General features: G+C 39.0%; 1 pseudogene; it reads right to left on the reverse strand.

The window, feature by feature from the left end:
* Positions 1 to 41293: 41293 nt before the first annotated feature.
* On the reverse strand, positions 41294 to 42363 carry LOC147602688 (heat shock protein 82 pseudogene; annotated as a pseudogene).
* Between the last annotated feature and the right edge of the window lie 29726 nt (positions 42364 to 72089).

Below are 72089 nucleotides of genomic sequence, written 5' to 3' on the forward strand. Positions count from 1 at the left end.
TGCTCTGGCTGCTACAGTCTGAGGTAGAACTCTTTCTCTTTTGTTGTTTTAATTTTGGGAAGGAGTTCTGAGATTACTCTGGATGATAGAGGCAGATGGTTGAGCTGGAATTCTTCTAGGGTTTCCCTGGCTTGGGCGAGACGGACCCTGATTAGACTGGAATGAAGGGGTTGGTCTCTGAATTCGGGGTTCTTGACTTCCCTATCCCCTTGACATGGCAAGAGTTGGGCAGTCTTTTAACTGGTGGCCAAAACCCTGGCATCCAAAACATCAGTTTTCAGTTTTGAGCTCATCCTTCTGATTTTTTGAAAGCGGTGAGGTTCCTGAGAAAGTACTCTGGGAGAAGGGTCTTCCTTCACTTCTGAATCTTCCTGCATCCTGATTTTGATTCAGACCTTGCTGCCTCTTTTGGGGTGGAAAGTTGGAAGTACTCCCCTGGGCTTGGAATCTTTTAAAGTTAGAGGGTGCAGGTTTTGGTGGGACCTTTACTACAAAGGCTTTGGCAAAATCTTTTGCCATTCTTACTGCTTCAGCCATGGACACTGGCTTGGCATTTTTAACCAATGTGTCCAAGGGTTCGTTCATTCTTCGAATGAACCTGGCCATGAGTTGCTCTTCATCAAGAGGTGGTGAATATTTGAGTAGAAGGGCAAAGGCCTGGTGATATTCCTCGATGGTTTTGCTCTCTTGCTTTAGTTCTAAGAATTCATTCATTTTGGTTTCCAAAAATCCAGGAGGGCAAAATCTCTTTCTTAGATAGGTTTTTAGATCATTCCAGGATTGAGTATTTCTGTCCAGACGATTGGTGTCACAGTGGTTCCTCCATGCTACCCTGGCTGTTTCCACTATTTTCAGCTGGGCAAGAGCCATTTTGCTCCGATGATTGTATCCTGTGACGTCAAAATACTCTTCCATGGCTTCCACCCATTTCTCCACAGCCTCGCCCAGGTTCTCCCCTTCTCCTTTGAAGGGTCCTGGCTAAGTCCTATGAAGAGCCTTTCGAACATCAAGGTCAAGCTTGTCATCTTTAGAGACAGGGTCTGGCTGACGACCACGGTTTTCTCGTCTCATGATTCTGCCAAAATTTATATATTATTAAATTTTTATTTTGATATTATTCACGAGATCCTAAGACTTAAGAGTCCGGAAAACAATTTCTTAAACAAGACAAGATCTTAATGGAGATCTATTACATATGTTCGATAACAGATTTTTTTTCTTTATCAGCAAATCGTCTACCGTAAACAATCATTTATACAACAGGAAATTTTTCTCCAAAAAACATTTCTTTATTTATATAAAAGTTGCATTATGTACATAGAGCAGCTCGGCTCCATATTCAGCGTCTCAGTCGTAATCGCATAAAGAAGCGAAACTGAGAAGAAGACATACCATGGTATACACGATTCATTACACAAGGAGGTGCTGTAATTCTATTCCTAGGGATAAAGCGGCTAAGAAGTCTAAAAAATCGGCATGAAGTCCTAAAGTTCCTGGGTGAATGATCAAAGAGCTGCACATGCTAAACAAGCCCTAGTCTTATCAGAATCATGGCCAAGGAGATATTTTGCCTGAGCCTTCGATGCTGGCTGGTACTGACATTAATACACTATCCTCCATTGAACCACATATACCGATATCGCTCAAGAGGATCAGGAAAGTAAAGACTCTCAAAATGGCGAGCGAGTCTCACTTTGCTCATTCGGTCCGTAGAGCAGAGTTGATGATGTGATCAAACGCAAAAGCTATCATATCCTGACTCTCAGAGAGCCCAAGAATTCCAGATAGGTTTGGGATGTCCATCTATAAATTTACAGTTCAATTTATAAGTTTTCAATTTTTGAAGTTCATTCACAAATTATTAACAAGTGAAAAACATTTCTTTCCCAGATTTAAATTTTTTTTTAGGTAATTTCGGCTCTAATACCAACTGTGAGATCCCTCTACCCCCTCCGCACGCCAGATTCCCAGTAGCTGAACAGCAGAAGCAGTCCCCTCATGCGCGGGGCAGGGTTTCTCACTCGGGACCTCGCCCTCGAATGTCCGGGCACGAGACTAGGCTGGTGGTCACTCCAAAAACCAAAACCGGAAAAAACATTCCCATGCCCGGAAAGCGGGGATGATTCCACCTTTATGATTTTTTATTTTTTTATTTTTATGAATTTTTCTAACGTGAACAATTCTACGCTATCCTTCAACTCAATAAATTAGATAGAAGGAAACTATCACTGATATAATTTGATCATTTTAGTAAATTCAACGCTTTTTTCCTGATCAAGGTCAGGCACAGCCGTTGATCCACTTATTTGAAAAATTTATCAGGGAATTGTCTAACTATTCGAATCTTAGCGTAATTCTAAGATTTTTCAGTTTGATTATTAAAACTCCACTGATTCCAGCCTAACCCCATCCGGCCCATGGGTTAGCCACCACCCTACCACTGGAATCAGTGGAACCAAACAAGTACTCACCCACCCATAATTGAAATGCCTTTCTTAACTTTAGCTTTAGAAAAGAGATACGCACACACTCCTCTTTATTAAAACTTTAATAAAAATAATCCTTGATAAACAATTTTCTTTAGCTTTAGAAAACAGATACGCACACACTCCTCTTTATTAAAACTTTAATAAAAACAATCCTTGATAAACAATATACGGGTTATATATGTCATACTTCAAAATTTCCATTGGGTCTTTGTTTCTCAACAAAACAGTATCACTCTCTGGACTCTCCGTTTGAGACCAGCGAGTCAACAACGAGATCCAGTGATAGATTACAAAAACATAGGTCCATCATATAATATCTTCCTCGACATACACATGGATGTCCTCGGCACCGCGAGCCCGTGCATCGCCTGGTCAGAACCCTCCAGGATCCTCCTTGGGTGTCCTGGCACTTCACTCAGGGATCGCTTCGTCGGCCCTCGTTCATCGTACCGGAAGCGCACCATTTTAACCATACCGAGGCTGGTCAAGACCTCGGGAAGCCTTGCCGCGTGAGCTGTCCCTCGAACACTCCCCACCGCTAGCTATTGCAACCGAACTTCCCTTAGATAAACATATATGCCAAATGCTCCCTCCAGCATTCTGGCGTAAGACAATCTTTTAAGAAGGCAGGGTCTCCATGCAAGTTTATAGTTTTGATTTTGTTTGAATACCATGAGTATATCTTAAATCCGTATCTCATTACTTCTAGATCCAGTTCTCAATTCTAAACAAAATTCCTCGAATTCTGTTAACTTGATCCTTAGATCAAAATCACAAGTCTTAACTTAGTTTCAGATTCGGTGGGTGGTTTGGGTACATTTTTCTTGAACTGGTACATCGTCATTAATTAAAGGAATTAGGTCTTGGTCAATAGTCTGAGTCAGAGTTTAAGTCTGGAAAGGTTCTTCCTAAAATTATCTTTCTCGAAGGTACTATCTCAATTTCTCTTTTTTTTTTCTAAAATTTCTTTCAACAAATATTTGTTTACAGATTTCAAAAACATGGATTTCTTGAGGAATATTCATTTACGTCGATCTCCGATTAAAATTTATCTTTATGCATACTTCTATGCATTAAAATCAAGTATGATAAAAGTAACACTTTTATAATAAAAATTTATCTTTTATGCATACTTCTATGCATTAAAATCAAATATGATAAAAGTAACACTTTTATAAAGAAAATTATCTTTTATGCATACTTCTATGCATTAAAATCAAATATGATAAAAGTAACACTTTTATAATAAAAATTTATCTTTTATGCATACTTCTATGCATGAAATTTAAAAATGATAAAAGTAACACTTTTGATGTATAAAAAATTATCCTTTATGCATATTTCTATGCATGAAAATTAAAAATGATAAAAGTAACACTTTTGATAATAAAAAGTTATCCTTTATGCATATTTCTATGCATGAAAATTAAAAATGGTAAAAGTAACACTTTTGATATAAAAAAGTTATCCTTTATGCATATTTCTATGCATGAAAATTAAAATGATAAAAGTAACACTTTGATAAAAAAAAATTATCCTTTATGCATACTTCTATGCATGAAAATTAAAAATGATAAAAGTAACACTTTTGATATAAAAAAAATTATCCTTTATGCATAAATTAAAAATGATAAAAGTAACACTTTTGATATAAAAAAATTATCCTTTATGCATATTTCTATGCATGAAAATTAAAAATGATAAAAGTAACACTTTTGATATAAAAAAATTATCCTTTATGCATATTTCTATGCATGAAAATTGAAAATGATAAAAGTAACACTTTTGATATAAAAAAATATCCTTTATGCATATTTCTATGCATGAAAATTAAAAATGATAAAAGTAACACTTTTGATATAAAAAAATTATCCTTTATGCATATTTCTATGCATGAAAATTAAAAATGATAAAAGTAACACTTTTGATACAAAAAAGTTATCCTTTATGCATATTTCTATGCAGGAAAATTAAAATGATAAAAGTAACACTTTTGATATATAGAAAAATTATCCTTTATGCATACTTCTATGCATGAAAATTAAAAATGATAAAAGTAACACTTTTGATATATAGAAAAATTATCCTTTATGCATATTTCTATGCATGAAAATTAAAAATGATAAAAGTAACACTTTTGATATAAAAAAATCATCCTTTATGCATATTTCTATGCATGAAAATTAAAAATGATAAAAGTAACACTTTTGATATAAAAACAATTATCCTTTATGCATATTTCTATGCATGAAAATTAAAAATGATAAAAGTAACACTTTTGATATAAAAAAATTTATCCTTTATGCATATTTCTATGCATGAAAATTAAAAATGATAAAAGTAACACTTTTGATATAAAAAATAATCCTTTATGCATATTTCTATGCATGAAAATTAAAAATGATAAAAGTAACACTTTTGATATAAAAAATTATCCTTTATGCATATTTCTATGCATGAAAATTAAAAATGATAAAAGTAACACTTGATAAAAAAAATATCCTTTATGCATACTTCTATGCATGAAAATTAAAAATGATAAAAGTAACACTTTTGATATTAAAAAAATTATCCTTTATGCATATTTCTATGCATGAAAATTAAAAATGATAAAAGTAACACTTTTGATAAAAAAAAATTATATTTCACTAATGTCAAAAAAATTCGCCATAACCTCCTTTGTATGGCTGACATTTTTCAAGTTCCTAAGTCTTTAGAACTAATTAAAAGTACACCAAAGTATTGAATTTATCCTAAAGTAAATATTTATCTATTTACTTGAAACAACATTATAAAAATTTGACATTAATCAATTAACCATTCACCCAGGATAGAAAAAGGTTGGTTTTGCTAGAGAAGAGAGGGGAATGCCTTTTGTAATAAGGCCTAACATTATAGAGAAGACATAAAGCATAAAAACCAATTTAAAACCATAAAAATCTATAAAATAATTGAAAGAAAGAAGAATCACCAACTTACTAATGACTTGATAGCTTTCCTCTGGCTTGATGGTTTGAGGGTTCAACTCTTATTTGGTTAAGAGTGGCCACCAATCTTTGGAAGAGGAAAATGTCAAAAACTAGTGAATTATTAAAGAATTCACAGTTCTTGGCTTGGGTGGAGTAGAGTAACAGTGCATAAAACACTATTGAGTTTCAACAAAGGGGAAGGCTTCTATTTATAGGAAAAAGTGAGCCTCTAACCAAGTCAACTGATTCTAGAATTTTCCAGATCAGTTTGGTCAATTTTTGACCATTTTTGGGTCAGTTTTGGTCACTTTTTGGATCTAGTTGAAACAGGAGAGAGGAGAGATGAAAATATCCCATTATTTGGGAGTTTAAAACTCATTCAAGCATGTGAAATAGGCGCCCTCTTCATGAGGGAGAATTCCCCATGCAGAGGTGTCAAAAATGCATCATTACTTCTAAATATCTCCCTTTTTTAACTATTAGTCTTGTCCTTATTCAACTCTTCATCTTATGTGAGTATTTACTTCTAAATATCTCCCTTTTTTAACTATTAGCCTTGTCCTTATTCAACTCTTCATCTTATGTGAGTATTTACTTCTAAATATCTCCCTTTTTTAATTATTAGTCTTGTCCTTATTCAACTCTTCATCTTATGTGAGTATTTACTTCTAAATATCTCCCTTTTTTTAACTATTAGCCTTGTCCTTATTCAACTCTTCATCTTATGTGAGTATTTACTTCTTAATATCTCCTCTTTTTTAACTATTAGCCTTGTCCTTATTCAACTCTTCATCTTATGTGAGTATTTACTCATTTTTGGGTATGATTTTTATGCATAAAGGAATAATTTTCTTTTTATTATGAAAGTGTTACTTTCATCAAAATGGATTTTTTTAATTATAAAAGTGTTTCTTTTATCATAATTGATTTTCATGCATAAAAGTATGCATAAAAGATTATTTTTTATTATAAAGATGTTACTTTTATCATAATTGATTTTCATGCATAAAGTATGTATAAAAGATTATTATGTTTATTATAAAAGTTTTACTTTTATCATAAATGGTTTTTATGCATAAATGGGTGCATAAAAGATATGTTTTTTTATATTAAAAGTGTGATTTTCATCATAAAAGATTTTTATGCATAGAAGATATTTTTTTAAATATTAAAAGTGTGATTTTCATCATAAATGATTTGTATTCATAAATATATGCATAAAAGAAATTCTTTCATGTTAAAAGAGTGATTTCCATCATAAATGATTTTTATGATGATAAAAGTGTGACTTTCATCAGAATTAGATTTTATGCATAAATAGATGCATATAGAATCGTAATTAAATAAGGGTTCTCTTTAATCTTCTGTTAAGTTTTGTAAGGGTTCTCTTTAATCTTTTGTTAATTGGATTTTATGCATAAATAGATGCATATAGAATCGTAATTAAATAAGGGTTCTCTTTAATCTTTTGTTAATTTTTGTAAAAATTTAGAAAAATAAATAGGTAGATAATATGTGAGATAAAATTCTACCATTTCCTATTCACTAAGATGGTAATAAGAAAATTCAATTAAACTATTGAAGTCGGAGATCGAGATAAATGATTATTTTATTCCTCATAAGAAATTCATGTTTTAGAAATCTGTAAGTAAATATTCGTCGAACGAAATTTAGAAAAAGAGAAATTGAAATAATACCTTTCGAGAAAGATAGCTTAGGAGAACCTTTACAGACCCAAACTTTGATTCAGACTATTGACCAAGACCTAATTCCTTGTCAAATTCAATCAATGACGATGTGCCCAGTTCAGGAAAAATGTACTCAAATTCCCCACCAAATATGAAACTAAGATAAGACTTTTGATTTTGATCTAAGGATCAAGTTAACAGAATTCGAGGAATTTTGTTTGGAATTCAGACCTGGATCTAGAAGTATTGGGATACGGATTTAAGATTATTCATGGTTTTCAAACAAAATCTAAACTAAAAACTTGCATAGAAACCTTGTTTTCTTAAAAGGACTGTCTTATGCCATAATGCTGGAGAGAGCATTTGGCATTTATGTTTTCTAAGGGAAGTTCGGTTGCAACAGCTGGTGGGGAGTGTTCAAGGGATAGCTCATGTGCAGCAAAGCCTGACCAACCTCGGTATGGTTAAAATGGTGCACTTCCGGTACGATGGACAAGGGCCAACGAAGCGGTCCCTGAGTGAAGTGCCAGGACACCTAAGGAGGATCCTGGAGGGTTCTGACCAGGAGATGCATGGGCTCGTGGGTGCCGAGGACATCCATGCGTATGTGGAGGAAGATATTATATGATGGACCTATGTTTATTGTAATCTATCACTGGATCTCGTTGTTGACTCGCTGGTCTCAACGAAGAGTCCAGAGTGAGACTGTTTTGTGAGAAAGAAAGACTCAATGGAAATTTTGAAGTATGACATGTGTAACCAGTAAATTGTTTGTCAATGGATTGTTTTATAGATTAAAGTTATAAAGAGGAGTGTGTGCGTATCTGTTTTCTAAAGGTAAAGTTAAGAATGGCATTTCAATTATGAGTGGGTGAGTACTTGTTCGGTTCCACCGATTCCAGTGGTAGGGTGGTGGCTAACCCATGGGCTGGATGGGGTTAGGCTGGAATCAGTGGAGTTTTAATAATCAAATTGAAAAATCTTAGGATTACGGTAGGATTCGAGTAGCTAGTTAATTCCCTGATAAATTTCTCAAATGAGTGGATCAACGGCTGTGCCTGATCTTGATCAGAAAAAAAGGGTTGAATTTACTAAAATGATCAAATTATATCAGTGATAGTTTCCTTCTATCTGGTTTATTCAGTTGAAGGATAGCTTAGAATTGATCACGTTAGAAAAATTTGTTAAGAAAATTCAAAAAGGTGGAATCGTCCCCGCTTTTGAACATGGAAAATATTCCCGGTCTCGGTTTTCAGAGTGACCACCAGCCTAGTCTCGTGCCCGGACATTCGTGTGGGCGAGGCCCCGAGTGAGAAACCCTGCCCCATGCATGAGGGGGGCTGCTTCCGCTGTTAGCTACTGGGAGTCCCGGTGCGCAGAGGGGGTAGAGGGATCTCACAGTTGGTATCAGAGCGCTGTTGTAAAATTTACGTAACAATAGCAAATTGCTTAAAATTTTGAGAAATAATGTTTTTCACTTGTTAATATTATGTTGAGTAAACTTCAAAAAAATTGAAAACTTATAAACTGAATTAGAAATTATAGATGGAAGTTCCATACTTATTCGGTATTTCTAGACCTCACCCAGTCACAAGATATGACTGCGTTCGCCTTCGAGCATCTCATCTCTTCCGCTTCAACTCGAACAACCCGAGCAAGACTCGCAAGCCATTTTGAGGAATTATATTTTCCTGACCCAGCGGAGAGATGACAGCATAAGTGGTTTGCAGGGCAGTATGTCCATGCCTCTTGTGATCGGCGTGCAATGTTAAGGCAAAACCTCTCATTGGCAACGATTCTGTTAAAGCTAAAAATGGTGCGTGGTATCATTCTATATCATTCGACGCCTCGAAATTTCAGACTTTCATGTCAAGTCTACAGACTCTTTAGTTGCTTTATTCGTAAGTGGAAGATAATAGCTCCCTTGTCAGTAAAAGTGGACGTTTGTATCAGGGCATGGCTATGGCCCAGTACCGTCGTCATATGCATCTATTGAGGAGATTTTGAATTCTGGAGCCGAGCTGCTCTATGTATATATTGCAACTTATATATAAATAAAGAAATGTTTTTTGGAGAAAAATTCCCTGTTGTATAAGTGATTGTTTATGGATTATCTGATAAAGAAAAATCTATTATCGGACATATGTCATAGATCTCCAATAAGATCATTGTCTTGTTTAAGAAATTGTTTTCCGAACCTCTTAAGTCTTAGGATCTCATGACGATATCAATATAAAAATTTAATAATATATAATTTTTGGCAGAATCATGAGACAAGGAAACCATGGCCGTCAGCCAGACCCTCTCTCTGAAGATGACGAGCTTGACCCTGATGTTCATAAGGCTCTTCATAGGACTCAGCCACCAGGACCCTTCAAAGAAGAAGGGGAGAACCTTGGCGAGGCTGTGGAGAAATGGGTGGAAGCCATGGAAGAATATTTTGATGTCACAGGCTACAATGAGCGGAGCAAAATGGCTCTTGCTAGGCTAAAAATAGTGGAAACAGCTCGGGTAGCATGGAGGAACCACTGTGACACCAACCGTCTGGACAGAAATACTCAATCCGACCTAAAAACCTATTTGAGAAAGAGATTTTGTCTCCCTGGATTTTTGAAAACCAAAATGAACAAATTCTTAGAGCTAAAGCAGGGGAGAAAAACCATCAAGGAATATCACCAGGCCTTTGCTCTTCTACTTAAATATTCACCACCTCTTGATGAAGAGCGACTCATGGGCGAGGTTCATTCGGGGAATGAACGAACCCTTGGACACATTGGTCAAAAATGCCAAGCCAGTGTCCATGGCTGAAGCTGTCAGAATGGCGAAGGACTTTGCCAAAGCCTTCATCGTAAAAGTTCCGCCAAAGCCAGCTCCCTCATCCTTCAAGAGATTTCAGACACCGGGAAGTTCTTCCAACTTTCCGCCTCCAAATAGACTCCAAGGTCCTAACTAGAATGTGGGACAAGAAGCTTTAGAAATGAAGGAAGACCTTTCCCCCGCCGAAGTACATTCTCTGGAACTCCGGCTCTCTCCAAAATGCAAAGAGAAGACCTTAGAAGCGAGAACAGATGCTTCAGATGTCAAGGTCTATGCAACCGGAATCTTATTCTAGGAATTGATTGTGGAAAGATAGAGAATTAATTCAATCATAAAAACCATTGCTTGTAAGCTTCAACTAAATCAAAGCAATTGAAAAATTAAACACTTAAACAAAAATACTTAGCTCCAAAAAGACCATATTGGGTGCAATATTCCCCCCTCTTGTGCGTGGCCTCTCCCCACACAAGAGTATTTCTTTATTAGCTTTCCTTTTCACCAAAATTAGGCCATAGCCCCCAAAATACAAGATGTGCTTTTTAGAGAGCACGGCACTCTTCTTTAACAAAAATAGAGTGTCAAATTGGGACTAGGGTAAAGCCATAGGCTTTAATAAATTCCACAAAAATAAATGTATCTTTCCTAAAGTTCAAAATGGAAAAATCATTTAATAAGATTACAAGCTACTATGCTTGTCAAAAATGAAATGTGATGATCCAAGACATTTCTTCCAAAGTAAACTCTTCAATTCCCATAGTCTTCATCACCTGAAAATATAAGCCCAATTAATTATTAAATTAATCCCACAAATATTAAACAGGCACAAATCATCACCAACTCATGACTACCAGGCGTAAGTACCCCAGGAATCACCCTGCCATACAAACCTAACTGAAATAATCATAGGTGGCCTCAAACATACGTCATATACCGCACGTATTAATATTTATAGTGGTATCACCCACGATATTAACCTAGCCGGCATGACGCAAGAGTAATCTAGGCGTCCCCAAATTACTCAAGAGGGGATAAATAATATTTTTATAGAGGACTTAAAATATATTCTCATGACATCCCTCTTGCTTGAGTTTGCAATTGTCCTCAATTGCGGATTTGCTGGGTTTGAAAAGAATGAAGAATTTCAGGGTAAACTCGGAAAAATTTCTCAGGCATCCATTTAGCATCTTCTTGTGGATGATTCTTAAAAGTCAAAAGATACTTGAAGTATTGATTACCTGTCCTTGTTGTTGTTATCTCTTGGTCAATGATTGCATCAGGAACTAAGACTTCTTCCTCTCCTTCAATAAGAGGTGGTTCCTCATATGTTGGGTGAGTAGGAAGTGTTCCTCGAAAAGGTTTCAAGAGATGGATATGAAAAGAATTGTGGATATTCCAATTAGATGGAAGCTCTAGTCTATAGGCCACATCATTAATCTTTTTAAGGATTTTAAATGGCCCATAATATCTAGGCGCTAGCTTCACTGCAGGGAATTTGTCCACACTCTTTAATCGACGTTTTTCAATTCTCAAAAGTACATAATCACCTTCTTGAAATGAAAAATCTTTGCGCTTCCTATTTGCTTGAGATGTATACTTACTTCTCTTGAGCTCTTTGAATACAATCACGCACTTCAGATAGAATGCGATCAAAGTCTCTAACATATTGGTCGGCTGCTTCAATCTTATGAGAGAGTCTAGTAGCCGGAATAGGCAATGCTCTTCCATAGATAATCTCAAATGGTGCTCGACCAGTAGCAGTATGAGGAGTATTATTATAAGCAAATTGGAGTAGGTGTATGTACTTATCCCATGCACTAGGTTGCTGGGAAACATAGGCTCTAAGCATATCTAAGATAGTGCTATTTGTAACTTCGGTTTGTCCATTCGATTCCGGATGGAATGCCGTGGAAAAATCTAACTTAGTGCCCAAGTTTGAGAAAAGAGCAACCCAAAAGTGACTACAAAATTTAGAATCTCTGTCAGAAACTATCACTTTGGGTAGACCATGATGAACAAAAATTTGCTTAACAAATATGTTCGCGGCTTGCTGAGAAGTTAGTGTCTTTTTACATGGAATGAAATAGGCTTGCTTACTAAATCTGTCCACTATTGTCCAAATCATGTCATGGTGACTGGAAGTAGTAGGGAAGCCAGTAATGAAATCCATAGACACTTGTTCCCATGGTCTATCAGGAATAGGTAGAGGCATAAGCAATCCTAAAGCTTTGCCTTTGTAGCTTTTGATTGTTTGGCAAATGTTACATTCAGCTACAAACTTAGCTACATCATTCTTCAAATGGGGCCAATAAAATTCTCGAGAAACTACTTGAAGTGTTGCGGAAACTCCTCTATGTCCCACAAATGGTGGTTGGTGCATCTCTTCCAAGACAAGCTGTCTGTAAGGGTGAGTAACACACAATCTTTTCTCAAAGAAAAGATAGCCATCATTATGAGAATAACTTCCTTGAGGTGTCCAATTGTTTTCACGCAATTTGATCCATATTTGAGAAAAATCTGGATCAACTTCATAAGTTTCTTTCATGAGGACGAATGGTTCACTTTCAATTATAGAAATGTTGTTGATATTTGGTCTTCGACTCAAAGCATCGGCAACAACATTTTCTTTTCCAGATTGATATTGAATCATAGGTTGGAAACTTTGAATGAAAGCTGCCCATTTGATATGTCTATCTGAAATAAGAGGTTGCGTAAGCAAATGCCTAATGCTTTGTTGGTCTGTCTTGATAAGAAATTCAGAGCCCATTAGGTAATGCGTCCAGATTTTCAAAGCATGCACTACTGCTGCTAATTCCTTGTCATAAGTGCTATAATTTTGCTCTGCAGGCTTAAGCTTTCTACTTTGATATGCAATAGGATGGTTGTCTTGCATAAGAACAGCTCCAAATCCTTTGCCACTAGCATCAATCACTACTATAAAGAATGGTCTTTGAAAATCAGGTAATGTAAGAACTGGTGCTTGTGTTAAAGCATTCTTGAGTGTTGCAAAAGATTTATCTTGCTTATCAGTCCAATTGAAATTTGTAGCTTTCTTAAGGAGTTCAGTCAAAGGATTGGCAATACAAGCAAAATTCTTGACGAACTTCCTATAATAACTACATAAGCCAAGAAAAGATCTAAGATCATGTATGTTTCTAGGCGTAGGCCAAGAAGCAATACAGTCAATTTTCTTAGGATCTACACGAATCCCTTCGGCCGATACTATATGTCCTAAGTATTCAATCTCCTCTTGAAAGAAAGAACTCTTTTCAGGATTGACATACAATTCATTTTCTCTCAAAAGGTTGAACACTTGTTCCAAGTGTTGTTCATGCTCTTGTCGATCCTTGCTGAAAACAAGAATGTCATCAAAGAACACTATAACAAAACTTTGAAACTTAAGGAATATACGATTCATCATACGGCTGAAAGTAGCTGGAGCATTGGTCAAACCAAATGGCATAACCAAAAACTCATAATGACCAGTTTGGGTTCTAAAAGCTGTCTTGAAAATGTCAGATTGAGTCATACGAACTTGATGATACCCAGACTTTAGGTCAATCTTGCTAAAGACCTTTGATCCTCTAAGCTTATCAAGAAGATCATCTACCCTAGGAATAGGATATCTGTTCTTGACAGTAATCTTATTCAATGCACGATAGTCTACACACATTCGGTAAGTTCCGTTCTTCTTCTTAACAAGAAGTACTGGAGCTCCAAAAGGTGAACTACTAGGTCGAATAAGGCCTCTCTCTAGCAAGTCTTCTATTTGGCTTTGGATTTCTCTTTGCTCTAAATTGTTGACTCTATAGGGAGCTTTACAAGGCGGGGAATTTCCAGGCAATAAATCAATGCTATGATCCTCTGGCCTAGACTTAGGTAATCCTGGTGGAGGCAGATCTTCCATGAAACAGTCACTAAATTTGGAGATAAAAGAATCAAACTTTGGTCTTTTGGATGTGTCCAACTCAGCATCAAGCTGGTTAACCCATACCAAATAAGTCTTATCTCTTTTTCTTAGAGCTCTCTTTGCTTGAGTGTGACTCAACAAAGGACTCATTTCTCCTTTGACTTGACACTGGAGGATAATATTTTCATTGTCCTTCCTTAGAGAAATGCTATGAGTGTCATAGTCTATAATAGGATTGTGTTTGTGTCTCCAAGGCTTACCCAAAATTATATCTACCCCTTGTAAAGGTGCAACTAAGAAATCCCTCTTTTCTGTTAAAGGTTTGATGCATAAATCCAAATCTTTCACTACTTGCATGCAATTGTACTTTGTTCCAGTAAATGCTGCTTTGACTTTATAGTGCGTAGGTGAAAAATGAAGATATAATGCTCTAAGTACCTTTTCAGAAATGAAATCATGTGTACTACCATCATCATGCAAAATAAGAACTTCATGTCCATTTATCGTTCCTTTTATTTTAAGCAAAGAATGAACATGAGGTTTACCTTCCTGTTCTGAGTAATCTGGATCAGAATTACCCTCTTGCTCGAATGATTCTTCTTCATTGTCGTCTTCTTCAATCATGTTGACTCGAGCTGCTGCTGCTGCTGGGGTTGAATTCTTGGTACGCTCTCCGGACAATTCGGTGCTATGTGACCTTCTTTGTGGCACTTGAAACATTTGATAGTAGGAGATGTCTTCGGTTTGCCACCATTGACTTTCTTATTGGTACTCAGGTTGCCTTTAGCCTCGTCCTTGCCTTTGTCATAACCTGGTTTATACATCTTCTTTGAAGCATAAAAAGATTTAGTAAATGGTTTAGAAGAAGTTCCCTCATGTGCTTTATTCTCTTTAGGAAAACCATTTTTACGTTCTGAATTAGTTGCCAAGGATATTGCAGAAGATAGTGAATGAGGTCGAAACATATTCACATCGACCCTAATGGTAGATCTAAGGCCCGATATGAACTTCCTTTTTTGATCCTTCTCACTAACTCTATCCACAACCTGCACCTGTAATAAAGTATTCCAGAACTTTTCTACATACTGTGACATAGTTTCCTTTTCCAATTGATGCAAAGTGTCCCATTGGTGCCTAACTTTGGACTTGAATTGTGAGGGTAAAAAGTGCTTTTTAACCAGCGGTTGAAATCTTTTCCAAGAATCTGGCTTGTCACGACCTTGCTTAACTACACTCCACCATAAAGCTGCACTGTCTACCATATGATTGACTGCACATTTAATCTTATCTTTCTCTGAAAATCTTTCTCCAGAAAAATAGTCATCTAGTTGACTAAGCCAAGCTAAAATGACCCTAGCATCCTTCTTTCCATCATAATTTTGAAATGTGAAAGCTTTCCGACTAATCTTGGATTCTTTTTGTGACCTTTGTGCTTGCAATGTAGCATTTACAGCCCTTTGAATAGTGTCATCTTCGTCATCAAAAGATAGCGAAGAGTCACGCTTGCGTCTACGATTTGAGAGCTGTCTCTCCAATTCAATACGCTTCTCTCTTTCTTCTACAATTTGATGTTGTAAAGAAAGGAGTTGCTCTTGAATTGATGGCGAGATAGGCAAATTGGCCATAGTGCTTGTGCAAATGATGTAGATAAATAAAATTTTACTTTATTTGATGTAAATAAATAAAGCAAAAACGAGTACTTATCTTATTTTTCTCCCGCAATTCGATCTTGGTTGAAGCTAAACAAGACGTTGTTCAATGGCTGAATTGAATTCTCGTCGCCTCAAACAAATCCCGAATGATTCCGCGTGATTCAAGAGTCTTGGGCTAGTCGAATTGTTGATGAAATAATTTTTTGCACTTTGAAACTTGCTGAAACAGTCCTATAAACCTTGCCCAAACTCTGTAATATTTTTCTGAAATTTTCAGAATTTTTCAGAAGTGATTTCGGAATTTTCTAGCCTTTTTTAGGCAATTTCCAAGCTTTTTAAAACCTGTAAATCACTTTTCTGCACCCAGAAATTTTCAGAATTGGAAAACCTTTGAATTTCTCCTCAAATTTGGAAATTGGAAAAAGTAGAGGTTGAAAAAGGAGTGATGTGACTTGCATAGGGATTGGGAAAAGTAGACTTGATTAGAATTAAGAAAAAACCAAGATTATGGAGTAATTAGCTTTGAGCTAATCTTTTTTTTTCTTCTCCACTCCACGCTTTTGCGTCGGCAAGCTGCCGCCGTGCGCTCCTTGCTCCAAAAGATTATTGTGGTTTATATAATGTCTTTTGCATGGATTTATCTGCTCCATCCATTATAGATTCACTCAACCTTGAAGCTTTCTGATTTCTGAGAGTTACCCGTGAGGTTTTTGGCTATGAGGATTTCATCCATATGGTCAGATTCTGATTTCACAGAGTATTTGGAAAAACCGCTTTTTGATAGAGAGGGATGGTTTTGCAGGGTGGTGAGTAGGTTTGAGAGTAGATCTAGTTTTGAATCTTTGACCTTTGGGTAAAGACCTGCAAAACACCCTTCTGTCCACTGGATAAATTCCTGCACTTTCTTGATTTTTGAGAAGTTGAAGCCCTTTCCTACCTTCTCCACAAATCTCCTAGCCCAAGCTCTGATACCACTGCAACCGGAATCTTATTCTAGGAATTGATTGTGGAAAGATAGAGAATTAATTCAATCATAAAAACCATTGCTTGTAAGCTTCAACTAAATCAAAGCAATTGAAAAATTAAACACTTAAACAAAAATACTTAGCTCCAAAAAGACCATATTGGGTGCAATCTTCCCCCCTCTTGTGCGTGGCCTCTCCCCACACAAGAATATTTCTTTATTAGCTTTCCTTTTCACCAACATTAGGCCATAGCCCCCAAAATACAAGATGTGCCTTTTAGAGAGCACGGCACTCTTCTTTAACAAAAATAGAGTGTCAAATTGGGACTAGGGTAAAGCCATAGGCTTTAATAAATTCCACAAAAATAAATGTATCTTTCCTAAAGTTCAAAATGGAAAAATCATTTAATAAGATTACAAGCTACTATGCTTGTCAAAAATGAAATGTGATGATCCAAGACATTTCTTCCAAAGTAAACTCTTCAATTCCCATAGTCTTCATCACCTGAAAATATAAGCCCAATTAATTATTAAATTAATCCCACAAATATTAAACAGGCACAAATCATCACCAACTCATGACTACCAGGCGTAAGTACCCCAGGAATCACCCTACCATACAAACCTAACTGAAATAATCATAGGTGGCCTCAAACATACATCATATACCGCACGTATTAATATTTATAGTGGTATCACCCACGATATTAACCTAGCCGGCATGACGCAAGAGTAATCTAGGCGTCCCCAAATTACTCAAGAGGGGATAAATAATATTTTTATAGAGGACTTAAAATATATTCTCATGACAGTCTACCCATCTCTTTCGAGACAGACTCCTTCTTATCAGTCCAATCAGGGTCCCCCACACCAAAATCAGGGAAATCCCAGGAGAACTCCAGCTCAGCCATCTGCCTCTGTCCAGAGTAGCCTCAAAACTCCTTCCTAGAACTGGGGCAACCAAAGAGAAAGAGTTCCGCCTCAGACTGCAGAGGCAGCCAGAGCAGTCACAATAGCAGAAGTAGTGGAAGAAGAAAGAGGCCAAATTTATGCAGCAATTGAAAATCAAGGGCCAAATTGTCAATTCTCAGTCATCAATACTCCAGCTGAGTATCAAGGTAAGCCTTTTAAGCTTTTGATTGATTCAGGCAGTACTCATTCTTTTATTTCCCCTGGATGCTTGTGTAAGCTGGTCTTAGATCAAAAATCAGGGAAATCTATGCAAGTTGAATTGGCAAGTGGGAAGATTCTTTGCACTCACCTTGAGACAAATCGTATTCTGTTCTATCTAGATGGGAATTTAACTGACTGTCAGTTCAGAGTCATACCTTTGGGAGTTTTTGATGGGATCCTTGGAATGGATTGGCTCCACAAAAATCAAGCTCACATTCACTGTCACATAATGGAACCATTTCCTTCCGTGACCTTCACGGAAACAAAGTTCAAGGAACCGGAATCTCAGGATCCCCAAGTCTGCAATTAGTAAAGGCTTCTAAGTTACTAAAAGGACTTAGAAAGAAACAGCACATTTATCTTGTCAAAATGAATCCTGTAGACTCAAAGTTAAAAGCTAAAGAACCTGAATGGTTAAGTGAATATGATGATTTATTCCCAACAGAGCTAATAGAGATGCCTCCAATACGGGAAGTAGATCATGTGATAGAATTAACCCCAAGAGCTCAGCTAGTAGCCCTGCGCACGTATAAAATGCCAGTTCTTGAAGCCATCAAACTCAAGGAACAGCTTAGACAGCTGTTGGAACAAGGGTTTGTAAGACCCAGTGTTTCACCTTGGGGTGCGCCAGTTCTCTTTCAGAAAAAGAAAGATGGAACGCTAAGACTCTGTGTGGACTACAGAGGTCTAAATCAACTGATAGTTAAGAATAAGTATCTTATCCCCAGAATTGATGAGCTTCTAGACAAGCTAAGTGGAGCCCAGATCTTCACAAAGATAGATCTCAAATCAGGGTATTATCAGATCAGGATTAATGAGCAAGATATCCCGAAGACAGCCATCAATACTCGGTATGGGAATTATGAATTCATTGTCATGCCATTTGGATTGACAAATGCCCCAGCTACATTCAATCACTTAATGCAGGACATTCTCAGAGAATACTTGGATGATTTTGTTCTTGTTTTCTTTGTTGATGATATTCTGATTTACTCAAAGAATGTAGCTGACCATGAAGCTCATGTCAGAAAAGTTCTTGAGATTCTAAGGAAGCACCAACTCTTTGCCAAAAAGAGCAAATGCGCTTTCTCTGCCAACCATGTTGAATACTTGGACTTTTTGGTATCAAAAGATGGAATTTCTCCAGATTTCGCAAAAGTCCAAGCAGTCATAGATTGGCTTGAACCAAAGACAATGAAAGAAGTCAAAGGATTCTTGGGATTGACTGGTTGGTATAGAATTTTTATACCAATGTATGCTCTCATAGCTTCCCCCCTGACTAATCTTCTCAAGAAGAATATTCCGTTTCAATGGTCTGCCAGGTGCCAGAGTGCTTTTGATAAGCTAAAGACTACCTTGGTAACCAATCCCATCTTAAAGCTGCCAGATTTCTCTCTACCCTTTGAGGTAGTAACTGATGCTAGTGGTTTTGCCCTGGGAGGTGCACTCATGCAGGAAGGTCATGCAGTGGCCTATGAATCCCAAAAACTTAGAACGCATGAAAGGAATTATGTTGTCCACAACTTGGAACTACTTTCAGTAGTATATGCTCTGAAATTGTGGAGACGTTACCTACTGGGTCAGAGATTCACTTTGATGAGATTGATCATCATCTTAAAGTGGATCTTCACTCAGAAGGATCTCAACATGCGCCAAAGAAGGTGGATGCAAACCCTACAGGAATGTGATTTTGAAATCAAGGATCGCCCAGGCAAAGAAAATGTGGTAGCAGATGCCCTCAGCAGGAAAGCCTCCTTGCTTGCAATTACTGTAGTGTCAAATCCTTTGATTATTGAAGCAAGAGAGAAGATCATGTAGGATAGATTCTTTGGCCCTATTGCTACCCTACTTATGCAAGAAAGCAAAACTTCACAGGAGTTGAACCGAGTTCAAGGGTACAGCCTGGATGATGGAATTATGTATTATAATTGCAGACTATGCATTCTCAATGATGAGGGAACCAAAGGACAAATTCTGAATGAAGCCCATGACAGCCTTATTGTAGGACATCTAGGATTCATCAAAACCTATGTCTGTAAAGAAAAGCTTCTTTTGGCCTGGTCTGAAAAAGGATGTACTAAATCATGTACGTCAATGTCTACCATGCCAAAAAGTCAAAGTTGGAAGAGTAAAAATGCCTGGGAAGTTACATCCATTGGACATCCCCAAGATGAAGTGGGAATGTATCAATATGGACTTCATTACTACTGGATTACCTTCAATGCAATCAGGTTACAACTCCATCTTCGTGGTAGTCGGCAGACTAACCAAAGTTGCCCATCTGATTCCAGTAAAAGAAACTTACACTGCAGTGGATGTGGCCAGAGTGTTCCTTAAAGAAATCTTCAGATTGCATGGCCTACCCAGGAGAATAGTAAGTGATCGAGATCCCAAGTTTACTTCAAGGTTCTGGACTGCATTTTTTGAAGCAGTGGGAACTTTCTTGGATCTCAGCACAGCTTATCACCCTGAGACCGATGGTCAAACTGAAAGGGTAAACCAAGTAATCAAAGATATACTTCGGTCATGCTGTGGTGGCAGAGAACCCAAGAAGTGGCCAAGCTATCTACACCTAGTCGAGTTCGCCTACAATGCTTCTTATCACCGAAGTATCAGGATGAGCCTCTGTATGGACAAGATTGCTTAACTCCATTAACTTAGTCCGACCCATTGATTAGGGTCGAGATGTCCAGACAGATGCTTGACAACATGGAATAGCCAATGCAGGCAATTCATAAAGATATTAAAGCTGCCCAGGATCGACAGAAGAAATATGTAGATAAGAAGAGGATAGACAGAATTCAAAGAAGCAGATATGGTCTTCATTCGAGTACGCCCCAAAAGAAGTTCTCTATCTCTTGGGAAGTACAAGAAGTTATCTCCTAGATATTGTGGGCCATATCTGATTATACAAAGAAAGTAGGTGACTTAGCCTACGAGCTTCTTCTGCCTCCTCATCTTAAAGTACATAATGTATTTCATGTCAACCTTCTTAAAAAGTATATACCAAGCCCGAATCATGTGCTTGATGATGAAATCTTAACTTCTTCAACCCAAGGGCAAATGGAACTCCAACCTGAAGAAATCCTTGATGTTCAAGAAAAGATTCTCAAGAATAGAATTCTGAGAGAATTATTGGTCAAATGGAAGTTCTATCCTTTTGAAGATGCCACCTGGGAGAACGAAGCCGATCTGTTGCGAGATTTACCCCAGTTTGCGAGATGAGGACATCTCGCGTTTTTCAAGTGGGAGAGAATGTAAGATTCCTCCCCAGCCTCTCAAGATGTCCAGCATCTTCCCCTGTAATCAATTCCCTCTTCAGAAATATAAAAGATCTTGTTTCTACCTTGTTTTAGCCTAGAGAGAGAAAATATTCTAGAGAGAGAATATTCAGATTTTGAATATTTTTAGATGAAAAAATAACTCTTCTTATTAAAATAAGTTTCCCCGAAACAGAAGTTCAAAAAGATTTTGAGAAGGTGCATTAGAAATTAAGTATAATCTGTTCAAGAGGCATTATCCTGGGGATGAAGATTTTTTCAAAATTTTAAATTAAGGTTCCTATGGACTAAAAAGATTCATCCAAATGTAGGGAGGAGATAAATGAAGAAATAAAAGAAAAATCCCCCAAAAATGAGTAACTACTCACATAAGATGAAGAGTTGACTAAGGACAAGGTTAATAGTCAAAAAGGGGAGATATTTAGAAGTAATGATGCATTTTTGACACCTCTGCATGGGGGATCCCCCCTCATGAATGAGGCGCCTACTTCACATGTGCAATTGAGTTTTAAATCTTCAAAAATTGAGATATTTCATCTCTCCTCTCTCCTAATTCAAGTCTAGTTCCAAAAAGTTAGCTCAACTGACCTAAAAATGGTCAAAAATTGACCAAACTGATTTGGAAAATTTTAGAATCAGTTTGTTTGGTTAGGAGCTCAATTTTTCCTATAAATAGAAGCCTCTCTCTTTGTTGAAAAATAATAGTGTTTATGCACTGTTACTCTACTCCTCCCAAGCCAAGAACTGTGAATTTATTAATAATTCACTAGTTTTTGACATTTCCCTCTTCCAAAGATTGGTGGCCACTCTTGTTACAAACAAGAGTTGAACCCTCAAACCATCAAGCCAAAGGAAAGCTCCAAGAAATTATGTAAGTAGAGATTCTTGTAATTTTCTTTATTGATTTTATATTTTTCTAATGTTTATGATTGTTTGAAGTGATAAATGGATGCTATGCCTTGATCGAAAGGCTTTTCCCCTCTCTCTTCTTAGAGATTCTTGTAATTTTCTTTATTGATTTTATGTTTTTCTAATGTTTATGATTGTTTGAAGTGATAAATGGATGCTATGCCTTGATCGAAAGGCTTTTCCCCTCTCTCTTCTTAGAATCAACCCTTCTTTATCCTAGTTAAGTGATAATTGTTGGAATTAAACTTTTTATAATGATTTCTTATTTTCATGCATAGAAGATGCATATTGATTATTATTATTATTTTATGCATAAAAGAATAATCTTTTTATTATGAAAGTGTTACTTTTATCAAAATAGATTTTTATGCATAAAGGAATAATTTTCTTTTTATTATGAAAGTGTTACTTTCATCAAAATAGATTTTTATGCATAAAGGAATAATTTTCTTTTTATTATGAAAGTGTTACTTTTATCAAAATAGATTTTTATGCATAAAAGAATAATCTTTTTATTATGAAAGTGTTACTTTCATCAAAATAGATTTTTATGCATAAAGGAATAATTTTCTTTTTATTATGAAAGTGTTACTTTCATTAAAATAGATTTTTATGCTTAAAGGAATAATTTTCTTTTTATTATGAAAGTGTTACTTTCATCAAAATAGATTTTTATGCATAAAGGAATAATTTTCTTTTTCTTATGAAAGTGTTACTTTCATCAAAATAGATTTTTATGCATAAAAGAATAATCTTTTTATTATGAAAGTGTTACTTTCATCAAAATAGATTTTTATGCATAAAGGAATAATTTTCTTTTTATTATGAAAGTGTTACTTTCATCAAAATAGATTTTTATGCATAAAGGAATAATTTTCTTTTTATTATGAAAGTGTTACTTTCATCAAAATAGATTTTAATGCATAAAGGAATAATTTTCTTTTTATTATGAAAGTGTTACTTTCATCAAAATAGATTTTTATGCATAAAGGAATAATTTTCTTTTTATTATGAAAGTGTTACTTTCATCAAAATGGATTTTTTTAATTATAAAAGTGTTACTTTATCATAATTTATTTTCATGCATAAAAGTATGCATTAAAGATTATTTTTTATTATAAAAGTGTTACTTTTAACCTAATTGATTTTCATGCATAAAAGTATGTATAAAAGATTATTTTTTATTATAAAAGTGTTACTTTTATCATAAATGATTTTTATGCATAAATGGGTGCATAAAAGATATATTTTTTATATTAAAAGTGTGATTTTCATCATAGCTCAACTCATGGTTTGCCTCCCTTCCCAGAGACTTATCGAGTTTTAGAAACCTTGGTAGATCCTCCTTAATGTTTCAATTCTAATGCCTCACAATTTTACTAGAAGCTTACCATCATGTAAATATTGATTTGTATAACTCAATCCTTGTAATCAACTAGTTTTTCTTGTAAATATTAAAGCTTGGAATAAAGGATTTGGAATTCTTGCACTTAGTGTTCTTGTGATTATTGTAAGGCTAGGTAGCCTAAGTATTATAATTCTAAACTTAAACTCTCATTGATAAACCAAGGTCATCAACTTCTTGTTCCCAATGCATCATACATAGATACATAGGAGAAGAAGCTCCTGCTCAAACAAATGCAACCTCTCTCATTCAGTGGGGCAAGCTCAAATATTGAAAGAGATGTGGAAGTTTGGATTGAGGCTATGGATGACAATTTTTCAAATGCCGAAATAGGAGTTAGAAATCAATCCATGCTTGCTAGGCTTTATCTCACTGGAGATTGTAAGCTTTGGTGGAAACAATGGTGTTAAGGGAAGGGGGTCACCGAAGGAGGTTCCTAGACTTGAAGTGACATTAAACAAGCTATGAAGGATCACTACCTTCCCTCATCTCATGAATCCACCATTATGATGAATGAGTTCTTCAGCTTTGTAGCATTATATGGTAGTGATGTGTGTGTGCATTGTTGCAACCCTAACCCCGATTCCAACAATTGGTATCAGAGCTAGTAGTCTGCCTCCCTTCTCCACGACCCTGTTTATTTTTTTATCTCCGATTGAAATACCCTCTTAGAAGAAGAAGGTATATACTGTAGTGTGATGTATACGAAGTATACTAAATTTTTGGGATCTACCGTGCAATTCTGCAAGGATTCTAGAGAGGCATCATTTTGGATTGGTTTTGCTCGATTATTTTGGGTGTTTGGGCTGTGCAACGGCAAAGATCTGGTGTGTAATAGCATCTATTGTGGCTTTAACAACATCGACCATCATACTTTTGCCAGTAACACTCTATTCTCTACTCTGTATGATTTTTCATACCCCGGCAACTAGCAAGTGATTCACCTAGTTTGGCAGCCATCCGGGGCTGCATTCAGAATACTGGGTACTTGAAGTGTGTTGAAAGATTTTGCATTTGGTAGACAGTCATGGGCTAGCAGTAGTGATGTATTCAATATGTTGTCTACTAAGGACAAACTTGATGGGATTAACTACCCATTGTGGTCCTATATGATGAGGCATGTGCTGGTTGCTAAAGGCCTTTGGAATGTGGTCAGTGGTAGTGAAACTTGTCTTGTTTCTCAACTACCAGTGCAACTAGGTGCTGCAGGTACATCTAAAGTAGAATTTGATATACAGATGTGGCTCTTCCACATGCACCACCAGTACCTCCCACTGCTGCTCAAACGAGATGGGATGGAAGAGATGCATTGGCACATGCATTGCTTGCACTTTCTGTGAAGCAAAGCATTATTTCTCATATTCGGTCATGTAAGACTTCAAAACAGGCATGGGATGCACTTGCTGCATTATACCAGGTGCGCAATGAAGCATGTGTTCTTTTCCAAACTTATCAACTAGAAGACTTCATTAAAGTTTAAGGAAAGCCCCGACCTTTTTCATTACTCATCGTTTCTTCATGGGGTGGTAAAGTTTACCTGAGATCCCGACGATAGCTGAGCATTCGAATCCCTCCTCACCCACAATCAATCATCCCTACTTTTATCTTTTATATAAGGGGTGATCGATTCTTCTTTCTTACAGAGAATTTTCTCAAGATCTAACAAGCCCGCGTCTAACAAGCCCGCGTCTCTCTCACGAGAAAATCTTTTATTCATTATCAGAATAATGATACCATAGGAAGAAACAAAAAAGAAGGGCATTTTTCCCACCTAGATACTTAACTTAAATGGAGTAGCATGGGTTGTTACTGCACAAACCCAATCGCACGTCGTGCCAAAATACTTATATCTCCTCCGAAATAGACAAATGATCATTTTCCTAGCAAGTGGTCTGACTATACATTGCATTTATGACCCTTCTGTTCATGATGTATGCATGTCAGTGGGGGCAGAATCGGATGCTTGGTACTACAGTGGTAGTAGTAAGCACATTACTTCACAAAAAAAATTGTTCTCATCTCTGGAATTTGTCCCAAGTGCAGGAACCGTCACATGTGCAAATGGTTCCTCATATCTTGTCAAAGGAGTTGGTAGAGTTGTGCTCAATCACTACTGCAGATGGGGACTTATTTACTCTTTCTAAAGTTTTATATGTGCCAGGCATTAAGAAGAACTTACATCAGTTTTAGCCTTAGCCTTGTCAAGCTTGATGGTGAAATTTGTGGATGACAGATGTACACTACAGGATAGGAATGATGGTTATTCTAGCATTGCCTCAGGTGCCTTGTTTCATGGCCTATACAAGATGGATGTATTTAAGAAGTTAAAGCATGATGCTTGCTCAATCTCTACGACTCGTACTATGAGTGATGTAGAATTATGGCATGCACGATTTGGCCATTTGAATTATGGCAGTTTGTTACACCTTCAAAGACATGATATGGCGTCTGAGTTGCCAACTCTTGAGACCCCTGCTAGACATGTATGTGAGGGGTATATTCTTGGTAAAATACTTCGGGCATCATTTCCAAAGGATGGATCTTTGAAAGCTGTTAAGAAACTATAGCTTTTATACATAGTGACGTATGTGGTCCTATGAGGACACCATCTATTGGGGGATATCTCTACTTCATCACTTTTATTGATGATTTCTCCAGATATAACTGGGTATATCCAATAATGTAGAATTTAGAGGTTTTTATATGCTTTTAGGCACTTTATATCCCATGGCTGAAAATGCATGTGAATGTAAAGTTGGCACCCTTCGTTCAGATCGAGGGTTCCGATCGAGGGAGGGAGTATATGTCCAAGGAATTTCATGAATATATGGTTGAAAAAGGCATAAGGCATCAATGTACAGTGCCACACACACCTCTGTAAAATGGTGTGGCTGAGAGGACAAACAGGTAGATGGCACGATGTATGGTGAAAGCCCAAGATTTACCTCATAGTTTTTGGTTAGAGGTAACTATGTGTGCAAACTATGTGTTGAACAAATACCCTACCAAGGCCTTACAGTCTAAAACTCCTATGAAGCTTGGCATGGCAGGAAGCCTTTTGTGGCTCATTTGCATGTTTTTGGTTGTCTTGCTTATTCTCTTGTGCCTAAAAAAGCAACAACGTAGTAAGCTTGATGATAAGGCAGTTAAATGCATATTTGTGGGATACAGTTCAAAAAGCAAGGGATATAGACTTACTCGACCATCCGGCCTCAAAGCGGATTTTGGTAAGTAAAGGTGTTTTTATCAAAAACTCAATTCATCCCATGCTTTCATGTAAAAAAGAGCAGAATGTATGCTCATAGGACATGTTTGATTCACTCCTACCTTTATTTGATGGAGGGTAGCCATATGTAGAGCAATTGAATGATCAACCAACTTTTGAAATTCAGCCATTAGAGGTGCAAAATCAGCTTGCAAATTAGCTTTTTGATGAGGCAATTATTGAGGATATAGTGGATGAGGAGAGAGCAGCCATAGAAGAATCTAGGCGTATGCCAAAATGGCTTGTGCAAACATTGAGGGATAGCAAGTTGGCAGCTCCTTTACCTAGCAGAACTTGTGTAGGTTCTCATCATGTAGATTATTCTCATGTGGATCATGTTCTCATTTCTATTTTATGTAATGAGGAGGAACCTGTTTCCTTTGAGGAAGCACAAGACGATGATCATTAGATGCATGCTATGCAAGATGAGTATAACTCTATAATCTAGAATGACACCTGGTATTTGACAGATCTACCTCATGGAAAAAAGGCCATTGGTACTAAGTGGATTTATAAATTAAAATGCAAAGCAGATGGTAGCATTGATCGCTACAAGGCCAAACTTGTTGCAAAGGGGTATGCCCAGCAAAAGGACATTGATTATGATGAGACCTTTGCACCCACATCTTATATGACTACCATTATGTCTCTCGTTGCTTTGGCAGCACATCATACGTGGAATGTACATCAGTTGGACATTAAGACTGCATTCTTGAATGGTGATTTACATGAGGAGGTATATGTATCGCAACCTCCTGATTTTGCTCTCCTGATTTTGCTGTAAAAGGAGAAGAGTCTAAAGTATACAAGTTGAAAAAGGCTCTTTATGGTCTTAAGCAGGCTCCTAGAACATGGTAAGAGATGATTTATTTGCTGTAAAAGGAGAAGAGTCTAAAGTATACAGGTTGAAAAAGGCTCTTTATGGTCTTAAATAAGCAGGCTCCTAGAACATGGTATGAGATGATTTATGCATACTTGGTTGCAAATGATTTTTGCAACAGTCCAACAGAGAGTACCCTCTATGTGAAGAGGAGTAAGGACACATTTTTGGTCATCGTTCTATACGTTGATGACATGCTACTCATCACAGGACCCGATATACTTTAAATTTTCAAGGCTCTTAAAATGTTATTGAGAGTTTATGTCGAGATGAGAATATCTTGATTTTTTAAAGGAGGAAACGATGTAATATACCCATTGTAAATATAGCATGTTATGCACAATATGGCTATCCCATTGGAAGTATAGCTTAGGCAGTTCATTCTGGTTGCATTTAATTGTTAATTCTTATCCCTGAGAAGCCACTACTTTGAGATGATTATAAGTTAACCACTTTTTACTCAAGAAATGAGAAAACTGAATTCAAACTGATTATAAGTTAACCACTTTTGGGGTTGAAATGAGTAACCAAAGCGGCCTAAATTGACCCACGAGGTTTTGAAATCTGGCGGCTTCAAACCAAAATAAGTAGAGCATTACGGACTTCCAAATGATGGACCAAAAGTGCTCACGAGATCCCAAGGTAGTCCTAAACAATTTCCCTAGAAAAATCCCAATGGTTCGATGCACGCGATCGGCCATGCCACCATGGGTGAGATATGTGAACACTTTCCCTGAACACTCGAGAGCTCATTTCTTGCTAAATTATGCATGCACATATCCGGGGTGTTGGTGGCGAGCGCCGCCCGCCAACACACCCTGAATCCAAAGTGCCACCCACCACTAACCCACCTGAAAAATGCCCACCATCCTCTCGCCCAAAGGCACACCTCCCTACACGTACCCCTTGCCATGTTTGCCCTCCTCTAGACCCTTTCTAGATAGGTGGTGCATGTACCCTATCCCCTTGCCACCTTCCCCCCTATGTATACTCGGGTCTTCTAGACCCCTCATAGATAGGTGGTGGTCTCTCTCTCCGACACACCTATTACCCATGCAACTAGCCCAGATGACGTCCCCACCCCCAAGACACACTTGCCCCCCCCAACTGGCACTCACATGTACCCCCTCCCCGCACATATATAAACCTCCCTCCACTTCCTTGCTCGGGATGTAAGCACTCATGTAGAGGCTAGGCTCTAGCTCTATGTCATGAACCATAGAGCTTGATTTCCACATGTACATAAGGGCCCACGGGCAAAAGGAGAAAGTGGCTATAAATAGGGCTTGGGGGACATTGGTAGGATCTTTTGACACTTTTACTAATTTTGGTCATCTTGTACCTTTGGGCTCCATCAATGGAGATTTGGCCTTCCATGGTCAAGTTCATGGCTAACTTGAAAGCCATCCTCTTGGTGAGAGGTTAAACACACTTAGGCTATTTGTGCATCTTCTCTTGCTACAAGTACTTAAAGATTCTCTCTCTCTTGTATATTTATGTGATGAGCCATTTGATAACTAATCTCATGATTAATGGATGCTAAATTCTTGCTTTGATGTGTTTAATTCAATATTTTACTCTAGATCCATTTCATTTGGTATCAGAGCGATTAGGGAGTACATCAAGAGGTTCATGAAGCTCTCTATGTTTGTGGATGGACTCAATGAAGGCATACGATGGAAGAAGTTTGTGCATGGTCTAGATTCACACATCAAAGCGGATGTCTCGGCACAAAGACCAAGCACTATCAAAGAGGCTATGAGGTTGGCGGAGCTATATGAGCCAAAGTATAAGAGGGTTCATCCCAATGTACCTTTTCATAAGCCATTTCACACCTTCAAATGTGGGGAAAAGTCTACCTTCTTCTACATCCACGTACACTTCCAAATTCCATATATCTTTTGGAAGTGGATAGTCCACAAGTGGCGTTCATAATGATGCTAAGAAGAGCAATGGGTTTGTCAAGAAGCCTCCTCAACCATTCAAGAAGACTCAACGGATGGATGATCCTAAGATTGAGGAATTGAGGAGCAAAGGCCTATGTTTTAAATGCAAAGAGAAGTGGTTACCCGGGTACATTTGCAAATCAAAGAAAGTGCTACTATGATCATTATGGATGAGGATGACGATTCCAAGTCATCTCATGATGTGGAAGAGTTTGAAGATTGCAGCGAGGAGACACATGAAGAAGACTTGGAGGGTCATTCTTTTGTCAAAGAAGAGGATGAGTTTCCTTTCCACCCCGGTGGAAGGGATCATGCATGCATCTTGAGGGACAATATGCTCAAAGATGCAGGAAATGCAGGAGTATCTTGTCAATGAGAGTGCTGCCCATATTTACAGAAAATTACAGCAAGGAGATGGTGAAGAATTTCCTCATTAAGCTTTGGAATGGTCTACTATGGCACAAGGATAAGGTGTATTTGGTTCCAACCTCATCCTACATTTCCAAGGTGCTTCATGAGATGCATTCTTCACCGCTTTTGGGTCATCTTGGTGTTCTCAAGACATTTGACAAAGTGAGCAAAAGCTTCTATTGGAAAGGCATGTGGAGGGATGTCAAGAAGTTTGTTTTGGAATGTGTGTCATGCCAAAGGAATAAGGATAGTCACCAATTGCCAAGTGGTTTACTTCATCCTTTGCCTATTCCGGATGGAAAATGGACTCACATTTCCATGGACTTCATCACGAGCTTGCCAAAGACGAAGCATGGATGGGATCAAGTATTTGTGGTGGTGGATAGACTCACCAAATCAGTTCATTTTATTGCTTCCAAGACTACTTATGGGGCCTCTCACATTGCCAAGCAATTTATGGAGCATGTATTCAAGATACATGGTTTGCCACTCAACATAGTTTGTGATAGAGATACCAAGTTCATGGGCACTTTTTAGAGGACATTGTATGAGAGCTTGGGGACTCAAATCACTCCTTCTACAGCCTATCACCCTCAAAAGGATGGGCAAACAGAGTGCACAAACAAATGGCTCGAAGTGTACTTGAGGCACTATTGTCATGACATGCAAGCATCATGGGATGAATGGCTTTACCTTGCTGAATTTTGTCATAATTCAAGCAAGCATTTGAGTATTGGGATGTCACCTTTCGAGGCTCTTTATGGGTATCAAGTGCATGTGCCATCTATTGCCTTCCATGAGGATAAAATGGTTAATCCTTTAGCTAAGGAAGAGTTGGAAAGGATGAGACAGCTTCTTCAATTATGCAAGGATAATATGAAGAAGGCACAAGAAGTCATGAAGGCAAATGCGGATGAGCATAGATGCAAGATGGAGTTCAAGGAAGGTGATTATGTGTTGCTCAAGCTTCCTAAGAGCCATCACAATATTCTCAAAGGGTCTTCCAATTCCAAGTTGGCACATAGATACTATGGACCATATTTGGTAGTCAAGAAAGTGGTTGATTTGGCTTATAAGCTTGACCTACCTCCTTCTACAAGGATTCATAATGTGTTTCATGTATCCAACCTTAAGAGGTTTGTGGGCTCTCTTCCTCAAGAGATTGAAGAGTTACCACCGATGGATGAATAAGGAGAGATTATCTATGAGCCGGAGAGGATTGTGGACAAGAGGACAAGGGTTTTGAGGAACCGGAACATTGATGAATTCCTTGTTGTGAATGGAAGCGCTTGCCCATAGATGAGGCTACTTGTTTGGCAATCAATGGAGTATGTTCAGCAACATGGTTTACTTGCTGGAAGTATTCCTTGATCAAGTGGCATGATTATTATGTGAAGAATGGGCATATTATGAGGTTTTATATGTGCTGTAATTTCTGGACAGTTTTGGTTGGATCTATTGTTGGGGTTACCAATCTGCTCTAACACACTTGGAAGATCATTTGATTCGATGACAAATATGTGGGACCGTTTTGGGTGTAGCTACGCATTATTTGCAACTCATTTTTATGGAGGTTTCATGAAGAATTTCAAGGGAAGCTTCATCGACAACATGGCTGCCATAACAGTCCTACATGCTATTTTTGGAGAAGGAGTTTGCCGGCTTCACTACATTTGGTTTCCCTATTCCAAATGTATTCAAGGCGCATTTTTGAAGACCTCTCTACTTCCCATGGGTTTACATTGAGATTGCGATTCAATTGTAAAATCTTGTATGATTTTGAGGACAAAATCTTTGGGAAGGGATGGTTTGTCATGAACCATAGAGCTTGATTTCCACATGTACATAGGGGCCCATGGGCAAAAAGAGAAAGTGGCTATAAATAGGGCTTGGGGGACATTGGTAGGATCTTTTGACACTTTTACTAATTTTGGTCATCTTGTACCTTTGGGCTCCATCAATGGAGATTTGGCCTTCCATGGTCAAGTTCATGGCTAACTTGAAAGCCATCCTCTTGGTGAGAGGTTAAACACACTTAGGCTATTTGTGCATCTTCTCTTGCTACATGAACTTATAGATTCTCTCTCTCTTGTATATTCATGTGATGAGCCATTTGATAACTAATCTCATGATTAATGGATGCTAGATTCTTGCTTTGATGTGTTTGATTCAATATTTTACTCTAGATCCATTTCACTCTAGGACATGTCCTACACTCCCCCTCGTGTGAATAGACTAAAAGTCACCCTCTTAGCCGTTCCCATCCAAGGCTAGACGTACCCAAGCCTCACTCTCTCTTGTGAACCCTCTAGCTAAGGACACGCTCTCCAAAAGCCCCCCCACCTCTCTTTTAAGTTAAGTAAGGACTAAGGCTCTGTTACCATATTATAGTAGTGATGTGTGTGAACACACTTAGGACCGCCGGGGCACTTTTTCCCTCACTAGGAGGTTTTTTCCCCCGTGCATTGTATATACGCCCATTATCTTCTAGGGCTTGTAATCTTTCATTTTTGGCACCTATAATACACTACTGTGTTGTGCTCAAGCTTCCTCATCTTCTTGAAGTTGTGTGTGCATTCCTGCAACCCTAATTCCAACAATTGGTATCAGAGCAGGCTTCCTCCTCCCGGGCAGCATCACCGGCACCTGCCGCTTCATCTCCTCCGATTGCGACGAGGTTTCACGAGCGTCTGCAGGTTAGTATATGCCGTGGGAGAGCCCGCAGGGCTTGGTCGTTTCAGAATTTTGATCTGAAGTCATTTCGCCCTCCGTTTTTGCATTCCAAGGACTGCGCAGGCAAAATCGTCCTACTGTGCAGATTTTCTGTCAAGATTAAAATCTGCAGGACAGGTGCCCATTCGTCTGTTTTGGGCTGTGCTACATAGCACAGGTCGATTTTATACAGGTTTACCTCTTACAGACAGCATTTACATCTAGTAGTACAGTCATTGGCCATGGCTGACAACAATGATGTATTCCGCATGTTGGCTGCTGAGGATAAGTTGGATGGCACCAACTATCCATTGTGGGCATATATGATGCGACATGTATTGGTAGAAAAGGGGTTATGGAACATTGTGCAGGGTATTGATGCACGTCCTATTGTGGCTGGGAATGCTGCAAACACATCAGAAACAGGTACTGTAGATGATGGTGCAGGCACAAGTGCTGTAGCAGCTGTTCGAGAACCACCACTTTCAGCAGAGCAGATTCGTTGGGATGGTAGAGATGCGCAGGCTCATGCCTTGATTGCGCTGTCTGTCAAACGTACCATTATCCCACATATTCGCTCCTGCAGGACTTCTAAGGATGCTTGGGATGTACTTGCCACATTGTATCAGGCAAGAAATGAGGCTCGTGTTGCTTACCTCCGAAAACAGTTGGAGAGTGAGCATATGAACGAAGGTGATTCTATGGATAGCTTTTTGACAAAGATCAAGGATTTCAAAGAGCAGCTCATTTCTGCAGATGAAATCCTGTCAGACAGTTCACTTGTGCAGACTGTTTTGAATGGTCTACCAGATTCTTATCAGGGTTTTGCTTCCACTCTTCGCTTGATGATGAAAGGCAATCCCAATGCCTTATCATTTGAGGAGTTAGTTTCTGTTTTGCTGCAAGAAGACCAGTCAAGGCAAAACAGGAATATTATGCGTGTCGCAGATCAAGCTTTCGTTGCTAGTCAGAGAAGCGGGAAAGGTAAAGCTGGCTTTTCTTCTAGTAAGCAGAAATCTGCAAATGCTGCGCAACCAAAGAAGGAAGACAAAGATGAGAAGAAGGGTGACAAACAGAAGACATTTTGCAAGTACTGTAAGGGAAATGATCATGTCATCAAAGCTTGTCCTAAGCTGGCTGCGAAAGAGGCTAAGAAGAAAGAGGCTGGTATGGCTGTTGCAGATGCCTCTCCTTCTAACAATGAATCTGCTAATGTTTTAATGCGCAGTGCAGTTATGACCCATCTTTGCATGACACATGTATGTCTGCAGTAGATTCAGATGTATGGTACTTTGACAGTGGTGCCACTAAGCATATCACCAAAAAGCGCAGTTTATTCACTTTCCTTGAGTCTGCTCCCACAGGGAATACTGTCACTTGTGCCAATAACTCCTCTTATCCCGTTGAAGGAGTTGGACAGATTGTGCTGAATGTTGCAAATGGCAACACCTTTACACTTTTTGATGCATTGTATGTGCCAGGGATCAAAAAGAATCTGCTGTCAGTCTCCGCATTTGCCAAAACAGGTTTGGTTGTAAAATTTGTGGATGACAGATGTACTGTTCATGATCTCTCTTGTGGTGACATCATTGTAGCATCTGGTTCACTATGTCGAGGGCTGTATAAGCTCAATATGGATGGCAAATGTGTAGAGGATTCAGCATGTGCTATTATGGATACGCAGGCTATTTCAGATGCAAAACTGTGGCATGCACGTTTTGGTCATCTGAATTTTGCAAGTTTGCTGCGCCTGCAGAAATCTGAAATGGTGTCTTCTTTGCCTAAGCTTGAGGCACCTGTCAAGCATGTTTGTGAGGGCTGCATATTGGGTAAAATGCAGCGTGCTTCCTTTCCCAAAGATGGATCAGTGAGAGCTGAACGCAGATTGCAGCTTGTTCACAGTGATGTTTGTGGTCCCATGCAAACTCCATCATTTGGAAACTACCTTTACTTCGTGACTTTCATTGATGATTTTACCAGGCATGCATGGGTATATCCTTTGAAGGCAAAGTCCAAAGTGTTTTTGTGCTTCAAACAGTTTTTGGTTATGGCTGAAAATGTGTCAGAAAGTAAGATGGGCACCCTCCGTTCAGATCGAGGGGGGGAGTATATGTCTTCAGAATTTAATGCATTTCTGGCTGAGCGTGGGATAAAACACCAATGTACAGTGCCGTATACACCACAGCAAAATGGTGTGGCTGAGAGAAAAAATAGGTCTCTCATGGAAATGGCAAGATGTATGGTTAAGAGTCAAAGTCTACCACATGGTTTTTGGCTTGAGGCTGTCATGTGTGCCACTTATGTACTAAACAGGTGTCCCACCAAAGCATTACAGGTTGTCACTCCATATGAGGCTTGGCATAGCCGCAAGCCATCTGTTGGCCATTTACGTGTTTTTGGTTGCCTGGCATATGCATTAGTGCCTGTGCAACATCGCAGAAAATTGGATGACAAAGCTGTCAAATGTATTTTTGTTGGATATAGTGCTGAGAGCAAAGGCTATCGTTTGTATCATCCACAGACAAAGCGCATTTTGGTTAGCCGTGATGTTGTATTTGTGGAAGATGCAGTTCAGCCCTTGGTTTCATGTACTAAGGAGACAGATATCAGCTCACGTGATGTCTATGATACATTGTTGCCTCTTTTCAGTGGTGCACAGTCAAGTGCAATACCTCATGAGGCAGTTTTTCAGCCTATGCAGGTTTTAAATGATGGCACAGATCAGCCTATATCTGATGCAGATGTGCATGATGCACTTGAGGATGAGAGACAAGAGATTGAGGGCTCTAGGAATATGCCTAGATGGCTGGTGCAGACTTTGCGTGACAGCAAGTTGGATGCCCCTTTGTCTAGTCGCACTCGTTCTGGCTCTCATGGTGCCTCTTATGCGTCAGATTGTTATGCATTGGCTGTTTCTAGTATGTGCGATGAAAGTGAGCCTGTTTCATTTGATGAGGCACAAAGTTCAGAAAATTGGATGGCTGCTATGCAAGCAGAATACGATGCTATTATGAAGAATGGTACATGGTCTTTATGTGACTTGCCCCCTGGCAAGAAGGCCATTGGCACTAAGTGGGTATACAAATTGAAGCGTAAGCCTGATGGCACAGTGGATCGCCATAAGGCTAGGCTTGTTGCAAAAGGTTATGCTCAAGAGAAGGGCATTGATTTTGATGAGACTTTTGCTCCCACATGTCGTATGACCACTGTTCGTAGCATCTGTGCATTAGCAGCTCATAATGGTTGGAATGTACATCAGCTGGACATAAAGACTGCGTTCTTAAATGGAGATTTGCATGAGGAGGTGTATGTATCGCAGCCTCGTGGTTTTGTTCAAAGAGGGCAGGAAAACAAAGTGTGCAGGTTAAAAAAGGCTTTATATGGTTTAAAGCAAGCTCCACGAGCTTGGTATGAAAAAATACATGCATATTTGACTGCACATGGGTTTCAGAATAGTCCAACAGAAAGCACTTTGTATGTTAAACGTGTGGATGGTGTACATCTAATCATTGCTCTCTATGTCGATGACATGCTGCTCACAGGACCAAATGAGAGTCATATTGCTGATTTTAAGGCTGATTTGAATGCCTCTTTTGAGATGTCAGATTTGGGGCATTTGCATCATTATTTGGGGATACAATTTAAGCAGTGTGATGGAGGTATTGCTTTGTGTCAGACAAAGTATATTGAAACATTGTTGCGGAGATTTGGCCTTGAAGACTGCAAGCCTATTGCTACTCCAATGGAGACAGGTTTGAAGTTGAGTCTTCATGATGCTGGAGATCACTTTGATGTCACACTCTATCAGACAGCTGTTGGTTGCCTCATTTATGTATGCATTACGAGGCCAGACATTCAGTTTGCAGTCTCACAGGTGAGCAGATTTATGCATAGCCCAGGCATTAAGCATTGGCAGGCAGTGAAGCGTATCTTTCACTATTTGAGTGGTACTCGGCATCTTGGGTTGTTTTATCCCAAGGGGGGATCATTGCCGCCAGATTTACATGCTTTTTCAGATTCTGACTGGGCTGGTTGTTATGACACACGCGTGTCCACGAGTGGTTTTTGCTTCATGCTTGGAAGCTCATGCATATCATGGTTGAGCAAGAAGCAGCCTACTGTGGCCACTTCTAGTTGTGAAGCTGAGTACAGGGCAGCTTTCACAGCTACGGTTGAGTGTGTGTGGCTCAGACGCCTTATGGCTGATTTGGGTGTTGGGCAGCCATCTGCCACCACCATCTTCACTGACAGTCAGAGCGCATTGGCAGTTGTGCGGAACCCAGTGTTCCATGCTCGTACGAAGCACATTGAGGTGCACTACCATTATGTCAGGGAGAGACTCTCTGCAGGAGAGATCAGTTTGGCTTATGTGCCAACACAGGATAACCTTGCAGACCTTTTCACAAAGGCTCTGCCTCGTGAGAAGTTCGAAGCTTTTCGCAAAGCTTTGGGCTTACTCCCTTTTGTGGATTCGTCCACATAGCTAGACACTTCCCTATACATGAGTGCTAGCTCTTGTTCACCGCATCACTCCAGGGGGGATTTGTTACCATATTATAGTAGTGATGTGTGTGAACACACTTAGGACCGCCGGGGCACTTTTCCCTCACTAGGAGGTTTTTTCCCCCGTGCATTGTATATACGCCCATTATCTTCTAGGGCTTGTAATCTTTCATTTTTGGCACCTATAATACACTACTGTGTTGTGCTCAAGCTTCCTCATCTTCTTGAAGTTGTGTGTGCATTCCTGCAACCCTAATTCCAACAGGCTCCAACATGGAGAATTGCCACTTTTGTCCGCGTAAGCGAAATTGAGTGAGAAATCTTACCCCGAAATAATTTATGGTTCTTTTTTCTTGTTGACAAGGATTGTAGCTAATAAGATCATCATTATGTCCGATGTTGTTTTCTTATTGCTCAATGAATTATTGAAAAGAAAAGAATGTTTTCCTAGTTTCAATGGATATGTTTGTTGGTTTCATTACTAATTTTTAGGTACATCGTCTCCCCTACTTGGCTAACTCTGCTCTTGCTTGCATAGTCGATAGGCGAAGGCACAAGCAAGCCCGAGAGTCAACCCAAGGTAATCCCCTCCTATGCCACTGGGAATTGGATTTCCTCCCCAACGAGGGTGGACATGTGATTATGGATGTTGCCTAGTTTTATGGGCCCAAGCTAGTGTGGTGAATCAGCCCACCTCATCAGTAGACGTCTCCTATAAGGAGCGAGAGGGTTGGGTACAAGCAGCAGCTCTTGAGGGGGTGACAGGCTGGCTTGGCCCTTGTCGAGACTGGTCGATGATCGAGTATGTATGGTCCATGAGGTATGCCCAGCTAGTTTAGGCTGAAAGACTAAATTCTAGATCATTACTAGTTTTGGGTTTGGTTTGGATGGAAGAATAAATTCTAGATCATTACTAGTTTTGGGTTTCCAGCTAGTTTAGGCTGGAAGACTAAATTCTAGATCATTACTAGTTTTGGGTTTGGTTTGGATGTGTCTATGGAATGTAAAGCCAGTTTCGCTGTTTCTTTTCTGAACATTTTGCTATAAGAACTGTTTGATTAATATTGTTGTTTTCAAAGATTATTTTAAGGAACATTTTTATGCTTATATTATGGGGAGCCAATATAAGTAGTAAACCCTTCTTTTACTCCTTACACACTAAGTGGGTAGAGTGCTCCTTACAAAGGGTAGATCTGGTTTAGCTGGGAGCATTTACATGTACATGCAAGATAGTCCAAAGGCATATCCCTAAAGTCCCAAAGCTTCTAACCGAAAAGTCCAAAAACCTACACTGATCCCCACACCCATCCCCCACTCCTAACATACCCCACCCACACATTTTTGGGCATGTTTAGTGCACACAAAGACTATTCTAAGCTTAGAAATAGCTTGCACTAACCTTGGTACCCACCACTACTTGCATTGTAGTCTTTCTTCTAGTGTAGCTTGTGGTGTAGCCTCTACCCATTTTGTTAAGTCTTGTTTTTGCTACATCTAGACCTCTTTCCAAAATTGTGCTTTACACAAAAGCTATCCGCATACTAAAAAATTAAGGAATTAATCCCTACACAAGGAACATCCAAGTTGGAGCCATGTATGATGGTGCCATCATGTTCACCTCTTCCCCCACCCCTTTTCACTCTATTGCATAGGGAACCTAGGAACCAGCCCTTAGATCTTCCCAATATACTCAAATGCCATCACATTGGAAGCAAAAATGCTCCCCATTTTGTGACAAAAGCTGTCTTTTCACGATCATCTGGGGCCATCAGGACTTGATTGTATACAATGAAACCATCCAAGAAAGAATACATCTCAAGGTCTGCCGGGTGGCATCTACCACGGAATCTATGAATAGAAGTGGGAAAGGATTTGTCTGTGTTGCAATATTGAGCTTCCAGTAATCCAAATAGACACGGAGCTTTCCATTCTCTTTCAGCACAATCACTATTGGCAACAACCATGTCACCTTTCCACCGGATATATGAACCCTAGTTTCAAGAATTTATCAATTTCCTCAATTTGTTTTGCATAGTTTGGATTCATCCGGTACCGCTGTTGCTTGCTTAATGGGAACAACATCCTCCTTAAGATTGATATGATGTTGATAAAATTGAGGATCAACGCCCTTCATATCTTTGTAGCTCCAAGGAAATACATCCACATATAATTTTAATAAGTTCTAGAGTTTCTATTTCAATTCTGTATCCAGCTTAGTGTTAATGCAAACTATCTTGGGGTGCTCGGCGTCGCCCAGATTCATGTCTTCTAGCTCATCTACTATGACCCGAAGGCTGTGCTTCATTGCTCTCTCATGAGTTTCTTCTACCTAGATGAGGGCTTGAACTTCCTTCGGTACACCCACATTATCATCTAAGATAGTGCTCTCCAATGCAGAAGAAGACAGGATCATATCCAGAGTTGAACTATAATGGGAGACAATCTTATCCACATCCACTTCACACAATGATACTAATTATGGATTCTAGTGAAGGATATCTTCCTCTTCATCCGCATCAACTCCTTCCAGCCAGTTCAATCCTTCAGCACAAATTGGACGCATGGATTCTTGTAGCATATCATGGGATGTGACTTGTACACGAACTTTCTTCTTTCAATTCCAGATTGTAATTTGATCAATTGACCAACTGTGTTTAATCTTTCCTTGTCTCAACCATGGTCTACCCAATAGCATGGGGGGGTAAGATTCAGCCACTCCTTCCACCTTCAACCCAATGAAAGCAACTGGGAAGTCACATCGTGCTAGCTGGATTTCAAAGTTTCAAAGTAACCCAAGTGGCTTTACTCTACGCTAATCTGCCATTCGGATGAGAAATGGATCCGATTCTAATTCTTTCTCTAGCATGCCCGTAATGATATTTACTCTAGATCCGCCATCAAGAACCACACCCTTGATGGTCTTACCTTATATCTAAACTGTGACTTCGAGAGCTACCTCATCCCTCCCAATCCGTAATTAGTTGGACTTTGGAAGCAGACTGATCCTCTGTTTTTTTCTAGAGTCCAGACCACTATGGTTGGAACTTTGACAAGACAATCTTCTCCCATGAGCTTCCGGATTAGCTATGGCCGATAATTGGGTACTAAAGATAGAAATTGCTCCAGCGTTGTCGTGACGTGGGCGGTATCGCTGGGCAAGTGCGAGACTTCTGGCTGTGAGAGTGGTTTCAAATCCCAGCAAGGAAACAGAAGATGTATCTCTTCAAGGGGCATAAGACATCTCAATTTTGGTCGACATGTACATGTGCCAATTCACTTCAAAACATTCCCAAATTCAACTTGAAGATTGCACATAAGTTATGTGTCAAGAGCATGACCAGTTCCAAGCATAGATCTCCTGACCCTTTATCCAAGTGCCTCATACATAACACATGTAGGCACAACACAATCTTCAAAAGATTTCCACATACATGTGACCATTCACATCACATATTTCTTATATTGCCAACATCACCATTTCAAGATGACTCTTGATTTCATGAAAACCTGCTTTCAGATTCCAACAACTCACAAAGCAAAAATAACATATGGCGTATATACATCATCATGTAATTTTCAAAAGCTTCATGTTCACAAAACTAAGATCCAATCAATCATTCTGTTACAAGGTTCCAGAATCAAAACCACCTTAAACTTTGGAACATTCAAACTCCCAAACTCTCAAATTCAAGAAAAACTCTCCAATCTCTAAGGCCATAAGCATTAAGGCTTTTACCAAGAGTTTTTATTTTTGAGGTAATTAAAGCCTTAAAACTAAAACCTTTACCACTCTAAGGAATTACAATTTTTTTGAAATCGAATTCATAAAAAAGCTTCTCTGTTTCACAAAAACCGAATTTCATGTCATCTCCATGAGCTTCTACATCGAATTCTCTCCTTGCATGAAATCCGACACAGCAGTTCGCTTCATATTTGAAAATTTTTAGAAAGCATATCACTAAATGAAGCTTCTATTACTCTCCAATTTTAACCCCTACAAGGCTTGAACAGAAGCTATAACCCCAAAGCAAGATAATCTGCAAAAATCGAGCTCTGGTTTTTTCCCCTCCCTTTTCTGCACACTTCTCCCCCTCAAAAATGCATCGCCTCCTTATTTCTGATTTTTCTCGCAAGGAATTTGGGCCGAATTCCTTTTGCAGCCCAAAACTCGCGTTTCCCAAAATGAAAATACGCTGCGCCTCCTTTTTTTGCTTAAAATTCGGATATTCCTTTAAAAAAAATGCCTTCATATTTTTCCCATGCAAGGTGCCACCTTGACCTGCGGGCTATACTGTAAACCAGCTACCTCTTAAGAGGTTCAATTAGTCCACTTCGTCCATCTTACTGCCCTCTGCATCAACATCGTCTTCAAGAGGCGGCATGTCTGCATCAAAATCTGCCGAGGCAGAAGCATCATCATTTATACTCAAGCCCAACTTTAACATCCTGTGAATCCTTCCTCCAAAGGTGTTGGGGTTCTCAAGGCTAAATCCAGAGGTAAGAAGCGCAGTTTTATGCAGTAGTAGGACCAAATCTTTCACAGACTTATCATTCTTATCAGTTTCAGACCTCTTTAGTTGCAGACACAAGTTTCTTGCCATCATACTCAAGCTGTCCAACTGCATATTTATCAATTGCATCAACCAAAAAGAGTACCTCATAGCCCTTTTTCTTCTTCACACGCTCAAGGAAAGGAGAATTTTCCACAGCCTTCTTACTTTCGCCAGTGATGCAATAGATGTCACTCTGCCCATCCTTCATACGTGTAACATAGTCTTTAAAACTAGTCATATCGTCACCACTTTTAGTAGAATGATAACGTAGTAGGTCGGCAAGATTTGCCCTGTTGGAACTATCCTCATGTATTCCAAGTTTAATGTTCTTTCCAAAAGACTCATAAAACTTGTCAAAATCCTCCTTGTTCTCCGTAATCTCTGTAAACAGCTCGAGGCACTTCTTAACAAGATTTTTCCTTATAACCTTCAGGATCTTGTTTTGTTGCAGCATCTCACGGGAGATGTTTTGGGGAAAATCTTCTGAATCAACCATACCTTTGACAAAGCCAAGGAACTCGGGAATCAACTGCTCACTCGCTTCCCCCAGTAACTGCTCTTGCCATCTTTGCAGCTGTTGATGTTCTCAAAGCCTCTTTTTGAAGCTCTTCCTTTAAGCTCTTAATACTTAGAAGATCTGCCTCATATTGTGCAAGGACGAGCTCACAAGCCTTCAGCTCTGCCTCAACTACCCTTAGTCCTTCTTCCTTCAGCAATGTAAATGTTTCCTCTGGTGATGTAACCTTGGCATTCTCTGCATTGCTAGCATCTTTTAAAGCTTCTACCATCCCAGAAGAAACGTTCATAATGCCATTTTGCATGGATGCATCTTCAACCATATTATCTACTCCCTCTCTAGAAGTGATGATCAGTTTGCTGGTCCTTTAGTCTTTCTTATGCCTCCATCAAGATCAAAAACTGCAACTAATCCCTCTTTCTTGTCAGTCCCATAAGAAAGTGATGCTGCTTTTGGTTCATTGATAATTCGTGCTACCTCAAGGTTCACCCCCATAAGCATAAAAACTTCATGATTCACACCACACTTATGTACAGAGGCTTCGAGACCTGGCTCAGCCTCAGCTCGTCTTATTGAACCTCATTTACAATATGAACATATGTACATAGGCATCATAAAATGACTCAAGTCATGGAACTTAATCCCATGCATCTAGATTTATATTTAATGGCCTCACATGCATGGTTTCACACCATAGACGTGCCATGGCACGACATCCGCCCCCTCTAAACCTGCACATCCTCTGGTATGTGCCAAATCATCATCAAGATCCACATATATCTGGATGTCGTCTTCATCTTCTACATTACCAGGAAGATCATCCTCTTCCTCTTCAACCATATCCATGCTATCACTATCAAGCCTCTCATCTTGAGTCTCCTGCAAATCAAAAGGATCACTGTCATGCCTTCTTTTAAACATCTTGATCCTTTTGCCTGCTACAAGATTCTTTATCTCTATTCCATCAAGCTCACACAGGGTATACGTGGCATTTCCATGCACATGCTTGACAATGTAAGGGCCAAACCATCTTTTTACAAACTTCCTTTGCACAGTGAACTGGTTGTCAAGACTACTACCATACATTAGGACCCAATCACCTTCAATGGGTTTTGGCCGGAGTCTGTGTCTTCAATCAAATCTTTCTTTATTTTTCACCCTTGCATCTTTCAAACGAGCTTTAGCAAGCTCTACATCTTCAGGCCTTCTCTCCAACTGCCTCATTCGCAATGCAAGGAGGTCTTCCCTATTCAATTCGTCCACCCAGGGTAATACATTCCAAGTTGGGACTACTTCTTTAACTGGCATTACCGGCTTGTGACCATACATTAATTCTGCAGGCATGTATCCTGTCACTAAGCTATGAGTTGTACGGTCAGCCCATAAAGCATATGGTAGTAGCCTTGGCCACTCCCGCATTCTTCCTCCGCATGCCTTAGCCAAAGCTTTAATGATTGGAGGATGTCCTCACTCGCTTTTACCATTGCCCTCAGGGTTGTAAGCACATGTTAGGGCCAATCTGATGCCAATTCTAGAAAAGAATTCCCTTGCTTCTTTAGCATCTAGCTCACCCCTGTCAGTTGTTATTTTTCCAACACAACCATACCGGCAAATCACATCTTCCAAGAGAAATTTGCATACTGTTTTCGTGCTCTTTGTTCTAAGAGCACGCCCTTCTACCTGATTTGTCAGGTCTTCTCTTGCAAGTACTATGTACCGCATCTGCCAGATTCCCAAGGGCATTGTAACTAGATCCACTACCCATTTGTAGTGCATGGCAGGTGGGTAGGTTGGTTGCAGGCCATCACGATGTCGCACATTCGAGTACATTTGACATACCATGCATGTTTCCACATATTGGGATACATCCTTGTACATTCCTTTCCACCAATATCTTTCCTTTATTTTGGTAAAGGTGGCCCACATGCTTTGATGTCCAGCCCAGAGACTCTCATGGAATTCTTTCATGAGCTTCCCTTGAGTCTCTTTATCACATATAACTCTCTGTGGCATAGCATTCCTCTTCTTAGGATGCTTCCACAGGTATCCATTCTTTAGAAAATACCCATATGCCTTTCTGCGAATCCTCTTGAATTCTAAGTCAGACCAATTTTCCTGCCTTGTCAAGGTACTCAAGTATTGGCCAATAAGCAACCAATCTCCTTCATACATTTCCTCAGTAAAAGACTCAAGTGCAGTTGACAAGCAAGCATGGTCCCCTTTTGCATGTGCAGTAGTATAGAACTTTGTGCCTACATCATCAATGTCACTAATCATCCCTTCTTCATCTTCATACCTGGCTCTTGATAGCATATCTGCAATTGGGTTATCCTTCCATGCAATATGCTCAAACTCGGGATTTAGTGACTTGATATAGGTAATCCACCTGAGCATAGCGATATCTGGAGTGGTGTAGCTTGCAATCATCCCAAGGAGTGGCAAGCAGTCAGTTTCCACAAGCACGGATGCCCCAATGAGATATTCTTTTTCACATTTTAAGGCAGTGTTTTGACTACTCCCCATAACTCCCTCTCGATCTGCGGATAATTTCGTTGGCGAATGCTTAGTACCTTTGCTCCAAAAATGATTACATACCTGTGATCATCCTCATCATCTTGCCCTACTGCCCATCCTATCCCAGTAGGACTAGTATCAACTGTTACAATCACAGGCCTGCCACACTCATAATCTACCTTCCTTAGAGTAGGTGATGTTTGGAGCAGACATTTCAGCTTCCGCAAAGCTTTAATATGTGCAGCATTCCATAAAAATCTCTGATTTTTCCTCAAAAGTTGGTAGAGAGGATCTGCAACATGTGCATGATGTGGGATCCATATAACATAAAAGACACATGCACCAAGAAATCTCCTCACCTCTATAACATTAATGCATATCTCTTTCATTCTTTGTATTGCATCTATCTTGGTTGGACAAGGTCGGCGTCCATTAGTATTACAAAGATGCCCCACGATTAGTACTTCACCAACCCCAAACACTGATTTCATTCTAGACAAAGTAAGATTCACCTCTTCAAGCCTGGATAGGATTTTGTCACAATCTTTTATATGATTTGCCACAAATTTGCGGCACCCCCTCAAATCCAAATCCCCATCTTTATCTTTCTCATCACAGCCTTTTATGGGCACATCATCTAGAAAAGGCATAGTTATTTGTGGAATGAAGTCTTGCAAGACTTTATTCATACCATTCATCATATGTGCCATTGAGTTGGTGGCTCCCTGTGGTAAGGTGCGCATCCTTACCAAACCCAAAGGAGTTTTCATTGTGGTCAAGTCCCTGCTTTGTATATCCAGCTGGAACTGATCATATCCCGAATACAGATCACCCATCGAGTATATAGCTTTCCCTGCAAATGCTTCTGCAAACTCGTCCACAATCGGACCTGCTCCCACATTCCTGATTGTGACCTTGTTTGCAAGTTGCATGTCTTGAATGAAGCGCAATGCTCCATTTTTCTTTGGCACGGTAAACCATCTGTTGGAGTATGGAGCGCATGATGGCTCCAAAATTCCCATCCTGATCTTTTCTTTTAGTAATTCCATCAGCTTTGGCAAGAGAGTTTTTGGTACTGGAATCGGCCGTAGGTTCCAGGGCACATGTGGAACAGTGAAGATCACCATTGGCGCTATTACGCTTGGATCAACACAGCCTATCTCATGCGGCTGAAAAGCAAAGGCCTTCCCATGTTTTACAAGCATCTCCTCAAAGCATTCCTTTTCAACTGGTAACAGGAAATCCTTGTCACCAATCTTTAGCTCTTTTAGGGTTTCTTGTATAAACTTATGCCCAATTTTCTTCGGATCTCTGAGATTCAGTTGCATAGAGGCTTCATCTATTTTCTCCTTGCTTTCTGGTGGCAAGGGCAAGGCAACTGGTTTCACCTTCTTTGCAACCGTTTTATACTTTGTATCAACACGAGCATCCATCTCACAATACATGTTTTTACATTCCATTCCCTCAAATTCCCGGATTATATCATACATCCCCACAGATGACACTTTTACCATCTCATTTCCACCCTGTAAGCATGTGCTTTCCATGGCAGAAAGCTCATCCATAGTATCCACAAATGACACCTCGTCAAACACACCTGAAATAAACTCATTTTTCTCCAAAAGACAACAACATAAATTCATCCATGATATGGATGGTCTTAAACCTTCATAGAGAAACGCTCCAATACCTCATTAGTTCAACCAAAAAAAAAGAGCGAGTATATTGTCAATGCTAAATTTCATCAAATTTATTGAATATGATGTATAAAAGATTTTCACTATTGAGATAATTGAGTCTATCCAAATTAAATTATGATATTCATAGCCTTCCACCTTGACAAGGCAATATCTTCAATAAAAAACAAACACATCTTCATTGCAATCGATTTGCAAATATTAACAAAAGAGATAATCAAATGACAGTAAGTTTGGAGGCATTTGATTTCTTGATACAATAGTGTAAAGATTTGGCTCGTACAATCCAAAAATTAAACCCATCTAAGCACATTGTTTTGGCCAAAGCCTAAGTCTATCTTATGGGCTTTTAGTACAAAATGGCTCCAAACATTCTGCACCCAACAAGTCTTGATATTTGTGCAGATCCCATACTTCAAACTCTGCACGTTTAGACCTCAGAAATGGTTTCCTTCGACTTGCAGGCAACAACTAGTATGGGTTAGGTTGGAATCTGATTATACTGTCACTCAATGTTTAATGAAACCAGACATTATCCTACCCATAAGCTCAAGTAAGCCTTTTGTAGCCTTGATATGTATGCTTTTGCTCTGCAACGCCACTTATGAGATGACCACGATCATATCCCAAGCGAGTAGCATAAGCAATAGCGTGTTGATCACTCAAAATCCTTCTTTTGTAACACACTTTTAACAAGCTTAGCTGGTCTTTGGATAGTAATGGTACTCCAGCTTTGGATGCTAACATTGCTAGATCCTTGCTTATAGATTCTACTTCTCTTTTTTCCCCCTCTTGATTGGACATACTTTAGCTTATCACCATACAATGGTAAGTGTGAAGATGCAGAAGATGAGTTTTCCACTTCATCTGAATATTCATTGAGCTCTTCTCGCAAAAATAGGGAGGTGAATTGGAGCCATTCTTCCAGTACATCTTGAAAATCGATAAATAAATTATGGCCATGTGTGATAGGAGATTGACCTAGCCGATTAAGCAAAATAATAGACCTAATATCATTTGTATTATTTAGATTTAAAAGGTAGGGTGGTAGAAAGTCATTGCACAGTACGTAGTCGTGCCCTCCTTGAAAACTTTCAGGAAGAGACAGTTGTCTTTTGGATTAACACATCCCTTGAAAGGGCTATCATCAATAAGCAATGTATTCTTTTTATTGTAAATATCTTGGCACTGATTCCAAACCTTGAGTAAAGGTTTAAACATAGCCTCAATAGTAGGCTTATCTGCCCTATACACTTATCGAAGATTATGGATATAACATTCTTCTTGTCCCCACACCATAAAGAAATGATATTTCTTATGTGCATACTGTTCAAGAGTGTTTACATAGGCATAAACATTCTTGTGTAGCATGGTGGACCAAATACCAACATAGTACTGGCAAATCTCATCCAAAAACTCAAAACACCCAGGGCGAATAACAACTGTGGTGCGACCAATATCAATTCAAATACAATTTGTTTGTGGATGCCTCTTCTCTTCCTTGTTGAGTAAAACTCCATTAAGATCAAGTATAAGTGCATGTTTCTTTATGGTGATTGCACGAGGAACATTTTTTGCATATAATACAGAAGAATGATAACACTTTAATGTGTTTACATACTTAACAATATTAAAACAAGTGATCCTATATTATCAATGAGAGCTAATAGTTTACTTTTGTTTCATGCTCCCATACTCATCTATGACAATGGCTCCTAGACTTGATTGCATTTCCCTATTGATTGGTGAAGATTGAAATACTAATCTATCTCCATCTATGACGATGGCTCCTAGACTTGATTGCATTTCCCTATTGATTGGGTGAAGATTGAAATACAAATCTATCTCCATCTCTCTCAAAAGAATATAAACTTCCTAGAGGCCTACTCTTTTGTGTATCGGAACGTAGCTCCTCAACACGTTGCTCTATTTCTTGCGCACTTAACTTGTGATTGTTAGAAGCAGCTATACCTACAAAAAAAACTCTCGCTGAGAAACATACTTTTTAACACACAAAATTACTGAATAAATCATCTTAAATAACATCCTATTGAAAAAGATATACCTTTAGTTTTCTTGGCACCCTCTGCCACCACAGAGTCCTTGATTTCAACTATTCTCTCTTTATTCATAGCATATGTAACCTCGTCAATTTCTTCAACACCCTCTGCCACACAGAGTCCTTGATTTCAACTATTTTCCCTTTATTCGTAGCATATGTAGCCTCATCAATTTGTTCAACAATCTCTTCTTGTCTCTCCTTGGTTGCAAAAGTCTCTTGAAGCTCTCATTAACTTTATCTTTATTCTCACTAACCTCAACATTAACTTCCAAATCAGGAATGTCCTTAGTCTCTTTAGTCCTATCACTTGAAGGCCTTGAAGATGTTTGCAAAGCTGAATCATCGATGTGATCTACCTCCACCATGTTGTCTTCATTATTTCTTGAATCATGAGAGTTGATCTCTCTAGTAGGGCTTTCATGATGATGATGTTCTATTTGAGCAATGTTATCTTCGTCTTTCCCTTCTTTGTATATATCTGTAAGATTAAAATAAAATGCTATTACATTTAGGATTTAAATAATACACCAAGGCTAATACAATACTAGTCATTTTTATATCTATGCATATACTTTGTATCCAAACTTAGATTACTCAACTTCGAGTGATGTACCATAATGAATTAGGAACCATAACATAAGAGTCAAACTTGAGTTTGAGCCTCACTTACAAGGGCAACGTAAAGATCGCTCAACTTGAGATTGTGCCTTGTGTTGGAAGACATCCCCAAGGTTGGACATAAGTGGACATAAGTGGAGGTACGGTTGAAACTTAAGTTTGAGCCTCACCGCTACACTAGGATATGGAGTAAGTGTAATTTTTTAATAGTAAGTGTGCGTCATCATTTGTATTAGACTCAAACTTAATTTTGAGCCTCACTGCTACACTAGGATATGGAGTAATTTCTTAATAGTAAGTGTGCATCATCATTTGTACTAGACGTTGGCATGAAATAAAGGATAAATAGAATAGAAATATTCACTTTAATAGAAAAATGTTAAAAGTGAATCCAAAAAAGCCAATGTATTAATCAAAAGACTAATAATGATTTTAATAAATCCACTCTTTGAACAAAACCTATGCTAATATTAGTTGTTGATAAGCTCCTTTCAACAATGATCACCATTCGTTGTACATTCATAATAAGCACTATCAATGCACTTTTCTACCTTTCTTTGGTTGAGAGCTTGATGGGCTATGAGCATGGAAAGCCTTGTTGACATCTGTATCCCCAATCTTCTCAACGGCCATAGCAACCCCAACATTTGTAGCTTCCATGGCTTTTGCAGTATCCAATATATCATCACCATTCCCACCTTCATCATCATTTTCATGCCTTCCAATATCTTCAAAATTATCTCCGGCATCCTCATTGAATAGAGCACCATTCCCTTGGTCCTCTTCATTCCTTTGCCCTACATCTTCAAAGTCTATACCATCCCCAACTTCTTTATCATCATCTGTGTCATTTTTGTTGTCAATATCATCACCTTCGTCTTCGTCCTCTGTACTTGGTGGGTCGTCAATGTGAAGATTTTGAAGGTTCTCTTTTTCTGCATCATCTAGTGTTTGCTTTTTTGTGCCGCCACGACGGGTGACCGTCTAAAAGAGCAGAGCACTTTGATTCTAATGCCATCGCTTCCAAATCATCTTTGCATAAAGCAATACATTGTCTCTTCTTTAGCAAGCTCTCCTCTAGCACAACTCCACCACAATATATCTCTACAACATAGCTCTATTCAGCACAAAACCCTATGATGAGACCGTCAATAAAGCCTTTGTCGATGAATTCTCTATTTTGGCCACTAGAGCCTGAGATGAATACATTTTTTGTGAGAACCTTATCAGTAGCCTCAAACTTATCAACCTTGCTGATGAAAAGAATAACAGTTGCAATCTCAACTATTCCAGATGTCCAGGCATCATCTTTTTGTGTGTGGATCACGCCAAATTCATAGTGCACCTTTGTTGAGACTGGCTAGAAATCCCTTTGATAAGCATTTCAATGGTGATGAAATCAACAAAACACACAAGAATATATTCATATTGTGAGCTTAGTGTGTTCAAAGCAAGTATCTGTTTTTAGCTTCCAAGCCATCTCCTCCATATCCATTCTTTGATGGGTTTGCTTTCCCTTTTTAAGCAATATTCTCTTGTCAAGAAGTGCTGTTTGAATGTCCAAAACTTCACTCTTTTGAAGGCCTAAAATGCACCTAAACAACATTGGGCCTAGTGTGACTGTTCCTGGTGCCTGCTGAATTTGCCCACTCTTCAAAGTTGGAAGTTTGGGATTTTGATCAAGACCTTTAGTTTGAGTTTCGCCCTTTGTATTTGGTAGCAAGCCTTTTGCATATAGCCTCATGATCTTAACCCAATTCTGCCATACATCATCATCACATAGAAGCAAGTGTAAATCATTTTTGACAAAATTCTTATGTAGTGTGTGCTTCGTGGTCTCCACAAAGGCTTGCAAAGTTGCAAAGTAAGAAGTTAGCCCCCTCACTATAGATATCACAAAATATTAGGAGGAATTATGCATCTATTAGGTTTTAATCATTTGGAGCTTATACTCAAACTTGAGTTTGAGCCTCACTTGCAGTGCTAAACTAGTATATAATGGTGATGCTCGATCTTAGGTTTGAGTGTCACCTCCGTATGCAAATCTAGCACTTGCAAGTGAGGCTCCAACTTAAGTTCAAGCCACAATTAGATATGCAAGTGCTACACCATCACAGAGAGGTGAGGCTTGAAGTTCAATTTCAAACCAAACTATTAAGTTTATGCAGTTTGAGAAGAAGCCTTACATGCATCTTTCTTATGCTACTGCTACACTTAAAATTATAGATCCGTAAAAGATATTATGAAAAGTAAAGAAGAAGTAATGTAGGTCTATGATTTACCAAGATATAGCAAAGAATCAAAAGAGTACCTTCCAAGACATCCCCATCTTGGGTTGATTGACACTAGGCAAAGGTTTACTAGGATGACCGTTTGCATGCCATTGTGTTCGAGCTTGTAGAAGTTGATCAAGGAATGGCTCCTTTTGCATTGACTTTGCAACAGATAAATTTGCATCCTTGGAAATGTCACGAGAAATCTTGGGCAGGCAATTTACAATTATCTTTGATCTCCTGAACCTAAATTGCTGACACAGTTGAGGGGTCACTTTAGCCATATTTAGAGCCTGCAAGATTTTTGCAGCACTAATGGAGTATTGACCAGAGATAATCCAATATTCAACTTTATGAATATCTTCTTTTGCGAGTTTATCAAGGGGTTGTTTTGTAGCACGATTACAGGGCATCAAAATTGCAAGTATCTCCTCTTGCTTTGGGTCCTCAATAAAGTCTTGGGTCAAAATACGAACCCAATCCTTATTTAACCTTCTATACACATAGTTTGAAGGAGCAGGATAACATTTCATCACATCAATGTTGAAGACCTCATTTAGACCAAAGGGATAATATCCCTTCTTTATTTCTAATGAGATAATTGCTTTTGCTGCCCTTGTTTAGAGTCTCAACCTCCATTAGCTCAAATGCATCTATCTTCTTTGAGCCACTTGCTGGTTTTTGTCCTTTGCGTCTTTGAAGAGATTTCTTGAACCTTTGTAGAGTGCTTTGCCTTTCTTGCAAGTGCTTTCTCCTCTTCTTGCACCTGAGAGCTTGTCATGTCTTCAGCTGCTATTTTGCTTACATCAAGGACTTTTATTTTGTCACCCTCCTTTTTATGTTTTGAAGAAGTTGCACCAGCATTTGTAGATGCTTCAAGTGCACTCTTCACTATGGCCTTGCCTTTTTTCTCCACAATTTTCCTAACTTGAGTAGTTGTTGTCTCCTTTTCAGGTATGGACTTTTTTCGTGAATCCAAAGCCTTCTTTGCATGCCTCACCGCTTTCACCAGGTCCTCCACATTATCCACCCCTGAGTCTTCTTGATTGGAAAAGTCAATGATCTTCAATCCTAGCTTTACAATAGAATTATCCTTTCCTAGTTTACTGCCAGTCATGTCTGCTGGGTGAAAAGTGTCCAATGATAACCAAAACTTATTTGCTTTTGTAGTTTCTCCCTCTGGTAATACAGTGCATGTGAAGCATGGGTTTGCTCTTGCATCCACATCATCCTTAGCGCCTACCACAATCCCCATATCTCCATATGATGTATCACCTTTTGAGACAGAAAAAAATGGAGGACTCCTTTGAAGTTTGCACTAGCATCGTAGCTATCCACAAACCATTTTACTCCTTCTTTGTTACTCAATTCGAAGGTTTTATCCACCTTAATTCTAGGAGTGACACTTTTAGCTTGAGTTGTTGTTTGGAGAGCATCCAGAGTAAAGATTGGTGCACCATGTGGTTGCGAGGAAGCGGGTGCTCTGCTAGCTTCCATTCCTGTGAAGCACAAAAAAAGTTTCAAAACCTTAGAAAAAAATAGATTTAAATGCTACATATCAAATCAAAACCTATCAAACTTAAGAAACTTAATGCATGCCACAAAAAGTTTTCTTGAATAGTGGGGGCATCACTTGCATTTACTTAATCTATACAGAAGCTCGACTTAAGCTGGAGCCTAGATCCAAGTTGTGCACTCATATGCTAGGGGTACGCTAGCATAGAGAGGCAAGGCTCAAACTCAAGTTTGAGCCTTAAGGCAAAGTTCCATGTATGGGAGGCTTGAACTTAAGTTGGAGCCTAGATCCAAGTTGTGCACTCATACGCTAGGGGTACACTAGTATATTGGAGCCTTAAGGCCAAGTTCCATATATAGGGAAAACCCGAACTTAAGCTAGAGCATAGATCCAAGTTGTGCACTCATATGACAAAGGGTACACCAGCATATAGAGACAAGGCTCAAGCTCAAGTTTGAGCCTTAAGGCCAAGTTTTATGTAGAAGAGGCTCGAACTTAAGCTGGAGCCTAAATCCAAGTTGTGCACTCATATGCTAGGGATACGCTAGCATAGATAGGCAAGGCTCGAACTCAAGTTGGAGCCTTAAGGCCAAGTTCCATATAAAGTTAAGCATGGAGAATGAGCCTTAACACATAAGTCCATGTAGAGGAGGTTCGATCTTAAGGTGGGGTCTATATCCAAGTTGTGCACTTAGATACTAGGGGTGCACTAGCATGGAGAGCAAAGGCTCAAACTCAAGTTCAAGCCTTGAGGCCGGAGTACACTAGCATGGAGAACAAAGGCTCAATCTGAAGTTCGAGCCTTAAGGCCGGTGTACACTAGCATCGAGAGCCAAGGCTCCAACTCAAGTTCAAGCCTTAAGGCCGCCGGTGTACACTTGCATGGAGAATAAAGGCTCCAACTCAAGTTCGAGCCTTAAGGCAGGTGTACACTAGCATGGAGAACAAAGGCTCAATATGAAGGTCGAGTCTTAACACCGGGGTGTACTAGCATGGAAAGCCAAGGCTCCAACTCAAGTTCGAGCCTTAAGGCCGTGTACACTAGCATGGAGAACGAAGGCTCAATCTGAAGTTTGAGCCTTAAGGCCGAGGTGCACTAGCATGGAGAGCAAAGGCTCAAACTTAAGTTCAAGCCTTAAGGGGCCAGGGTGCACTAGTATGGAGAGCAAAAGCTCAATCTGAAGTTAGAGCCTTAAGGGACCGGGATGCACTAACATGGAAGCAAAGGCTCAAACTCAAGTTTGAGCCTTAAGACCGGGGTGCACTAGCATGGAGAGCAAAGGCTCAAACTCAAGTTCGAGCCTTAAGGCCGGTGCACTAACATGGAGAACAAAGACTCAATCTAGGTCGAGCATTAACACATAAGTTCTATGTAGGGGAGGCTCGAACTTAAGGTGGAGTCTATATCCAACTTGTGCACTTAGATATGTGACACATATACCATGTTTATATAGGGAACCCTTATCATTTAGATTATATAATGTGCACAAAGATCAGTTTTACAGGTTCTTGACATATGTGAAGATATAAAAGAGAGCAGCAAGAGGTGCAAACAATCTACAACGAGCACGATTGACAAATGGCACACTTAGCGTGCAATCAAGTAAGCGTTTATATTGATATAGACAATCAATTAAAGAAGGACTTACTTGCTGCGTAAAGTATTTAATAAGATGAGGGAACACATGAAAACACATATGGGCGCATGCAAGTCTTCGATGTCGCACAGACGTGATGGATGCTTGAAGTATCCGATGGCATGTGGGCGTGATGGCTCTGCAGGAAACAGAGGTCGGAACCAACGCAGACGTGTCAATTGCGGGAGGAAAAGAAATTGTTTAAAACGCAAGGCTAAGCGAGGACTTTAGAGACAGGAAACAGAGATGATTATTGCACACGATGGCGTGCGCGATGGCGATTACGAGAACTGCATGCTCACCATAGAGAATTGCTCTAGGGTTTTTTATCTGGTTGAAACGCGACGTCGGCGGCTTTTTTTTTCGTGTGAGGTCGGTGGGGGAAGGCGGAAGGCGGAAATTTTGTGAGGTCGGTGGAGGAAGGCGAAAATTATTTTGGATTTGGTTGGGGGGAAATTTTGAATTTCAAATTTCGGGGGGCGGGGGGGATTTTGAATTTCAAATTTCGGGGGGCGGGCGGAGGGAAGTTTGAATTTCGGGAGGGCGGGGGGGAGGGGGGAAGTTTGAATTTCAAATCCCGCCGGAGAGGGGAGACGGGGGCTGCGTCGGACGGAGGAGAGGGGGCGGGGGCATGCATGGGCTGCGTCGGACGGAGGAGAGGGGGCGAGGGCGTGCGTGGGCTGTGCCGGGAGAGGAGGAGGCGAGGGCGTGGGCTGCGTTATGCCGAACGGAGGAGAGCACACCAGGGGCTACGTCGGACGGAGGAGAGGAGGCGGGAGAGGACGGAGGAGGCGGGGGGTGTGGGCTGCGTCGGACGGAGGAGAGGGGGCGGGAGAGGATGAGGTGGGTGGTGCCGGACAGAGGAGGCGGGGGCGTGGGCTGCGCCGGACGGAGGAGAGGGGGCCGAGGGCTGCGTCGGAGGGAGGGCCAGGCATTGGGGCATGGGATGCGCTGGACGGAGGAGAGGGGGCCTTGCATTGCCTGAGGAGCGCAGCGGGGCAGAAAGTCGGAAGAGCGTCGTCCCATCCCAGTGCGACGGCAAAAAGTCGGGTTTTGGTTTCATTCCCTAAACCCAAACCCAAGCCCAAGCCTAGGCCCAGGTCCCAGGTCTTTTGATTATAGTTACTTTCACTTTTGGTTATATACCCATCTTCACCCACACCCCACTTGTTCTATGAGATTATCCTAGCTTCCCTCTCTATTCCTACTTACTTGTGTAATAGACAAGGCTCAAACTCAAGTTTGAGCCTTGAGCTTGACCTTGAGCTTGAGATTTCTTCTTTTATTTCCTCTTTTCCCATACACCCAAATATACTTATAAACTATGCGATTAAAAATTCAACTAAAATCTATGTAATGCACAATGGCTCAAACTTGAGTTTGAGTCTCACGAAGGAGAAGAGTCTCAAATCCAATGTCCATTTGCTCATTTCCATGTCACATTCTCTTCACTAGCATATTGTTTCTCTCTATTGCTTTCTCTTTGCCTTTGCTGCTGTTGTAACCACTCACCTTTGCCTTTTGTAGCTATGAAACATTGATGGCTAATTGACACCATATCTTGACTCAATATCCCAATGAAACGGTGTGGCCAGATGCAGAGGGTGATGAAGCCTACCTCTTGGGAAACTAGCATATACATGAGGTGAGGATTATCGCTTCAATTGGGACCTCTTAATAGCAAACTAGCATATGAAGGTGAGCCTCAAACTTTGGTTGGAGCCTTCAAGCAAACTAGCATCTATGGGTGAGGTTTAAACTTTACTTTCAGCTTCCTACTAGAAGCGAACTAGCATCCGCACGGGTGAGGCTTAAACTTTTGTTGGAGGAGCCTACCATTCTAGCTAACATATGCAAACTAATATATGATGCAAGTGAGGATGATAACTTTAACTGGAGCCTCCTATAGCAAACTAACATATGATGGTGAGCCTCATGGAGCCTCCTACTAAAACAAGCTAGCATATGCAGGCAAAGGCTCAAGCTTTAGATGGAGCCTAGCCTCCTAGCAAACTAGCATTGATAGGTGAGATTCAAACTTTGGTTGGAGCCTGAACTCATGTTGAGATTGAATTACATTTATAGTTTTGTGTACTACCGCAAAACATCGCTTCAATCTTTCTTATTGAGATTTTGATTTTCTCAGGGATTGCAGGGTCTAAAACAAGGTGCTTCAGTGTTTCTCATTGATGGTTCTGCAAGGAAGGCATGCGGGGTTATTCATTCCATTGATGCATCTCAAACATGTGGTTTTCAATTCATTGGTGAGACATGTGCAGCAATACATGTTCAACAAAGCTTTTTGATGACACATTTCTCATTCCATTTGGCACAATGGATGCAAGAACAATGTCTCAAGCAGTTGGAAGCATCATCAAATGGCCATTGGTCAACCTTGTTATGGACAAAGACATTACTAATACCAAAGAGGATAATTTTGTGAAACTTCTTGTTGATCAAGAAGATCACTTTATAGATAGGGAGAGCTGGAAAGAGAAAAGTGTCATCCTCTGGGGATGACAACAGATCTACAAAACTTGGCAATGGAGTAGTATTGCTGGTCCACCCATACGAGGCTATAAATTGTAGAGAACTAGGGGAGAGTAGCTTGGGTGTCATTATAGAAGGATCTTTGCATCCAAGTTCAACTTGTGTTTTAGGTTTGAATTTGGTTAGTTGGCCGATCAGGCAACTCACATTTGAGAATAGTGAACCATTAGTGAAGGACATAGAATCTTCTTCTATTGATGAGGGTATTCAATCACTTCATGCAAAAAAATATTGACAGCCTAAACAATTCAAGTGAGATGAAAAAGAGGATGATGATGTAGAGGGCAATGATGGCGATAGTTCTGATGGACAGACACCATGATGCCATGATCACTAACTATGATATCATTGAAGGGACAAATAAGAAAAGGAGCTATGTCCATAGGGTAAGGGTAATGAAAAATCCATGGAGCTAGCAAAAAATGTGATGTTGCAAACATTCACAAACGTCGCAACCATTGATTGTTGCAAGAACCGATGTTGTCAAATTGGAGATAGATCCAAAATCATGAAAGCTAGTGTACACTTTTGGAGACAGAGCTATAGTACACGATACACATTTGTACTAGATTGCATGGGCATGGCCTATAGACAAGGTCAAGATGACGAGTGCTTTGAGTTCACATTTGATGGAAAGAAGGTTTGTAGTAAAGCATGGTATGTAATGCATGGCATCGGTAAGTCAACGTTCTATAGGCTTAGAAAGAAGTTCTTGAATGGTGCATGTAATGTCAGTCATGGCAACAGTGGGATAATATGGAACGGCATGACACATGTTGAGATGTGTGAGATCCCTGTTCCCACCGCGCAACTGTTTTGGGGTGCTAGCAGCGGAAGTAGCACTTCTTGCGCAGGGCAGGGTCTCACACTCGAGGCCTCGTCCACCACGGATATCCGGACAAGAGACTAATCCGTCGGTTTTTCCAAAACCAAAACCGGAAAAAGTTCCCTTACCCGGAAAGCACGGGCGATTCCACCAGGATAACTTTTTACTCGAACGTAGTCAAGACCATTACTGATCACGTTGATCCGGCTGCACCTATAAAGATACTCTGTTGGATCAAGGATGAAACTTGCACTTGAATCATTGGGATCAATGCTTTTTTCCCCATCAAGAGACACAGCCGTTGATTCCTATCCATAGAACAATTACTATCCGGGATTTACTTTATCTATCCTAATAACAGAAATTGAGTCTCGATTTACGGATCCATCAGTCCAGCCTAACCCCATCCAGTCCCATGGGTTAGCCAACCGCCCAACCACTGTAGTGATGGGATCCAATTAGGGATTTGGTTAGGTTTTGTCCCGGGTACCAAGGAAAAGAGTTCCAAGGCCCCTTAGCCGGAAGTTCATGCAAACATAAAACTAGTCACACCACTTACACACCCAATATGAAATTGCCTTTTTCTCAGCATCAACTAGCTTTAAAACAATCCTTTAATAAAACCATTATGTCACTGATGACAATCCTCAAAGTCTCTGGTTGAATCCTTATTTCCAGTCATTCATTCATCGGTGTACTTATGGCATCATTGGCAACTAGAACGCTCACCACCTGTTCACTCAGGGGCCTTTTCCATAGTTCCTAGCTCATAGTAACTGGCAATATATTCACATAACAGAATGGAATCTCCGTGGAAGATCAGCAAGATCAACCATCAGATCCATATAAAAGAGCCATGGACTCATCCGTTGAGGACCAACAAGGTCAATCAACCAGATCCATGCCCAGTTTTAGAAAACAACTCTTATTCCTTGTTCCAATATCTTCCACGACGCACGTGTGGGTATCTTCGACGACCCAGAGCCCGTATGGTCAGCACCCTCTAGGATCCTTCGCAGGTGACCTAGTGCTTCACTCATAGGCCGCTTCCTTGGTCCCTCATCCACCGTACCGGAAGCTCACCATTTAAATCGAACCAAGACTGGTCAAGACCTCAGTCGACCTTGTTACGCGAGACGTCCTCCATTGACTCTCCGTCAGCAATTGCAACTTTATCAGCTAGGTCTCCATGACCTTAATCCATAAGACGGTCAAAATGCTTTCCCAACATTCTTGACATAAAACAGTCATTTACAAACAGTCACAAAATACAGTTTCTATATCGAACTCCGTCTTTCCATATTATACCTCCTCAATCCACATTACTTATTCCACATTTCATTCATATGTATTCATTCTCATCCCTTTACTCATATCGACGACACATTATTTCCCATACCCATTCACATTCATTATTCTTTATACTCATCCATGCATACATCCATTTTCACATCCTCATTCATACATCCACATCTACATGCATACATCCATACATACACATCCACATTCACATCCATACATCCACATCCACATCTACATTCACATCCATACATCCACATCCACATTCATACATCCACATCTATATGCATACATCCATACATTCACATCCACATCCACATCCACATCCATACATCCATACATCCATATCCACATTCACATCCATACATCCACATCCACATCTACATGCGTACATCCATACATACACATCCACATTCACATCCATACATCCACATCCACATCCACATCCACATTCACATCCATACATCCACATCCACATTCATACATCCACATCCACATGCATACATCCATACACACACATCCACATTCACATCCATACATCCACATCCACATCCACATTCATACATCCACATCTACATGCATACATCCATACATACTCATCCATTTTCATACATCCACATCTACATGCACATTCATACATCCTCTTTCCTATATCCACATCTACATGCACATTCACATCCATACATCCACATCCACATTCATACATCCACATCTACATGTATACATCCATACATACACATCCACATTCACATCCATACATCCACATTCACATTCATATATCCACATCTACATGCATACATCCATACATACACATCCACATTCACATCCATACATCCACATCCACATCCACATTCACATCCATACATCCACATCCACATCTACATGCATATATCCATACATACACATCCACATTCACATCCATACATCCACATCCACATCCACATTCACATCCATACATCCACATTCACATCCACATCTACATGCATACATCCATACATACCCATCCACATTCACATCCATATTCTCACCCTATCACAACCCATATATATCTTATCCCATCACATACACTTCTTACCTCATCCCATACACATCTTATCACTTCTTAATTCATCTTATCACATCCTAACTCATCTCATATGCATCTTATCACATCTTATCATTTCCCATATCTATTTATAGAATACAAGAGAATTCTCATATTTGATATAAGATTTCTTTACACATCTATTTATGCATAAATTCCGTTTAAGGATGATTAACATTTTTGAATAAAATCAATCTTTTATGCATCTTCCTATGCATAAATTTATTCTAAATGAGAATGACACTTTGAATTAAAATTCAATCTTTTATTCATCTTCCTATGCATAAATTCAATTTAGATGAGAAAGATACTTTTCAATTAAAAATCAATCTTTTATGCATCTTCCTATGCATAAATTCAATTTAGTAGGAATTACACTTTTAGAATAAAATATTCATCTTTTATGCATACCTGAATGCATGAAATTCAATTATGCTAAAAGTAACATTTTTATAATAAAAAAATCATCTTTTATGCATACCTTTATGCATGAAATTCAATTATGCTAAAAATAACACTTTTATAATAAAATAATCATCTTTTATGCATACCTCTTTGCATGAATTTCAATTATGCTAAAAATAACACTTTTATAATAAAATAATCATCTTTTATGCATACCTCTATGCATGAATTTCAATTATGCTAAAAATAACACTTTTATAATAAAATAATCATCTTTTATGCATACCTCTATGCATGAATTTCAATTATGCTAAAAATAACACTTTTATAATAAAATAATCATCTTTTATGCGTACCTCTATGCATGTCATTCAATTATGCTAAAAATAATACTTTTATAATAAAATAATCATCTTTTATGCATGAATTTCAATTATGCTAAAAAACACTTTTATAATAAAATAATCATCTTTTATGCATACCTCTATGCATGAAATTCAATTATGCTAAAAATAACACTTTTATAATAAAATAATCATCTTTTATGCATACCTCTATGCATGTCATTCAATTATGCTAAAAATAACACTTTTATAATTTATGCATACCTCTATGCATGAAATTCAATTATGCTAAAAATAACACTTTTATAATAAAATAATCATCTTTTATGCATACCTCTATGCATGAATTTCAATTATGCTAAAAATAACACTTTTATAATAAAATAAGCATACCTCTATGCATGAAATTCAATTATGCTAAAAGTAACTCTTTTATAATAAAATATTCATCTTTTATGCATACCTCTATGCATGAAATTCAATTATGCTAAAAGTAACTCTTTTATAATAAAATATTCATCTTTTATGCATACCTCTGCATGAAATTCAATTATGCTAAAAGTAACTCTTTTATAATTAAAAAAAAGATAAATTTTCTTTTACTAATTTCTAAAAATTTTGCCATAACCTCCTTTGTATGGCTGACCATTTTTCAATTTTCTACGTCTTTAAAACTAATTAAAAGTACACCCATATTAAAGTTATCCTAGAGTAAACATTTTTTTTCACTTAATTGAGATAAACATTATAAAAATTTGACATTAATCACTTAACCATTCACCTAGGATAGAGAATGGTTGAATTGTTTAGAGAAGAGAGGGGAATGCCTTTTGTAATGAGGCCTAACATTATAGAGAAGACATAAAGCATAAAAACCATTTAAAACCATAAAAATCCATAAAATAATTGAAAGAAAGAAGAATCACCAACTTACTAATGACTTTGATAGCTTTCCTTTGGCTTGATGGTTTGAGGGTTCAACTCTTGTTTGAACAAGAGTGGCCAACCAATCTTTGGAAGAGGAAAATGTCAAAAACTAATGAATTATTAACAAATTCATAGTTCTTGGCTTGGGTGAAGTAGAGTAACAATGCATTAGACATTGTTAAGTTTCAACAAAGGGGAAGGCCTCTATTTATAGGAAAAAGTGAGCTCCTAACCAAACAAACTGATTCTAGAATTTTCCAACTCAGTTTGGTCAATTTTTGACCATTTTTAGGTCAGTTGAGCTAACTTTTTGCAACTAGACTTGAATTAGGAGAGAGGAGAGATAAAATATCACATTATTTATGAGTTTAAAACTCATTCAAGCATGTGAAATATGCACCTCCTTTAATGGACTCCCCTTCCTTACATATGTGTCAAAATGGAATCATTATACCGAAAATATCTCATATTTTTAATATTGCTCATAGTTTTTTACTAATAAACCTTGTACATTTTCAACTCTTCATCTTATGTGAGTATTTACTCATTTTTGGATATCCAAAATATCTCATATTTTTGATATTGCTCATAGTTTTTTACTAATAAACCTTGTACATTTTCAACTCTTCATCTTATGTGAGTATTTACTCATTTTTGGATACCCAAAATATCTCATATTTTGATATTACTCATAGTTTTTTACTAAATAAACCTTGTACATTTTCAACTCTTCATCTTATGTGAGCATTTACTCATTTTTGGGTGTCATCTTTTACAAAATTGGATTTATCTCCTCCCCACACATGGATTGATCTTATTGGTCCATAGGAATCTTAATTGGACCATAATCCAAAATGTCTGAAAATCTAGACCCTTAGGCTAAGGTCCTTCATACCCATTTCCAATTAATTCCAATTGCACATCGGAAAGTTCTTTTTGAATTTCTGTTTCAGGGGAACTTATTTTAATAAGATGAGTTATTTTTCTATCCAAAAAATATTCATAATCTGAATATTCTCTCTCTAGAATATTTTCTCTCTCTATGTCAAAACAGAGAGAGACGAGATCTCTTATGTTTGTGAAGAGGGAATTGATTACAGGGGGAAGATGCTGGACATTTTGAGAGGCTGGGGAGGAATCTTACAAGATGGCAAAATCAATCATACAGGGCTTCATAGATAATAATGCCGATCAAATGCCACATAGGTCAAGGACAACTATGCATGGAGCCTGCGAGACCCAATGTGTTCTATGAGCAATGTACAAACAGGTGGACATATTGCGTGAAGTGAATGACACACTTGTCTCATTCGAATATACTGGCCAGTGTCACAACCATTATTCTCAAGATTGTGGAACACAGAGTTCAAGACAGTTAGTTTATCAAAAACCAGCATCTTCTCAAAATGCAACATTTGTATGGCAATCAAGGTCAAGTTGGAATCAACAAAAAATCAAGAGGAGCGTGCCAGATACATGGCACAAAGAAGGGCACACATGTTGCAACAAATGAGTTGTAGAAATCTATACTATGCTTGGAGGAGCTCTTCCGAAATGAACCCAAATAGGTATTTGTGTATTATACATGATAAGATGGACCAAAGCAAGACTGCCATACCACAAATTAAACCAGTTCCTAAATCTCTCAATGGGGTTGAGAGGCTTCTAGTATCCTTAACAAGAATGCTCACTCATGGACATGGACAAACAACTTATGGTCACTTTGCCTTGGGGTTATGGCCAAGTGATCCCAACTTCACAATTTCATCTCTCTCAAAATGTTTAAGAAACTTAGAAAGAGGAGAGCAACACATGTATGGTGACTTGAGCTCACAAAACTCAGATGCTAAACCACGAATAGATCTTTTTGATTGTGTTTTGTCTACTATGGCCCTGTATCAGCATATGGAAGTGCTGAAGGAGAGGAATGCATATTGCAAGCAGAGCATTGAGGATGCAGATGCAGAGACAGAAACAAATGTGGATATAGAGGGAAATTGTTCTTCACATATGCAGTCAGTCTTTCATACTAACACACATGTGCAGGATAGGGGCAATGGAAATGCCTCAAGTTTAATGCCATCAAATTCAAGGACATTTTTTAAGAGATTGCCAAGGATGTTGTTGTTGCAACTTGACAATTGTGGTTCTGAAAATAAGAACCGTTATGTATTTGCCTATCTATCCCTATTGGTTGCACGAGGAGTGTATGGTGCAGCTTGGTTTTCTTATGGTTGTTCATACTCATGAAGATATTGATGCATTGTTTAGTTGCTTCTCTTGAGAAGTTGAGGAAACAAACCATTTTCACATTTCCACATTTGATGATCTTTAATGAGTGTGTTAGCATGCATCTAGTACACTTTCTCCTACAAAAGGTGGCAGACTTCAAAGGCTTTGTCAAGGGATGCTTACATGATGGAGCCGATAGCTTGATTGGACATTCAAAGCCATTGCAATTTAGGTTTTATATGAGTGATGGAATACCTTTGATGCAATACAAAGTACACCCCAAAAATGTTGATTGGTTACCAGAAAGCAGTATAGAGTTATGGAACAGAAATGACCAGGGAGGACCCAAGCTTCCTAAAGGTTTTCCAAAAGTACTGCCACCCTTTGAGTATGCTAAGGAAAATGAGAAGGTTGTGGAGGGCTTAAAAAAACATGTCAATTGGTGGAAAGAGCACTTGCAAGAGAAAGGAGACCAAAGTGATTATGCTAAGTGCATCAACCCGGTCCTTGCCTATTGGGAGAATCTTATGCTAAACATGCAAACCCCTAGTGCAAGGGAAGACATTGGATTTCATGACTTTTGGCCAAGGAGTGTATGCGAAAAAGCTGACCTCTTAACCTTCAAGTGGAGGATAATGTAGATGAAGGGTTTGATGTAAATGAGGACCATTATTGTGGTCCAATGCGCAACAGACCTGCTGAAGAGTTCAACCTGACTCTTGATGTGTCTAAAGGAGGTTTTGTGCTTGTACAACCTTGTGATGCAAATTACCCAATATGGTTGGGAGTGACAACAAGTGATGTTGATCAAAACAACAACTCGATAAACTACCTACAAGTTCAGATACAATATTGGGCACCAATTTCAAAGAAGAAGAATGCAAGTGATGTGGAGGTTTATAAGGATTGCTTGAACAAGTATTGGCAAGAGAACAGAAATGATCCTCAACACTAGGAAGACACTAGCTGCATCATTTGGGCATGGAAGCGCAAGGGTGGACGACTTCCAGAGAAAATCAAGATTCCAAAGGCTATAATACTCAAGGCCAAATAGAATCAATTGAATCAACATGTTAGTGCAATTGAGCAAGAATGATTTGTTAGCACATGGGCAACTAGCTTCATAATCTTTTAGCAATGTTGTATGAAGCTACCAAACTCATAGTTCAATCATTATTCAGATTGTAAGGCTTTCTTAAGCTTTTAGATTTATGGTTCACCCATTGTTCAAGAATTTTGATTCAATCCAGATGGTGATCTTTTTAATTCTATCACCTAGACTTTCTTACAACTTAAAGTTACATTGAATACCCTTTCTTTGTTAAAGTTTCTATGTTTGATGGTCAACTGGAGGCTATGTGATATAAACAAGCTTAATTCTTGGTGTGCATGTGTGTGTGTGTGCAGGCATATTTACATCCCACCAATATCATATATACTTGTTACAAATGTACAATAGTATATAAATCAAATCGCATTATTCAAATGCGAGAACATCCAATAATAAATCTTGCATATCGCACAGTAAACATTGTATTGGATCTAACAAAGAATTGTCCCAAAATTGTGCATATTTCCCAAAATTCCTAAATTTGAGTTACTTCTTGTGTAAGGCATAGACACCGGCTTTAAGTAACCCCATTATAAAGACCTTCCCATCCCCATAAGGAAACCATGTCAAATTCACTCATAGAGCAGATAAATTTAATGGTGAAGATTTCCAAAAATACATGATGCTAAGTAAAACTCAAGTTTTCATACATGGCAAGTAAAACTCAATTTTCTATACATGGCAAGTAAAATTCAAGTTTATTCTCATCAAAGATGGGCTTTAGGGGATAGTAAGTAGAAAAGAGAAATGTCCACAATTAGAAGGGAAAGACAAAAGATTCTGTAAACAAAGAGATGAGATAGCTCTAGCCATTGTTGCATTAGGGCTAGGTGATAGATTTATCCATCACATTGCATCAAAAGATAACTCTAAAAGATAGCTGCTCTAAAGGAGCATGGGATGAAATAGAGAAACTATTTAGTGCTAACAAAGAACTCTGAAATAATTCTAAAATATTAGTTTTTCAGGTTGACCATTCATCAAAGAGTCTGAGTCAGTCCAAGCACATTTAAATAAAATAAAAAAGTGTTATATAACAACTTACATGTGTTGGGTGTCCATTAGAAGAGAAGGATGCCATAGCAATCCTGCTTAAGAGCATGACCTTGCAAGTATTTAGCCCAGCACATAGGAAAAGAGGAGGATGCCACATCAATCATTCGTAATAGCATGACCTTGGAAGCATTTAGCCAAAAAAATACAACTTACACGCGTTTGGTCTCCAATAAAAGAGGAGGATACTATGGGAATCATTCTTAAGAGCATGACCTTGAAGCATTTAGCCCATTGGTGGGTACCTTGAAGAACCTACTCGACCAAACCTTCACTACTAGCACTGAACGAGCCTTCATTCAAGAAGAAAAGATCCTCAAGAGTCAAAGTGGGGGGGGGGATCTTGATAATATGACGAGAAAGATTTCTTCCACCAAAAGACTAGGAGCCAAAGTGACGTGCAACTCTTATGACAAGCCAAGCCACATAGAGAAATATTATCAGAGAAATAAGAAGACTCCAAACAACAATCAAACAAACATCATGAGTGACGAAAGAAGAGCCAAATGAAGGGACTTCCCAAGAGGAGGCCAATCATCGCAGAGACTCTTCTAATCAATGGAAGTGGGCATCCCTCTCATTTTTTGTTCATACCCACACCTTATATTTCTACCCTTGCGTAAAACTACAAGCTCTAAGCCAACATTGTAGGTCTAATGTATGTACGGTGGTAGTAGTTCATCAATTAAGGGGGGTTTTGAAATAGCAATATACTCCCTCCCTTGATCTGAATGAAGGGTGCCAACTTTACATTCACATGCATTTTCAACCATGGGATATAAAGTGTCTTAAGCATATAAAAACCTCTCAATTTTACATTAATGGATATACCCACCAGTTAAATCTAGAGGAATCATCAATAAAAGTGATGAAGTAGAGATATCCCCCAATAGATGGTGTCCTCATAGGACCACATACGTCACTATGTATAAGCTGTAGTTTCTTAACAGCTCTCACAAATCCATCCTTTGGAAATGATGTTCGATGCATTTTACCAAGAATATACCCCTCACATACATGTCTAGCAGGGGTCTCAAGAGTTGGCAACTGAGACGCCATATCATGTCTTTGAAGGCATAACAAACTGCCATAATTCAAATGGCCAAATTGTGCATGCCATAATTCTACATCACTCATAGTACGAGTCGTAGAGACTGAGCAAGCATCATGTTGTAACTTCTTAAATACATCCATCTTGTATAGGCCATGAAACAAGGCACCTGAGGCAATGCTAGAATAACCATCATTCCTATCCTGTAGTGTACATTTGTCATCCACAAATTTCACCATTAAGCTTGATAAGGCTAAGGCTAAAACTGACAGTAAGTTCTTCTTAATGCCTGGCACATATAAAACTTTAGAAAGAGTAAATCAGCTCCCATCTGCAGTAGTGATTGAGCACAACTCTACCAACTCCTTTGACAAGATGAGGGACCATTTGCACATGTGATGGTTCCTCCACTTGGGACAAATTCTAGAGATGAGAACAAATTTTTTTGTGAAGTAATGTGCTTACTACTACCAAAGCATCTGATTCTGCCATTGACATGCATACATCATGAACAGAAGGGTCATAAATGCAATGTACAGTCGGATCACTTGCCTATGAAAATGATCATTCGTCTATTTCGGAGGAGATATAAGTATTTTCGCACGATGCGCAATTGGGTTTGTGCAGTAACAACCCATGCTACTCCATTTAAGTTAAGTATCTAGGTGGGAAAATTGCCCTTCTTTTTTGTTTCTTCCTATGGTATCATTATTCTGATAATGAATAAAAGATTTGCTTGAGAGAGAGACATGGACTTGTTAGATTGTGAGAAAATTCTCTGTAAGAAAGAAGAATCGATCACCCCTTATAAAAGATAAAAGTAGGAATGATTGATTGTGGGTGAGGAGGGATTCGAACCCTCAGCTATCGTCTCAGGATCTAAGGTAAACTTTACCACCCCATGAAGAAACGATGACTGAGTAATGAAAAAGTTCCAGGGGCTTTCCTTAAACCTGAATGAAGTCTTCTAGTTGATAAGTTTGGAAAAGAATAAATGAAAATTTAGTTCAGCAGCATAGTTGACAAGCATATATATATATATTTGTAGAATTGAAATGGATAACTCTACTACATTCTCCTGCCTCGAGAGAAAGGTAAGTCCATGCCTAATCATTTTGAGCAAAACTTGTAGATTCTTTCTGGCTTTCCTTAAACCTGAATGAAGTCTTCTAGTTGATAAGTTTGGAAAAGAATAAATGAAAATTCAGTTCAGCCCAGCACGGTTGACAAGCATATATATATTTTTGTAGAATTGAAATGGTGAACGTAACTCTACTGCGTTCTCCTACCTCGAGAGAAAGGTAAGTCCATGCCTAATCATTTTGAGCAAAACTTGTAGATTCTTTCTTTGCTCTACTTGGTGTAGATGCATTAGCCCCACAGCCATGCCCGATTCCTTCTTTTTCTCCTTCTCTAGTCTTTTCTTGCACTCATTTATGTAGTGCCCTAGTTTCCTGTAATAGTGACACTTGCCCTTCTTTTTAGTCTTATCACCTTCTCTCTCTGCATCTTTACCTCTCAGGATTCTGATTTTGGCTCATAGCCACCATGCGAAGAAGCTTTACCTTTGCCTTTCTGACTGGCAACAACAAAAAATTGGTCACCAACTTGCATAATAGATCTATTTTGTCTAGACTGTCTTTCTAAAATATTTTCTCATGGTGCATAGACAATCAACACCTTACTATCTATAAATGAAAGGTTAAGCCAAAAGGACAGCCAAAAGGATAAATAAGACTTTATACACCATTCTCACCAAGATGGTAGAGGCATCAACATCAAGGAGTGATTGGGAACATAGATTATACTATGGTCTATGGGCATACTACATTACATATAAGATCATTGTCCAATAGCACACCTTTTTTGCTTGCATGTAGGCTTGACAATGGTGTTAACCCGTAGATTTATCCTTAGTTATTTACTACTTATCCACCAAATAACCGTGAGAAATCAACCGACATACTGAAAGTGTCGTTTTGTACCACACTTGTTAACATCTTAAGGTGCAAAGCACACTCTTATGTACTCACTTATTCATTCATTTAGAGTAGCAATAATATACGCAGTCTCACTAATGGTTTACCGATTACCTGTTCCTTATTCCTTTGATTGATTGTGCTATTAATGTTTTATATCTGTTATGCTTTAATATGCATAATTGTATAAGTTGGCTTTTTCGCAAACACTTCGGCAATCTTGTTGTATTCAATTTTTGCTTGAGTCTCTTGGTTATGTTTGTCTGTTAACATGTTTCCATGCATGGATCTTTCACTGGTTGAGCTATTACCGTTGCTAGCGAAGCGGATGATTGTGCCTTGCCTTTTAGAGACATTTAGAGACTGGCAATGTTAAAATCATATGTCGCAATGTGGCGTCATCAAGTTCTGTGCTCGTTACTGTTTGGATTATGGTTGTCAACACCTATGCACTCTCATACGTTGATCATTGTTGTCATGCTAGATTCATCGTCATCCAATTAGCTAGTCATTGGGGTATTATTAATCGCATTAAATTCAAAACCATTTATTCTTCCAATGGGTCAAGTTATTATTGCCATAAATTTTTACACTATATTCTCCGTTCCATGTGGTTTGATGATTTTGTCAGTTCTTCCCTTTACTAAGTGGCATGCATGTGCTCTTTGATCCGGATACTAAATAGGAACTAGATGAATTGGAAACTCCCTGGGACGAGCAAGGGTATGATTCTTGGTCATTGTGGACCACATGATCGATCGTATTCATCATTACGCCGCTCTCATTATAGGACATACTTCACCTCCTCACCCTGGCTAACGATAATCCCCTGGACAACACTAGCCAGTATAATACAAATCCTGGAGATGCATGGGAGGAGAATTCCACTGACGATAATCCTTGGACAAATCCTAGAGATGCACGGGAAGAGAATTCCAATGACGAAGAGTTTGGAAGTGATCCTAACTGCCCAGATGGCCCTGTTCGTACAGGGAATTTATTAGTCTCTAGTCTCCTCCTCACAAGTCTCGGTGCGCTGCTGCTCCTACTTGAGTTTCGTTGGGCCTTGGTAGTACTGCCACCGGGTATCCGGTGTCATTAAAGTATCCAAAGTTCAATGGCAAGAGGAAAGAAGATCTGGATACTCATGTTGCCAATTTTGAAATATATGGCACGCTAATGGTATGCCACCCACTGTTCCCACAGTTACCAAGCGCGCAATGCTTTCAGTAGCAATTTTTATTTAGCGAAGCATGTAATTGGTATGCTCAATATGGTAGCAATCATTTTCTTAACTTTGAGGCCCTTTGGATGCCTTCCTTCATCAGTTCCAGCAGGATAAATGCTAATGGTATGCCACCCACTATTCCCATAGTTACCAAGCGCGCAATGCTTTTAGTGGCACTTTTAATGGCAAAGCAACCAATTGGTATGTTCAATATGGTCCCAATCATTTTTTTATGTTTAAGGCCCTTCGGATTCTTTCCTTCATCAATTCCAGAAGGATAAAACCTCTTCAAGTGCTGGATAAGCTTCGTTGGCTAGAATAGAAGTGATTGCCTATGGAAGATTATACGTCCTGTTTTTGTACTGTTTGGAGGCGAGTGGATCTTGCAGATTTCCCTATTGAAGCTTTAATGGGAGAATGGTTTGTTCGTGGATTGCACAAGAAGTTTAAACTAGCTGTGGCTTTGGGGGATCTTATGGTCAAGGGCTTTGATGCATTAGTGGAAGCCAACCAATGCGCTGAGTGTAGTTTGACAAGTCGCACTTCTAAGAAGAGAAAAATAAGCACAACTTGAATTCCTTGGATGATGATGACCAGGAAATGAAGGACACTTTGGATGCAGACTCAGATTTAGATTTGGATGCAGATTCCAAGCACCAGACCTAGAAATAATGGAAGTTGGATAAGGAATGACTGTTGTTGGCAGTATTGGTAAAGCTTACCAGAGGTAGTGCAGGTGGTACTGGATCCAGATTTTGTTTGAGAGTTTGGTGTACCAAGTGCTCAAATGAAGGTCATACCAAGGAGGAGTGTAAGTTGACCCCATATTGTGCAATATGTGTGACATCACATAGCACACAGAAGCCTGCTGGTACAAGTCTTGTTTATCATCCACCTTGAGCCACACAACCAGGGCAACCCAGTGTTTCCCTCCAGCTAGTGGCACCTATCAATCTAGCAAAAGCTAATGCACCACCGTGGGCATGAAAGATATGGAGTACCGGGAGGTAATTTTCATTATTCTAAACCTCTAGGTCACCCGTAAGTCTGAATGTCTAGTCTAGAAGTGCCATCAAGGGAAGTTATATAACAAAATCAAGAGAAGGGGTCTACTTCTCAAGCTTTGATAGGTTAATATGGTGCAGATTGAGCCTATTCTGTTGGAAGACAGTCTACCAATGGTTTTACTGGGACAATGACACATTCAAAGGAGTTAGTGATGAAAGACAAGATTGCTTTGCCACACAGGCAAAGGACAAACCCACGGATTGGGTGGACCAAAAGTGTGTCCGAAACCCGGTTACCAAGTTAGTGCAAGAAGCACAACAAGGGGTGGTTCAGAACAATCAACAGGTCTAGTCTCAAATTCCAGGGGTACATCCAACTTTGCCGTCAGAGAAGCACAAAAAAAAAGAAAAGTACGATTATTGTTCCTTCTTCTGGAGAGCCTAATGAAGGCCAAAGTAAGAAGCAGTTGGCAGATGGCATGAGAAGAATCCGACCTCTGTAAGGAATTGACAATGGATAAAGGAGGCCAAAAAGTACACACTGGATGGATGTGTGAGAGCCATCTAGTTGGGCAAAGGAGGCTGGAAGGTGCCAGTTTGCACAGGATGCAAGAAAGCTATTCAGTTCTACGTCG

Source organism: Cibotium barometz, chromosome 66 (assembly GCF_041138505.1).
Source record: "Cibotium barometz isolate CiBa-2024 chromosome 66, ASM4113850v1, whole genome shotgun sequence".
Classification (NCBI taxonomy): Eukaryota; Viridiplantae; Streptophyta; class Polypodiopsida; order Cyatheales; family Cibotiaceae; genus Cibotium; species Cibotium barometz.